This window comes from Propithecus coquereli, unplaced genomic scaffold (genome assembly GCF_000956105.1).
Source record: "Propithecus coquereli isolate 6110/MARCELLA unplaced genomic scaffold, Pcoq_1.0 Scaffold422, whole genome shotgun sequence".
In the NCBI taxonomy this organism is placed as follows: Eukaryota; Metazoa; Chordata; class Mammalia; order Primates; family Indriidae; genus Propithecus; species Propithecus coquereli.
Window position 1 is genome coordinate 313867 of NW_012149975.1, and position 61374 is coordinate 375240.

A 61374-nucleotide genomic window follows, 5' to 3' on the forward strand; every position below is an offset into this window, starting at 1 on the left:
GAATTTCAGGAATGAAGCTGGTGAAATGTGTTATCTCAGAGACGGCTGCACTTAAAGAGCGACTCCAACAGAATCAACGTCTTAAGCAATTTTCTCAAAGGTCAGTTATTTGCAAACTGTCTAAAAGTTTTGCTGGATCCCCTTTAGCTCTTCTGTGATGTAGCTAACAATTTTCTTTTAATTTGTTTACATTTGAAATTTGCAATTATATCTGAAAAATCATAGGTTAGGCATACTAGTTACTTTTCCCCCTAATAGATGTTAAAATAAACATGAAACTACTAAAATCCCCTCTCAAGTGGTACAAGAGGTACATGTACCATGCATGCTTTGGGAAACACCTGAAAGCAATCTCATGCTGACATTTCAGGCAGTGTGGAAGAACGCAGGAGACATTTTCAGTTGGTCTCCAAAACAGGAGTATTAGAAAACAATTTCCATGAACCTTCAAAACACGTCTACCAATCTACCTGCATTTTTACCCATTCTCTGCCTTCTTTCATGTTTCTATGGATGACCTATCTGTACAACCCTTCCACTTGTACTCTAGATCCAATCCCTTCTTATTATTCAAGGTCATTGCTCCAGCACTACCGTCTCCATACACATAATCAAATTTTCCCTCTTGCTGGGCAATTCCTATTATGGTATTTTGTCCATAATAAAAAAATTCTCTTGACTCTACTTCCCCTTCTATCTAATGCACCCATTTCTCAGGTCCTGTCTACAGCTAAGTTCCTTGAAAGAATTGCCTGTACTTGCCAACTCCAATTTCGCTCTCCTCTTTCTCTTGTGAACAAATTCCAGTTAGGCTATCACACCAATCACTCCACCTAAGCTGCTTTTGTCAGGACCACCTACGTGTTACTAAATTTAATAGACTATCCTAAGGCTCCTCTTACATGACCAAGCAGAAGCATTTGCCATAGTTGATCACTCCGTCTTGAAAACCCTTCACTTAGCTTCTAGCACTCCCTTGGTTTACCTCCTACCTCACTGGCTCCTCCTTCTCAGTCTTTGTTATTGCTTTCTCTTCATCTCCCCAACCTGTAAACATTGGTGTTATCCAGGGCCCAGGCCTCAGATCTCCTTTCTATCAACATTACCTTTTTTGGAGGCCCAATTCAATGTCATAGCTTTAAACATCAACTATGTATTGATGACACCATAACGTACATCTTCAATTCAGACCTCTGCCCTGAGCTCCAGACTCATATATCCAACTGCTTAATTGACATCTGCTCTTAGATGTTGTGGTAGACAGAATTCTAACATGAACCTCGTAATTCCTGCCCCCTGGTATACATGCCGTGTCTAATCCCCTTCCTTTGAGTGAGGGTGAGACCTGCGAATATGATGGATGCCACTCTGGTGATTAGGTTGTTACATGACAAAGGTGAAGAAATTTCTGCAGATATAATTAAGGTCCCTTATCAGAAGTTAACTTTGAGTTATTCAAATGGAAAATTATCTAGGGTGAGCCTGACCTAATCAGGTGAGCTCTTTAAAAGGTGGTCTATAGATCAGAGATCTACTCTCTCTTGTTGGCCTTAAGGCAGCAAGATGCCATGAGTTCTATAGCTACAAGGAAATGAATTCAGCTATCAACCGTGTGAGCTTGAAAGGAGACCCCTTTATAGCACTATTCACCATCTCACATATTATAATCTGTATTTATATCTATACCTATATATAATTTATTGTCTGCTGCTTCATCGACCCCCCCATGTAAATTCCCAAGAGCAGGAATTTGTCCGTTTTATTCATTGATGAATCGCCCAGTGCCTTAAACTATACCTGTCACATAGTAAATGCTAATAAATATTTGTTAGATGAATAAATAAATGAATTTTACATGTTCCCCACAACGCACTCTCCTTGCTAACTATTCTCCACCAAATTACAGCGTCACAGACTTCTGTCCCTTTTATTGAGACATTAGTTCACTTTGTACTCTCAAAAGTGGTCTAGAGATCAGAGATTCACTCTCAAAAGTGATATTCTGAAAGATTAGCCCCACCGCCACTGAGGGAGTTTCAGATATTCTAACCAGAAAGTTATAATTCTTGGCAGATATCTTGGTTTGGGGGCCAAATGGACCTGGATAGGAACGATGGCTCTGCCAATTCGTAACTGTGTGTAAGGCCTTAAGCACGTTGCTTTACTGCTCTGAGCCTCAGCTTCCCCTCTGACAGTGAGAATAGTGTCTGCAATCGTAGGGTCGCTGGGGGCTGAAAACAGGCAAGTTTTTCTTTTTCTTTTTTTTTTTTTTTTTTGAGACATAGTCTCACTGTGTTGCCCAGGCTAGAGTGCCGTGGCGTCATCCTAGCTCACAGCAACCTCAAACTCCTGGGCTCAAGCAATCCTTCTGCCTCAGCCTCCCGGGTTAGCTGGGACTACAGGCATGCGCCACCATGCCCAGCTAATTTTTTCTATGTATTTTTAGTTGTCCAATTAATTTCTTTCTATTTTTAGTAGAGACGGGGTCTCGCTCTTGCTCAGGCTGGTTTCGAACTCCTGAGCTCAAACAATCCGCCCACCTCGGCCTCCCAGAGAGCTAGGATTACAGGTGTGAGCCACCGCGCCCGGCCCAGGCAAGTTTTTCTTATGCCAAGAACAGTTACTGGCATAAAAAATGGTATCATCCTATACACACTACCCTGTAACTTGCTATTCTCTGCAGTTTTGTACATATATCCTTACACATTGGTCCTTTAATTTCTGTAGGATAGATTTCCAAAGTGGGATTCCTGGCTCCCATGCTATGTACTTTTAAAAGGTTAAATGGTGCTGGATTATTTTCCAAAAAGGTGGTGATAATTCATTCTCTTAACAACTATTATGGGAATGCCTGTTTTCCCCATGCTTACCAGTAGTGAATGTCATTAGTGTTTCTCATTTTTTCCAGTCTGATGGGGGAAAATGGTATCACATTGTGTTGATTTCCATTTCCTTTATCATTTGTCAAGTTGAACATCTTTTCATATGTATATTCATTTGCATGTCCTCTTCTGTGACTTGCCTTTCCTTTGTTCAATCTTATTTTCGGTTATTTGTATTTTTCCTATCAATTTATCAGTTGGGAGTATGAAGAGTGACTTTAAAGGGACAAGTTCTCTTTTGGGGATGATGAAAATGTCCTAAAATTAGATTATGGTGATAGTTCCACAACTCTGTATATATACTAAAAACCTCTTAATTTTACACTTTAAATGAGTGAACTTTTATGGTATATAATTTTTTTTGTCAAAAACTGTTAAAAATGAAACAAATGTTGAAAAAGTGATTTTTAATGGCTGCATAAAATTCCCTTTTATGGAGTAATCATATTTTATTTAATCACTTCCAGTTGCTTCTAACCTCTATAAAATGTTTCACCCTTATAAAAATTGTGATGAATATCTTTGTACATGAATCTCTGCTTCTCCTTAGGATACATACTTAGGGAATTGCTGGGGGAAAAGATGATGTTTAAGGGGGAGGAATTATTTCTAAAATAAAATTGCAAAAATAGTTTACCTAAGTTCCATTTGTCTATTCTTGGTTTTGCCATATTTGCTTTTGAGGGCTTAGTTATAAATTCTTTGCCTAGACCAATGTCCAGAAGAGTCTTTTTCTAGGTTTCCTTCTAGGATTTTTATAGTTTTGGGTCTTACATTTAAGTCTTTAGTCCATTGTCAGTCAATTTTTGTATATGGTGAAAGATATGGGTCCACTTTCATTCTTCTGCATACAGCTGTCTAATTTTCCCAGCACTATTTGTTAAATAGGGTGTCTTTTTTCCAGTGTATATTTTTATCAACTAAAAAGCTTCTGCACATCAAAAGAAATAATCAACAGAGTAAACAGACAATCTACAGAGTGGCAGAAAATATTTGCAAACTATGCATCCGACAAAGGGCTAATATCCAGAATCTGCAAGGAACTCAAACAGCTCAACACACACATACACACACAAAAAAACAAATAATGGCATTAAAAAGTGGGCAAAGGGCATGAGCAAATATTTTTCAAAAGAAGACATACAAGATGCTCAACATCACTAATCATCACAGAAATGCAAATTAAAACCACAATGAGATACCATCTTACACCAGTCAGAATGACTATTATTAAACAGTCACTTATTTGGAAATAGGCTCTCTAAAAAAATAAAATAAAGAGATGTTGGTGAGGATGCAAAGAAAAGAGAATGCTTATACACTGTTGGGAACGTGAAGTAGTACAACCTCTATGGAAAGTAGTATGGAGATTTCTGAAAAAACTAAAAGTAGATCTACCATGGGATCCAGCAATCCCACTACTGCGTACCTACTCAAAGGAAAATAATTAATTCATTACACAAAAAAGGCACCTTCACTCATATGTTTATCACAGCACTATTCATAATAGCTAAGTCACAGAATCAGCCTAAGTGTCCATCAACAGATGAGTGGATAAAGAAAATGTGGTATAACAACCCAAGTGTCCATCAATACATGAGTGGATTAATAAAATGTGGTATATGTATACCATGGAGTACTATTTAGCTTTAAGAAACAATGGTGATATAGCACCTCTTGTATACTCCTGGATAGAGCTGGAACGCATTCTACTAAGTGAGGTATCCCAAGAATGGAAAGACAAGCACCACATGTACTCACCATCAAATTGCTATTAACTGATCGGCACATAAGTGCACATATAAGAATAACATTTATTGGATGTTGGGCAGGGGGGAGGGGGAGGGGGCAGGAGGGTGGAGGGGACAGGTATATGCATACACAAAGAGTGCAATGTGCACCACCCGAAGGATGGACATATTTGAAGGGGGGGCAAGGGCAACATACGTAACCTAAACATCTGTACCTCCATAATATGCTGAAATAAAAAAAAAGAAAAAGAAAATGTGGTATATCAGCCATAAAAAAGAACCAATCATGTCTTTTGCAGCAATATGGATGGAACCGGAGGCCATTATCTTAAGTGAAATAACTCAGAAACGGAAAGTCAAATACTGCATATTCTCACTTATAAATGGGAGCTAAACAATGGGTACACATGGATATACAGAATGGATAATGGACATTGGAGACTCCAAAAGGTGGGAGGGTGGGAGGTGGGTGAGGGATGAAAAATTACCTATACTACCTGTTAGGTACAATGTACACTATTTGGGTGATGGATACACTAAAAGCCCAGATTTCACCAGTACGCAATATATCCAAGCAACACAACTGCATTTGTACCCCCTAAATTTATTTTAAAAATTTGAAAATACTTGACAGTGATTCCATGTCAATCTGAATATTTTTGAGTTTTCTCATTAAGTTCAGAATACCATGTTCAGCACGTCAAAACTCTTGTTGGCCTGGTCCCTCCTACTATGGTGACACCAAGTGCCATTATAGTTGGTGACAGACAACATTTTCAGTTCTCATCACACAAATATATAAAGTGTACTTCTCTCTTTATCAACAGTTGTTTAATTGTTACAGACTGATTGCGAGAAAAACAAAATGAGACGCTAAATTGCTTTCCCTGGCTCAAATCTGCGGGGATTACAGGCTAATTTTAGCACAGTTTTAGGCAAAAGCAGGAAGCAGTGCCTATGTGGTTTCTCTGCTACAGTGCCATACCACCTTCACATCTTGCTAACTATGCTGGAGAAAATACAATAATAATAAGAGTGATAATAATGATAGATACTATTGACTGGTAACCATAGGGTCCTTCTCTAGACAGAAAAGAATGTATCTTCTTGGTTAATTGTCCTGAATACTAAGAAAGAAATTCACCCAGAAGGAATGTGAAGGAAAAGAGCTTATATTTCCTACCTGTTCTCTAGACTCACCCTCAAACCAAGCCCTTTATCCAGTGTCAGATCTTTAGAGTTAGCTGGGCAAATTCAATGATGATGGTTGATTCATTGATTTCCAGGACATTAGCAATGCTTGAGAGAATAGGCTCTGCATTGTCATGGGGAGCTGACTGGGCTTGGAGCAGGAATCCTGGGTTTTAGTTCTGACTCTGCCAGTTACCCGTTTGTGACTTTGGGCAAATCATATGTACTATGTGGATCAAAGTTTCCCATCTTTAGTTGATTTCTAAGGGCCCTTCCAAGTCTCACATGCTATGGTTCTAAGGAAATAATAGAACTTTTCCATTAAAAAGTACGGCTGGGAGGCCCGGCGCGGTGGCTCACACCTGTAATCCTAGCACTCTGGGAAGCCAAGGCTGGAGGTTGGTCGAGGTTAGGAGTTCAAGACCAGCCTGAGCAAGAGCAAGATCCCGTCTGTACTAAAAATAGAAAGAAATTAACTGGACAATTAAAAATATATAGAAAAAATTAGCTGGGCATGGTGGCACATGCCTGTAGTCCCAGCTACTCGGGAGGCTAAGGCAGAAGGATTGTTTGAGCCCAGGAGTTTGAGGTTGCCGTGAGCCAGGCTGACGCCACAGCACTCTAGCCTGGGCAACACAGTGAGACTCTGTCTCAAAAAAAAAAAAAAGGAGGGTTGGGAACAGATTTAGGAGTTGAAGTCAGAGGAAGGAAACTGAGTCATATCAGAAACCTATTATGACCTAGGATATTTTAAGTTAGATTCTTAAGATCACCATGAAAAAATATACATTTGATTTACTAAATTTACTGAATTTTTAATTTACTAAAAATCACAGAACCGTACATGTACAATGGTGGATTTTGTGATAGTAAATTATACCTCGATAAAACCATTAAAAAATGCATTTGATTGGCATTTTATCTCCAAATAATCACAGTAGGGTGTATGAATCATGTGAACTGAGAATCTGCTGATTTATATACGTGCACAAAAATGAGTAAGAGCAAAGGGACATGTTAATCATCTTGGGAGTCGTGTTGGCTCAGAGGAGCTGCTGGGCTCCAGGGAGATTGATGGAGCTAAAATGTCATTGTCTCCAGGGAGGCAACTATTGATTTCACTGACAAACCCTGTAATTATGGAACACAATGCCTAGTTACATTAATTAGAAAGGAGTGAGAGAGTGAAGCCGGAGGCCCTGCCGCAGGGAGAGAGGGAAAGTGGAGATCAGTCTTCTCTGAGGTGTGGCTGGAGCGCACTGGGAGTGGGGTGGGGGGAGAGCTGAAAAGTAGGTTGGAGGTGGGAGCTAGTTTGAAGCTCTCTATGAAAAAGGCATAATACTTACTACCTTGGGTTGTTTGTGTATTTGATAAAATCATATACTAAAAATTCTCTAAAAATTTTAAAGCACTATACAACTAAAAATATTTTTAACAGGCAACGCCAGCACATGGTAAAAATTCAAATGATAGGAAGTAATGGATAAAGGGACAGGCTGTGAAAAGCAAGTCTCCTCCCCACCCTTGCCACCCATTTGTCCTCTCCGGAAGTATCCACTATTTCAATTCTTTGTGTCTCCCTCCAGAGATATTCTATTATTCTATGCATATACAAATCTATACGTGTGTGTATGTGTGTATGTATTTCACAGATGATAGGACACTGTTCATGCTGTCTTTTTTAAATCCGTATTTGTTTCTACTTCACAGTATAGCTTGGAAAGCAGCCCTTATCAGCACAAATGGATCTGCCCCATTCTTTTTCAACATCTATATCATATTTCCTTGTACTGTAATTTATTTAACCAGTTCTCTTTGAAGGACATTTAATTTATTTCAATGGCATCCAGTTTATCTTCTTAAATTAAATTTCACCGCTGAACAGCAAAACCAGTTCTTGACATAATGTTAGTGATGAAGGGTTTTTTTTTGTTTTTTTGCTTTTGTTTTTTGCTTAATATACCAATTTATTTTTATTTTTTCAGTTAGAGTAATAATCTTAATATCCCCCAAGATATTTTTTTAAAAACTATATTTTGATGATGCAATAAAGAGCGGCAAGGAAATTCAAGTACAAATCACTTCTAAAGAACTGATTTTGGCCTGGCCAAATATAGTCTGCCAGGCAAGCTGACCAGGGTTTCTACATGTTTGGGCTCCAACATGGAAGGGGAGCTTAAGCCTTCAAGGATTCTTCCTTGAAGGAGAAGAACCCAGAGAAGTAGTAGAATAGAGTGGAAAGGTTTCTGGGTCTGGAGTCAGAAGACTTCATTCCAGCCCCAGTTTTGTCACTAACTGGCTACGCGACCTTTGGTAAGTCACCTCCTTAGAGGTTCAGTTTTTCCTCATGTGTTAAATAGAGGCAGAAATATCAAACTCATAATGCTGTTAGAAGAACTGGGTGAGCTAAGGGAGTCACATGAATTGCCTTATAACTGTTATTAATAATTACAACTATTGCTCTAAGAGAAAGAGGCATAAATCCAGAATAGTTTGAGCTCCGAGTAAATCCACACATGAGCACAGATTGTAACCTGAAAGCTAAAAAATGGGCTGAGAAATTACTTCCACTCAATTAGATATTTACTAATCCATAACTCAATAGAGGACAAGGTAACCCTTTTTGGAAAATTTCCTGTAGGTCTACAGTTTAAATGTCCATCCTTGTAACAACTGTTGGAAAGCATACTGCTATTCTTGTAAATAAATGTCTTCTTTTTCTTCTCTTTACAATTCTCTACATTGCAACTCACTGACCAAGGGTATAAGTCCCTAACTGTCACTGAGAGTGAACCAGATTTGCCTTTTAAGGGGAAATGCTCCCTATTTGAATAGGCCAGTGCAACAGAAACTCAGCAGTTGTTTTGAAAAAGAATTGGACCATTTGACATTTCACTGGGAGACCTAGAAATAGTACTAGGAAAGAAAAACCAACCAGCACCCCGTGTGACAAGAGAAGGGAGAGGGAGAGGGAGAGGGACTAGAGTGTAAATTGATGAAAAAATTTTGGAGGGCAATTTGGCAACATATATATGTCAAAATTTTAAAAATACACATACCCTGCCCTTCCACCTCCCCTTCTTGAGCAACTCAGTCTTAAAGCCATTAGGTGAGACATCCATGGTGGGGAGTACGGGGGGCAAGGATTGGGGTGTCAGAGACCAAGCAGGGTGAGGAGGGTGTCCCTGTAGACGGTGGCTGTGGGGGATCAGAGTCAAGCAGGTTGATGAAGGCATTCCTCTCGAGGGGCGGGCCAGTGTGGCGGGGAGTCAGAGCCTGAAGGGGCTGACAAGGACATCCTCATGGTGGAGTGGCATGGCATGGGCTGTCGGAGCCTGAGTGGGATGAGGAGGGCATCCATGTGAGGGAGAGGGGGTGTAGGGAGTCAGAACCCTAGCAGGCTGCAGAGGGAATCTATGTGAGGGGAGTGGCTGGCTATGGGGAATCAGAGGCCCCAAGCAGGGAGAGCAGACATTAGCGTCAGGGAGGGGTGGCAATGGAAATGGGACATTGGTTACTGTATCATAATCTATGTCTGTGTAAAGTTTACCCCAAAACTCAGGGGCTTAAAACAATGCACGGCTATGATCTCAGTTTTTATGCGTCAGGAATCTGGGCTCAGCTTAGCTGAGTGCTTCTGGCTCAGAGTCTCTCACAAAGCTACAATCTGAAGGTTCAACTGGGGGAGGCTCTGCTTCCAAGCACATCCGTGGGGTTGTCAGCAGGATTTATTTCCTCACATGCTGTCAACCGAAGTCCTCAGTTACTTGATGGCTATTTGGGCCTCTCCCTGGGGCAGCCAGCTCTCCTCAGCTAGAGAGAGAAAGAGCGAGAGCGAGAGCGAGAGCGAGAGCGAGAGAGAGAGAGAGAGAGAGAGAGACAGAGAGAGAGAGAGAGAGACAAACAAGAGAAGGTGAATTAGACAGAAGCCAGAGTCTTCTTATAACCTAATCTTGGAAGTGACATCCCATAACTTTTGCTGTATTCCATCATTAGAAGTGATTCACTAGATCCTGCTCACACTCCAGGGAAGGTGATTACACAGGAAGATTAAATACCAGGATGCAGGGATCACTGAGCCGCAATACATACAGGAATATTGATAAAATGAGTAAATATATTAAGAATGATGGAACTTAGTTTTCTTATTGTCATATATTTTACAAATGCAGAAAGAGAAGGCTAGAATGAACCCGGTGGTGTTGGATTGGATATATCAGAGTAAATTCATGGTTTGATAAAGATAGATAAAGTGTGTGTGCGTGTGTGTGTACATGTGTGTGTTTGTGAGTGCGTAAGTGAGGCCTCTGAGAAGGCCAGGCAGCAGCAACACACCAACAACAATATACACATCTAGGACTTGGCTTCTAAATACCATTTCCACTAAAAGGAATCAGGACTTCTCCGGGCTGATTTTGGGACTGGGGAAAGGGAAGTACAAGATGAGCCCAGAATATCTAGTGCCAGAAAGGAGGTGCTCAAAGAATGATGGGGACATGTCAAAGGGACGTAGAAACCAGCTAAAAGGGTCTCCCAATGGCCAAGCCTAGGACAATTTGAGCATCACAGTAAACAATGATAGTAATAGATTATAATTCATTGAATAAAATAGGAAACTATAAATATTTACTGATATAAATAAATGAATAGACTGAAATTTTGGTGAGGAATGGAATATATACACAGTTTCAAAGAACTTCCCCACAAGGTAGTCATTAATTATGAAGGGTAACTTCACAGTGGAGAAGCCTGGCACATACCTTCTTAGTCAAATGATCAAAGTGACCATCATGATCATGAAAGGCAAAGACAGTTTGAGGTACTGTTTCAGATTAAAAGAGGGTAAGTGTAAATAAAAATACAATGTGTGATCCTGAATTACATCTCGGACCCTCTCCCCCCAAATTTCTTTTTGCTACAAAGAACATTATTTGTACAATTGGAGAACTATGAATAAGGCCTCTAGATTAGATAATAGTTCTTTATCAGTGTTAACTTCCTGATGTTAATATTAATATTAGCACTGTGCTTATGTATGAGAAATATTTGGTTCTGAGAAATACATGCTGAAGTATTTAGGATTAAAGAAACATCGTGGCTAAAATTTACTCCCAAATGGTTCAGAATAAAAACCAGTATGCATATACATTGAGGGAAAACGATACAGCACAAACAAACTGTTAACAATTGGGGAAATATGGGTGTTCCTGCAACTTTTCTGTAAGTCTGAAATTACTCTCTAATAAAAAGTTACAAAAAATGCACACATCTTTTGTCCTGACAATTCTCTGCTAAAAATGCCTAATACGTATATAAAGATATTCATACATGGATATTCATTGCAACATTGTTTGAAATAGCTGAAGACCAGTTGCAAACAAATTTTCCATTGATAGGGGATTTTTCATACTATGAAACATCAAATTTGAGACATTCTCCAAAATAACTGGCCTGTAGTCTTCAAAAGTGCCAAAGTCCTAAAAGTCAATGAAAGACCAAGGAATTATTCCAGACTGAAGGAGATGAGGGAGACATGACAACTGAAAGCACCATATGATTCTAAACTGAATCCTTTTGCTATAATAGACCATTTTGAGACAACTGATGAAACTTACATGGGGCCTGCAGATTAGATGCTAGTAATCTATTAATGTTAATTTCCTGATTTTGATGGTAGTTTCATAGTTGTTCCTTGTTGGTAAAAAAACACGCACACCAAATTATTCAGGGGAAATGGTGCATCGGATTAGCAACTTACTCTCAAATTGTTCAGGAAAAAAACCTAGAACATTCTATATTATACTTCCAACCTTTCTGTAAGTTTGTGATTGCTTTAAAATAATAATAATAATGAAAAGAATGTCATGTAGCTGCTACAAATAAGGAGCAAATCACCTCACACCCATTAGGATGATTACTATTAATATCAAAAAAACAGAAAATAATAGGTGTTGGCAAGGATGTGGAGAAATTAGAACTTTTTTGTGCTGTTGGTGGGAGTGAATAAACAATGCAACCACTGTGGAAAATAATATGGACATTTCTCAAACAAATTAAAAATAGAACTACCATATGATCCAGCAATCCCACTTCTAGGTATATATCCAAAAGAATTGAAAGCAGGGTCTCAGAGATATTTGCACATCCATGTTCATAGCAGCATTATTCACAATAGCCAAGAGGTAAAAGCAACCCAAATGTCCATGAACTAATGAATGGATACACAAAATGTGGTATATACATACAATGGAATGTTATTCAGTCTTAAAAAGGAAAAAAAACCCTATCATGTGCAGCAATGTGGATTAACCTTGAGGACATTATGCTAAGTGAAATAAGCCAGTCACAAAAAGACTGTATGATTCTACTTATATGAGATATCTAAAGTAGTAAAATTCCATTCTACTTTCTGTCTCTGTGAATTTTGCTACTTTATGGCGGTTGCCAGGAGCTAGGTGCAGGAGGAAAAGGGAAGTTGTTATTCAATGGGTATAGAGTTTCAGTTCTGCAAGATGAAAAAGTTCTGGAGATTGGTTGCACAACAATGTAAATATACTTAACACTACTGAACTGTATACTTAAAAATGATGAAGATGGTAAATCCTATGTCACTTTTTTTTTTTACCAAAATTTCAAATGAAGGAGTAAATCTAGATGTTCTGCTATGGAAAAATCTTCAAGAGAGATCATTAAGTGAAACAATTAGGTGGAGAATTGTGAATAAGCAATGATTCTGCTTGTGTGCATGTGTGTGTTTTAAAAGAGGTTACGTGTCAGTAAGGAAACAAGCTGTTAACAATGGTTACTTCTAAGAGTAAGGGTGGGTGTTAAAGAAGATAAAACTATTTTTATTTTTCATTGTAAAAATAAAATTCTGTACTATTTTATATTTTTATCACATGCACACATTATATTTGCAATGAATCTTTAACATTCTAAATAACGGCTAATATTAATTGAGTGCTTACAATGTGCCACACATTGTTCTAGGCACTTACATGGAGTAGTTTATTTAATCTGGACAATAACTCTATGAGGTAGGTCCTTTATTATTATTGCCATTTTATAGATGGGAAACTGAGTCTAAGGTTAACTAACTTGGCTAAGATCACACGTAAGTCCTCCTTGAGCCAAACTCAGGCAATCTGACCCCAAATCTTGCCATTTTAACCACTACTCCATGCTGCCTGAAAAAAGGAGTCACTCCTCTTTCTTTTGTTAAAGACATATGCATTGTGTTTATCTGATTATAAACACATACATGCTCATTAAGTATTTTTTAAAAAGCTAAAGTGAAGGAGAAAATCTTACCCTTAATCTCGCCAGCTAGAGACCAGCACTGTTAACCTTTCAGTATATGTCCATCCAGTCTTTAGTATTATACGTGCACTATTTTTTAGCCTAGTTGAGATTATATTGTGCATACCGTTTTGTTTTCTGCTTTTCTTCCTCTCCATATACTGTCATTTTCTTTTCAAAACATCTCTTTTCAAGTCCTTTTGTAAATAGTCATAGTGTTTTAAAGCTGGTAATGAGTGCCCCAGATTCATTTTAGAGAAGGGGCAGAGTAATAAAATCCTTGGAAAAGAAAAGCGTGGAAAAAAAGATGAAAAGAGGAAAATATGGGTCTGCAATTACTAAGAAATGGCTTCCATTTGTTCATGAATGTGAAAATTTAAATTCCATTTTTTCCTTCTTCTGTATCTCTATTGCATTTTTTGCTCTATTTCTATTTGGACAGTTTTGTTGGGGTCAGTATGCCTAAGTGACTGTGTCTGGGGAACAGCAGGATATTCTGGAAATTTTCCTAGGAATCCAATTTTAGGAAAACCAAAAGTAGATTATTGCTGTTTTAAGGGACTAAAAAAAATGATAGTGGGTCCTAGAGTATTAGAATGTTAGACTCAAAGTATAGCGATTCTCTAGCCCAATTCTCTCTCATTTTACTGATGGAGCAATTGAGTCCAGAGAAGTTAAATGAACCCTATAGATCACACAGCTACTGAAGGCAACTGGACTAAAATCTAGGTCTCCTGATTCCTAGGCCACTGTTTTAGAAAACTTCTGAAACCCTTTAAAATCTATTACTTAATCCTTGTAAGAACTCAGTGAAGTGTGTTAGTGTTATTTATTCTGACTTTAGCGCCATTTACTTGAAAAGTGATTAGATGTCTTTAAAACAAAACTGATTCTACTATAATTAAACATGTTTTTAATCGCTCCAAAAAGGACAGACTATTAATTAGGCTTATCACCTTAGGAATTAGCTTTCAGTTTCTTGTGCAACCAGTTTAAAGATCACCACTTCTCATCTGGCCTCTTAAATTCTTTTTATATTAGGCATAAAGCCTGTATTTTCTCAGTAAGATTAAGCAAATACATAGTCATAAGATTAGCTGCATCTCAGTGCTCCTCCAGTCCTCTCAGTAAATGAATGAATGGGGGAAGGGAAGTATATTACCTCAGGACTTGCATAAATTATTATAATAGAATGCATCAATTTGCCTGTCAGTTTTCTTTCCAAATGACATCCTTAGGCTGCAATTTCTTATCTGCCCTGTTTGCTATATGGAATAAACAGGGGATGCCCAGTAGATTTGTTTATGTAATTTATTGTGATAATTATTCTCTGAATATGATCAAATAGTTTGCCAAAGCAGACTTTAATTAAGGTTTGTATAGAAAGCTCTTTAATCACTAAAGTAAATGAGTTGGAATTTTTAGTTCAAAATTTGAATTGAAGTGGTTGTATTATAGACCTAGGGAGTAGGTGAGTTTGGAGTTCAGGGCTTTTTGTCTATCCTTTCTCAGATGTTCTTCCTTTCAGTAGTCATTGCTTTCATGCTGTCTGCTTGGCATTCCACAAGAGCTTGCCCCTCCCAAAATGAATCTCTAGTTCCTGTCACCATTACCATTACAATGCCTATTCCCTCTACACCCAGTGCCCTGATCTCAGTGAGCAGGAGCAGAGGGATTATAGAGAGAGCTGAAAGGAAACTTGCTTGGAAAGCATCGCATCTCATTTTATTGATGGGGAAACTTAGGCCTAGAGTGGCATGGTCACTTGCCCAAGGTTAATGGCAGGAGTGGAATTCAAATACCCTGAGGCATGATTTAACCTAGATGAGTTTTAGCTTTCTCCTCTGTAAAATGGAAATCAAGACATTTACTCAGGTTACTATGAGGATCAAATATGACAAAATAAGTGAAAACACTTTGAAAACTGCGATTACGTACAAGTATCTTAAAATTTTTTTTCTAATAAGCTATGCTGCTTTTCTTATGCTAGGTGTTAATAACTAATAAATGTTAATATGTGACTCTTCCAAGTGGGATTTGCATTTTGAAAGAGGAGGTCCTGAGGACACGTCTAACCCTAAAGGACATACATGGATAGAGAAGCGTTCTGGATGCCCTCCAGATCACTCCAGAGGTGGTGAACTTAGCCATGTAGAGCCATATATTTTAAGAGTAAGAACAAAGCATACTTTCCAGAGGCCAGGGAGCTAAGAACTTTGTAAGGGACCTGAAAAACTGCCCACATAGTAGTTCAAGCATCTAGGGTGGGGTTTGACTAAATTAACTTAAAAATCCCTTTTAACACCGAAGTTTTGTAATTGTGTGATTCCAATTGATTCATTTTTACAACACACAGTCCTGTTCATGAGCTTTCTCTTCAGACCCAGAAATACCTATAGTATGTTACAAATTGCTTATTGATCTTAAAAAAGAAAAAGAAAAAAGAACCCAACATACATATAAGCACATACTCACACACATACCCTTCAACAAGTTGGATTGTTTTTAAAGTTAAACTGAATATGAAAGAAAAGGACCATACCTTCTGGCCTTCAAACTGCCAACCTTGAAGAAATGGGTTTGAATATTATTTAATGATACTCAGCAAGGGAGAAAATCCCAGTCCCAGTTTCCACCAACCCTTCATTTATTTGGATGAATATGGAGTCCAAAACGATCTTTCTAATTAGCTGCCTCCATGTCTGTGTGGCAACGTGAATAGAAACAGGATCATCACACCCTACTTGGGAGCAGAGCACCTGCTAAAGGGATCAAATGTTACGCATTTTTATACCCCCAGTACTTGACACCCAGTGGGTGCTCATGACATATTTGTTCAATGAATGAATACATCAGTGTGTTGCAGGTCAGGTCTAGGAGAGTAGGGAGAAGGTTATTGCAGATTTTGTATAAAAGGCATAGTAGTGTTGGGGACCATGGCTCATTTGTGGAACAACAGGAAGTTCAGTTTACCTGAAGTAGAGTGCTCTGTGGTGGAGGTGAAACAGCTAGAAATGAGGCTGGGCAGGTAAGGTCAGATCTGCAAGGGTTTCACATGCTGTGCCATAGGTTTTGGATCGTATCCTGAAAGCAACAGGGGTGAGAGGAGGGAGTAGAAAAGGATTGGAAGCTGGGGTGGGCTTTTGAGTTGGGATGCAGTGTCATGATTATATTGTGTTTTAGAGCCAACTCCGGCTTCTGGTGTAAAATGGATGAGAACAGGAGTGTTGGGAGGCCAGCCAGAAGGGTGAGAGCCTAGAGGCAAGGTAGCCAGTTAGCAGGCTCTGTGGCAGTTGTGTGAACAGAACCAGATGTGAGCAAAGACAATGGTAGCAAGCAGAGATGGAGATGTGTTTAGGACAGAATGAGCTGGTGAAGAGGACTTGACAGAAGAGTGATATTAGCACCACACCCTTCCAATAAAAAATGAAATTTACCAGGTACTCAAGTAGAAAACAGAGTCCGGTGATAGCAGCTGCAGTGAGAAACACCTGGGGGTGAGTTGACAGTAAATCTAATAAGAATCAGCCTCATAATATGACAGTCAAGAAAGCCAATGTCACCTTAGGGAGCTGGAGCAGAAAAGTCAAGTGTCTAGACAAGGGACGTGACTATCCTGGTCTCCTAAGTGCAGAAGGGTCTGCACCTTGGGGTAGGGGTGGGATGGGAAGGATCAACTCTGCTCTTGCTTTCCGCTTTCAAAAGATATAAAGGAATTGGCTTAAATTTAGAGAAGAGCCTTGAAGCCAGGTCTTTGGAGCAACGGAGCCTGGAGGAACAGTGAGCCAGAATTGGCTTCAAATTGTTAGACATGGGGAGGAGGGGCAAGGCTGGCTTTGCGTGGCCTCAAACGGGAGAAGTTACTAGGAGGCCAGAGACCTAAGCGGAGGTCGGCAGAGCCATTGAGTCCTGATCGCTGGAAGTTGTCCAGCCTACAAGGGCAGGGCCCTTGCACACGAGGCAAAAAACAAATAAACAACAACAACAACAACAAAAAAAAAAAACAATGCGGGGATAGAATCAGTCGACGACCTTCGAGGTTCTTGCTGACCCCGTGATGTGGAAGTTCTGGCCGAGCGGCTGGCCATTTCTCAGCAGTCCCACCTCAGCGATGAGGTGCACAACAGTATCTCTCTCGTTAGCTTTTTTATACTCGTTTATTCAAAGAAAATAGGTCGCGCGGGGGTCGGTAAACCAGTTAGGTTGCAGCCTTTAAATCACTGTAACTCCGTGGGGGCCGCGGGTGGGCAGCCTGGGCAAAGCCTAAGGATCGTGAAGACCAACTGTGCAAAGGGATAAACTTCGTCTCCGGCTTTGCGGCACAGGAGGGGCGGGGTTATTTGAAAGGTTCCCCAGGAGAAGGCGATTGGCCCTGGGGAAATCGAAGGGGCGGGACTAGTTCATTGTTGCCATTGGGCCTGCGGGCAAGTGAAGGGATGGCCGCGAGGGGGGCGGAGCCCGCGAGGGGAGGCAATTGGCTGGGCGAGAGCCCACCGCGGGGAGCCAGCGGGCGGGCAGGCGAGCCCGGAGCCTGGAGCCCGGAGCCCGGAGCCCGGAGCCGGGAGGCAGCCGCGGCGAGCTCGCCAGGGCCGCAGAGGGGCGAAGGGCGCACGGGGCGTTGGCACCCGGGCGCGCGCCTGCGTCGCCTACTTAGATGTGGCGAGGACGTTTCTGTGCCTGGTGCGCTAGACGCGAGCCATTCAACAGCTGGCCTCACGGGCAGCAGTCGCAGGGAGCGACTGGAAGCACTGACGGTGGCGACTGCGGCGGTTGGAGGGAGGCGGAGGCGGCAGCGGCGGCGGCGGCGGTGGTGGCGGTCCCGCTATCCCAGCGGAGCCCGGAGTGGAGACGCAACAGCTCCTGAGGCTCCCGGTAAATGCCCTCCGCTCTGCTGGCAGAGAAGGCAGCCACGTCCCGCTGCGTCTCGCCCGGCTGGCCGCCCTGGCCTGCCGGAGCTGTGGGTGCCCCCACAGACAGGGCCACGCTGGACCCTCGGTGGGGATTGGGGAGGGGCTGCGCAGGAGACCCGGGTCGTCCCTCCTGCCCCAGCAGAGTCAGGTCTTCCAGAGATGCGCCTAAGCTCTTCCCCTGGTCCTCTCCCTCCACCCGACACCCTGCTGCGCTTCCTCCGGCCCTGGCGCCGCACTAGGGGGCGCTCTGGAGCCCACTCGAGGGCTCACTCCGGCCTCTGCTCTGGCCTAGGTCACTCCAGACATTCCCCTGGAGTATGTTGGCACTGACATCCCCCTAATGGAAACTGAAGGTGCCCTCTCCCGCTCGATGGGCACTCCAAGGGTCCGGGTGCTTGACTTCCCGCCTTGCTCTCGCAGCACTCATCCAATTAATCATTAGCAGGGCCCCGCCGCCTCCGCCCCCAATGACCCCCATCCTTGGCTTCAGGGACCTATCAAGAGACTCTGAGTCTCTGCTTGAGGTTTCCAGCGCGGGTGGAATAAGACCGTTTTAATCTGACCAGGAGAGCAGGGCTTACCCCCAAGGCTTTCGGGATGCAGACTCCAGAGCTTGGGTTGGTGGGCGGAGGGGTGAGGGGAAGAATCAAGTTTGGGAGGCTCGTGCTGCAGGAGATGCGTGCCATGCCCGGGCGCACGTGGGAGAATCATAGTCTTGGTCCTTGGGATTCACGCCTTCTTTACATTTAATCTCCTGCTTTCTGTGATCTTGTTTAAAGCCGACCATTACCGGAGGACTTTCGAAAGCTGCTAACTCTGAGGGGTGGCTTGTATTGGAATGATGGGTCCCAGCACGGGGGCGGGGTCGGGGGCTGGTTATCCTTTGGGCCTTTTCATTTTCTTGGTGTCTCTTCTAGATTGGGAATATACTCTCAAAGATCATGGCCATTTTGCCCTATGTTTTCCTGCCTGCCTCTGATCTAACTTTGGAATCTCATGCTGTTGAAAGAGTGTAAACTTGTGCTCAGTCTTCATGCTGAGAAAACCATTCTTTGGAATAATATGCTGAGACCTCTCAAATTCTAGCGTTTTGTTTGTTTGTTTGTTCGCCTTTTGTGGCATTCCAGTAGTCACATTTTTCTGTGTTCTGTTTTGGGTCTTTTTTTTTGGAGGGAGTCCCCTCAAAGCATGGAGTTGCTTGAAGCATGGGATAACTTCCATGAGGGCATTTTTCCTTCAACTCTTGTTAAGCACAGAAGAAGGTGGCAAGTGGAATAGGCTTGCCAGCACTGGTGCCCAGGGGATCCCAGTTGTCACATACATGAGAGAATGGATGGAGATGACTTGAGGTGGAGTAACATTGGGGGGAGGGGGACAGGGCCTGCAGAGGCCATCTTGGCTTCTGTGGTGGATCATGGGCTTTCCATTTAGCCCCAGCCAAAGATTATGCCTGCATTGTGGTCCATTTGTCCAGATTCCCTATCATACTGAGGACAGTGGCCTTTGACTAGCTTCATGTGTCATCTCTAGCATCAGAAGGAAAGATGAGGGCCCAGTGCAGTGGCTCAAGCCTGTAATCCTAGCACTCTGGGAGGCTGAGGTGGGAGGATTGCTTGAGCTCAGGAGTTCAAGACCAGCCTGAGCAAAAGTGAGTTCCCGTCTCTCCTAAAAATACAAAAAAATCAGCTGGGCATGGTGGCACATGCTTGTAGTCCCAGCTACTTGGAAGGCTGAGGCAGAAGAATTGCATGAGCCCAGGAGCTGGAGGTTGCAGTGAGCTACAATGACACCACTGCATTCTACTCAGGGTGACAGAGTGAGTACAACAACGACAACAACAAGAAAAATACAAAAAAAGAAGGAGGAGATGAGGCACAGAGGTTAGGGAACATGGAGGTGATGATGGTGGTGGTGGTGGTGGGATGTGTGTGTGTGAGAGAAAGAGAGAAAGAAAGGGAAGGAAGGAAGGAAGGAGGGAGGGAGGGAAGGAAGGAAGGAAGGGAGGAAAGAAAGTTGAAGCAGCTCTCTGCCATTGAGACGGGCTACACGTTTATCTTCCCAGCATGCATTCCTGCCTTTGCTAGAGAAAGGGACTTTTGCTGAGTTATTTCAGAGCCAGGGTGATTATAAATTGTGCAACTCTCTGATTTAGTGCCCACTGGGCTCTACGGGTTCTATGTTACATCCAACATGCTTCTGTCACTTTAAGAAGCTTTAAAACCAAGTTTTGGGCTGAGGCAGACTAATGCCCAAGACACAGTCAGAGCAAACTTGGACAGCATGGAATCCAGTGGGGCTTTGGTCAGAAGAGACAGCGTAAGGGCTGGAGCACTTACAGAAGAAGATGAAGGTAAGTGAGAATTGAGTAGCCATAATAATAATAATAATAATAAGAAGAAGAAGAAGAAGAAGAAGAAGAAGAACTCACATTAATTGAGTACTTACTAGGGGTTAAATACTTGTATCATTTCATTTAATCTTGCAAAAATCCTGTAAGGTAGGCACTATGATCATCTTTTGAAGTTCAAAGAGGTAGGTAACAAGTCCAAGGACATCACCCAGCTGGTCAATCAATGGCAGAGGTGGGATTTGAATCCAAGTCTGCTTGACACCAGACCTTGAGCTCAAAAGTATTTTGCTTTTACTGTCACAGAGAAGGTTTCATAAAAGAAGTGAAGTGTGATCAAGGATTTGAAGCATGGGTAAGATTTAAATGAGGACAGGGGACATTTTGCTGGGGGGATCAATATCTTTGAAGGAATTCAAGGAGGACTGGTCCAACTATTATAGAATGGGGGATGGACACAGGGACATGAGGAAATATGGGGTTGGCGTGTGGGGTAGGATCATGTTTTAGAACGCCTTGAGGGGAACATGTGATTTGATGCAGTAAGAAATAGGGGATGTTGAGAATTTTTGAGCAAGAAAGAACATGACAAAAGCAGTATCAATTACCTGGAGTCACCTGCTTTGGTCCCTGAAACTGTGTCTCTCTCATCCTTTCTTGAGAACCTTGCCCAGTTGTCAGCATATTTAACTCTTGTTTTTGAATTTCCTGAGCCCTTAGGGAGTACCAGACACATGTAACCAAATAGATTCCCGGGTCCAGTGTGCAGAAAGAGCAAGCTAGGCCTGTGGTCAAATTCAGCCCTAGACGCATGTGCTTCAGCCTGCCCAATACTTGAAAAGGCAATTGAATTAGGGGGTCAACATTGAAAAAGCAAAAGATCTCGATAAAAATCAGGATTTCTAGCTTATGTTGAAATGCCAGAAGGCCTGGTCTACATTTTACCTGCGGAACGCAAAGCTGTGCAGAATTGACTTCTTTAGCTGGGGGCTGAGTGCTCTGCTCTCTGCCTGCAATGGGGACACTGTTCTAGCCCCCATTCCTGGGACCTACCAAACCCTGTAGGCCCCAGCCCCCTGCTCGAGGGAAACAAGCCCCCACCTGGGAAGATTCTAATTCAGGATTAGCTTCTTGTTTTACTGTGTAATTAGGGAATTGTCAGACATGCAGTAGAGCTGTCTCTGTGAAATGCAAATAATCTTAACATACGTGGATGCTATGGGCGTCATTATGGAACATTATCCAGAGGTGCTAGCTTTCCTCTGGGTGGGACTGACCACCTGCTATGCTAGGGCCCCAGAGAGACATTCTGGTGGGCCTTGCTATTTTCCTTCATCCTTAACTTGGACTCGGGTTTTATTTTTGCTGAATACTTGATGTGACTACAACCTGAGTCAAAATGATAAAAAGAATTCAGGGGGAAAAACAACTCAGAAGTGACTACCTAAAATGGAGCATGTTAGAAATATTAATCTGCAAGTCCCTGGAAGCACTCTACATGTTCTAGATGGACAGGTATAAGCCACTCTGTGTTGGCATTTGGGGTGGAGAGTTCTTCATTGTGCAGATCTGTCCAGGAACTGCAAGACATTTAGCATTGCTGGCCCCCTGCTAACCAAATGGCAATGGTGCCCTTGCCTATGCCAGTTATTGTGACAACTGCGACTGTTCCTATGTATGTCCCAATACATAAAAGGGAGCAATACTGGCACACTTAAAAACCACTGGAGCATATTCCCAGGAATTCTAACACTCATTTCATGTTAAAGAATGTTAAAACCATTATTGCTTATCCGTGGCCCGAAGTACCCTTTGTCTCTCCCAGCATTCACCATTTTCTTTCTTAGATTCCAGTTAATTGTCTTAATTTATTTCTCTTGCTAGACTCAGTTCTTTGAAGGTGGCTCATCGCTATAGCCCCCAAAGTGCCTTAAATGGAATAGGTGCTTGGTAGGTATGCTCGAATTAATCTCAATGCTCGCTGATTAATGTTAATAGCTCTAGGAGTCTGAAAGAACAAGCAAATCTGCATTATCATTTCACTGTTGATCTTTAGATGCTATTATTAGTATTTCAAATGTGGAAGTAACACCTTTTAAATGTAGTTGTTGAGCAAAGTCTCTGTTTTAGGTAAGATTTAGCATCATTTAGTTCCTACTATGTGCCAGGCACTGTTCTGGGCTCTGAAGATATAATGGTGAACCAGACAGATGCAGTCCCCGCCCTTGTGGATAAAAAAACAGGTTAACAAATACACATGCTGGTTAGATGGTTTCAATGTTACACTGAAAATAAAATGGAGTGTTATGTTACCAAGTGCCAGGGATGGAGCAGTGCTATTTCAGAGAGTGTTCAGGGAAGGCTTCTCTGAGGAGGTGACATTCAAGTCAAATTGGAACAAGAAGGAGCCAGCCATGAGAAGATCTCAGGGGAGAGCACCTCGGGCAGAGGAAACCACAAGTGCAAAGGCCCTAAGGGGTGGACCTGATACGTTTGAGGGACAGCAAAAGGCCAGACGGACTGGGATGGAGAGAATGAGGGCAGTAGGGGAGAAGGGTACAAAGTGAGTTGAAAGAGGTGGGCAGGGGCCATATTTTGAGGGTAAGCAGTTTGAATTTCATTCAAATGATGATGGGAAGCCACTGGAGGGTTTTGAACAGAGGAGTGACTGATGTGACTTGAGGTTTTTTTGGCTTTTTTTGAAAAGTCACTTTGGCTGTTGTGTAGCGTAGACTCTGTGGGGGCAAGGACAGAAGAAGAGAGACAAGTTAGGAGGCCGTTGCAATAATCCAGGTGAGAGATGATGGTGGCCTGGAGCTGGGGGGTAGCAGTGAAGATGGAGATGTGCTTGAAATGTGTGGTAAAGGTGGAGTCAAAAGGACTTCTGGAAGGATTGGATCTGAGAGGAAGGGAGGAATAACTCCTAGGTTTTAAGCCTGTGCCACTGGGTGGAGGGTGGCCCTATTTAGGGAGATGGGACTCACTGGGTGGAGGGGAGCAAGTTTGAGTTGGAGGACAGGTTTGGGGGATGGAAATTAAAAACTCTGGTGCACTTGTTAGGTTGAGAGGCCAATGAAGCATTCTCCTGGAGACATTGAATAGGCAGTTGAAGATCAATAGAAGGGTTGGTTGGAGCTTCAGCCTACATAAAATTAAATGCAAATTAAAGCTGCTTTAAGTTGCCATTATATGCTAATAAAGGTAGCAGAAATAAAAATGGTCATGATCCAATGTGTGCAGGGCTGCAAGGGAATCAGACATTAATTCTGCTGATGGCCTGATAAATTGACTTAATCTTTCAGGAGACCAATTTGATAATATGTAATAAACCATATAAACATATTTTAAAGAAATAATTTTTAAAAAAAGATTTGCACAAAGATTTTCCTGTTAGTGCCCTTTTTCACAGTAGTGGTAGTGAGGAGTAGCAGTGATACTCTTTTGGGACGGGTAGTGCTCTTTCAAGCAAAATTAGAAAACACAAATCCCTATAAAGGGGGGAATATCTAACCAAATATTACAGTAATTCTCTATAGAGTTTCTATAGAATTTTTCTCTATATAGAATTTCTTTTTTTTTAATAATCTTTATTTTTTATTGACACATTGGAATTGTACAGAATTTCTACAGAAACTCCCTATAGGCATGAAAAAATGAGAAGTGGGTTGAGCATATATCAGTATCTGGCGTCGTTAATAAAACAGGTGCAGAAACCAAATCATGATGGTATGGAAGTACAACTATGTGAATCTCACACGCTGCTCATGCTGGAAATTGTAAATATACAGTTGTCTTGCTTTTCTTTAACCATTTCATCTGCTTTTGACTTTGCACCTGTTTCTCTCTGGCAGAGTGTTCCCTGGTTAGGATGCCATAACGTAGTGGTCCACCATGAAGAGTTCACATGAATTGTAGCTTCTTCAATCTTTCTTCCCTTGATCATATTTTTGACATAAGGTATTGGATAATATCCTATTCTGTGGGACTTGTATTCAAATAAGTTTACCGTGGCATTTTAAAAAAAGTTGGGAAATACTGCTGCTCTCAGAAACTTCAGTAGTACCAAGCACGACGCATGCTTTTCCCCTGTAGGTGGTGACTGGTGGGCAGCGATTTTGCTGGTAATTTTCAGATTGTGGCAATACAACTGAGAAGCAAAACGCTGGTAACTTCATGATATGCATTTCCCATAAATAATACTCTGATTATTCAGTGAGTGTGGAAGTATGGAAAGTATGGAAGACACTCAGCAACGTTCCTTTAAATCCCTGATAGCTTTGTGTGTGTGTGTGTGTGTGTGTGTGTGTGTGTGTGTGTATGTGAAGAAGAGAAAGTAGCAAGTCATCTTTAGTAGCACTGTGGTCAAATAATCCAAGATATAAAGTAGCATTCCTAGGCTGAGACGGGTGGATCGCTCAAGGTCAGGAGTTCGAGACCAGCCTGAGCAAGAGCGAGACCCCGTCTCTACTAAAAAATAGAAAGAAATGATCTGGGCAACTAAAAATACATATATATAGAAAAAATTAGCCGGGCATGGTGGCGCATGCCTGCAGTCCCAGCTACTCGGGAGGAGTTTGAGGTTGCTGTGAGCTAGGCTGACGCCATGGCACTCACTCTAGCCTGGGCAACAAAGCGAGACTCTGTCTCAAAAAAAAAAAAAAAAGTAGCATTCCTGGCTGGAGGTGGCTGGAGAGAGGTGTTCCTCAACAAAAATATTCCTGGTGCCGAAGGAGCAAAATACCAAAAGACTGGTCAGAGGGGTCTGCCAACTGCTCTGTGCATATTTAAAAAAATAGCTCCTTCCCTTTTTATCATAGAATGACTCCTGTAGACACTAGCTTAGTTATGTGAATGCATTTGCACAGAAAGGCCAACACAGACCTTACTTCTGGTGAGTTTATTTTCTATTAGCCACAGAAACACTCAAAACACTTTGCTTTCACAAGCATTATCACATAAAGGAAACATTAAGATGATCTCTTAATGTAGGGAAAAGAAAACAGGAAATTAAGTTGCCCAAAGAGATGAATTAACATGAATCCAGCTTGCTTCATTTCAGGATCAAAATTCCCCACACTAAACTTTACCTTAGAGCTGATTTTCTTTGAGTGGTGGTAGAAGAGATTTCCTCTCAGTAGGACTCCAATATTTCATTGTTGCAAATTTATCATTGCTGAATAGCTGTGAATCTCCAAAGGTCCTTCTCTTTATGTCTAGAAAGCCCCCAGTGTCCCAGTAAACCCTTTTAGACCATCTTAATTTGGGAATTTGGTCATTTGGAGGGTCACATAGTGGCTTTATTCCTATTACTGCAAAACTGAGTGTCATTTATTTTAATGATGTGATTTTTAATTTATTCAAGATCAGAGCGCATGGTCAGCCTCAGTTCAAAAAATGTTTGGGGCTGGGTGCAGTGGTTCATGCCTGTAAAATTAGAACTCTGGGAGGCCGAGGTGGGAGGATTGCTCGAGTCCAGGAGTTTGAGACCAGCCTGAGCACGAGTGAGACCCTGTCTCTATAAAAAATAGAAAAAGTAGCTGGGCGTGATGGCATGAGCCTGTAGTCGCAGCCACTCAGAGACTCAGGCAAGAGGATCGCTTGAGCCCAGGAGTTTGAGGTTGCAGTGAGCTATGATCATGCCACTGTACTCTAGCATGGGTGACACAGTGAGACCCTGTCTCAAAAGAAAAAAAAATGTTGTTTGGGTTAATGACATGTCAGAATACTTAAATGTCCATCCATGGCATCTTAACTGAAGAACCATGGAATATTTCTATTTGGGCAAGATTACTGGGATTCTATACTAGCCAGAAAATAGAAAATTGGCTAGGTTGATTTGACCCAAATAAACTTTGGTTGCCCTGCTACTTCCATAAATATTTTGATATAATTTTATATATCTTAAATGCTTTCGAAATGACTAACTTTAAGGTTCAAAAGCCTGGAAAAAAAGAAAGGCAGTGAGGAGCTACTTTGCGAGGCAAAGGCATTATATGTAACCAAAATGTTTGTAACCTCATAATATTCTGAAATAAAAAAAAAGAAAGAGTATATTGAGTTGCACAGATGGTCCTATTTTTTTCACTGTTTTTAAGAGAATGTGCCTCATTCAAATGGCCTTGCTAACACTCTGACAAAATATTTATGAGAGTGAGAAAGAGCAAGAGAGAATGAATGGATGGATACGTCGCTTATGACTGGAGTGATTTTAAAGTTTCCAAGTTATATTTCTGATTACAAAACATGAGATGTGTCAAATGAATCTCTCTAGTATCTTCTGAAATGAGAGAAGGTATTGGAATGACTTTGGAGGCAGACCGTGCAGAATTTATTGAGGTTTCACTGCAGGTTAAAACAACCATTTTAGGCCTATGAGAACATCTGCAGTCTGTTTCCTTTTCTCTATTCCCTTATTCTACTGTTATTCAGTCAGTTCTGCTACTAGGTATAGAGGCAAGGAAGATGAGGTGGCCAGATGACTAGAGAAAGCAGCTATGTTCTCTGAGAATCTCCTAGAAATGTTCTGGCATTGGGAGCATGTTGAGTGAGATGTTTTAGAAAAGCTGTGTATACAAGATACTGCTAGAATGCACACTGCATAAACATTACTGAATAACTATAGTTTTTTTAAGATTAGAGGAGCTCCCATTTGCCTGTGCAAAGATGTTAAAGAGTAAGTCATCTCAGTGTTACTTTTAATCACAGGCTAGAAGAAAGATGTGTGCATATGGGTGGAGGGATCAGGGAGGTCATGGTGGAGCACAATAGAATATGGGAATAGCTAAAAATATTTATTAAAATTTGACTTTTTGATAACTTATGGAGGTCATAATTATGGTATTTCTTGCTATCAGGGCTTGATTTGTACTAGGCTCTTCAACCTTTATTGAATAAATTAATCTATGCATATGGCAGTGATTAGTGAAGACGATGGGAAAATTGTTAATGAATTCTACCATTACTGTCAATTGAAGCACAGGGTTATTAAAAGGGAAATAAGAGGACAAATTAGGTTGTTCTAAAGAATCAGTTTTAAGTCATAGCCTAATAACTTGATCTTAGTGATTCCACCTGTTTTGGTAGATATATTTTGATTAATATATAAATATGCATAAAATATATATCTATAATACAATACATAATTAAAAATATATTTTTGAATATATTTATTTGGTTTAAACAAGGTTAAAAACAGAGATTATGTAGGGAGAAAAACACAAAGCTTTTTAGGGCTCTTTATTTTTTTTGAGACAGGGTCTTGCTCTGTCTGTCACCCCGGCTAGAGTACAGTGGCATGATCATAGCTCACTGCAACCTCAAACTCCCGGGCTCAAGTGATCCTCCTGCCTCAGCCTCCCAAGTAGCTGGGACTACAGGCATGCACCACCACGCGTAGCTAATTTTTCCTACATTTTTTGTAGAGACAGGGTCTCACTCTTGCCCAGGCTGGTCTCAAACTCCTGACCTCAAGGGATCTTCCTTCCTCAGCCTCCCAGAGTGCTAGAATTACAGGTGTGAGCCATCTCGCCTGACCTTTAGACCTATTTTTCAGAGCAAAGTAGGGCCCTACACAGCTTTAACTAGATCCAAGGATTGGTACATGTAAGCTTGGAACTGAGAAAGTATTCTGATTTAGAGTCAAGCACCTGTTAAAGTTGTGTATTAGATGAGCATTTTCCAGAAACAACTATCTGCTTTTGCTATGTTACAAATCAGTTATGATGTAAACATTCTGCAGCCAGATCAGTGGTTGCCGAGGGTGGGGGAAGGATTACAAAGGGGCATGAAGAAACTTCAGGGGATGATGGATATTTTCACTATCTTGATTGTAGTGATGGTTTCATAGGTGTGTGTATGTATGTCAGAACTTATAAAAACATATACTTTTGATACATGTGCAGTTTGATACATATGAAATGTGTAGTTTATTGTATATCAATTATGAATCAATAAAGTGGTTCTTAAAAATAAGTTCTGCAGTCTATGGTATAGCTAATATTGCAGTTGCCAAGTGAGCCTTTGTCATTCAAAGTCCTATTCCGATCTGCCAGGCTTTAGTCTGACTCACACAACTTTGATTACAGGTTAAGATGCCTATAGGCATTTACAGGGATGGTAAATAGAGGTGTATTTTTGGTCAGGGAAGGGAGTTGCTCTTGTATTAATCTGTTTTGACTCTTTTCTTGAAAAATTTGTATTGGCAGTTGTAAATTGCTCCCTTTTAAATTTTTTGTAAAGATTGGGTCTTGCTATGTTGCCCAGGCTGGTCTCAAACTCCTGGCCTCAGGCGATCTTCCCGCCTCAGCCTCCGAAAGTGCTGGGATTACAGGCATGAGCCACCATGCCCGGCCAAAATTGCTCCCTTTTAATAGGTTGTTATTATCATTTGAGCTTCCTCTTTTTAATTAAAAAGATTGGAATACAAAATTAACACATGCTTATTGTAAACATTCAAAAATTGAAGCAATAAGAAATGTACAAAGTAAAAAGGGAAAGTCCATTCCTTTCCTATGGTCTCAGTCCATTTCCCAGGGGAAAGACTGTTAACAATTTGATATACCTCTTTCCTGACTATATATGTGTGTGCGTGGCCATGTGTGTTTATATTACTTTTATGACTTTATTATATGACTTTTACAAAAACAATATCATATTGTATATTATTATTCTTCAACTTGCTTTTTATTTTCTTTTCTAAAAAGTATCATGGGCATCCTTCCTTGTCAGTTAATACGTATCTACCCGCCCACTCTCTCCCTTCTACCCTTCCTCCCTCCCTCCCTCTCTCCTCCTCCTCCTCCTCCTCCTCCTTTTTCTCCTCCTTCTTCTTCTTTATTTTCCATTAGGTTTTGACCTGAGGTCTCCTTGAGGAAGAAGCATCACAACCAGGAGTTGGTTGTTGTGCTCCTATGTGTCAGAAACTATGCTAGTTAATTTTTAGTGACCTGGCACAGTTGCCAATGATATTGCTGTAGCACTGAAGATGTGATATATATAAAAAGTCTACTACTTGGTACATACTGGGTCCTCAATATTTTTTAAAAATAATATTTGAAAATTTGCCCTCTGTTCTTGGAGAATAATTTAAGATGAAATATTCATAGACATTTCATTTTAAGATCTAAAGCCCATGAACAACTGTGGAAGATATGAAAAGAAAAAACGTTCCAGTTTATTGTCATTGTCCTTGGGAAACTGGAAACTGAGTTGGGAGGATTTTAAAGGAGGCCATTCTTTTTTTATTTTCAAAAACATTTGGGTCTTCTTGGGACAATTAGTTTGTTCTTTATAGTCATTCATTTTATCCAGCTTTCTTGATTCTAGATAAATTTTGATGATTTCTAAATGTCAAATCCATGATAAAGAATTTAGAAATTGATCTATATCAAGGCTATTTAAAAGAATGTAGCCCAAACTTTGAAATCAATCCAAGAGAAGCCTTTTGCAATGTTTAAAACAAAGGCAGTATCACTGGAATAATGGAGAGCTCAACAAACTCTCGAAGTGACTAACTTTATTTTGGGTGGATTTTCTCTGAAATGTTTTTAAAAAGCTGTTGCTTTAAATTAGGTTATATAAATAAATACTTGCTGGCTATAAATAAATTTTGGAGTTCAGTATATCTTAATTAAAGTATCAAATTAATTTTTCTCCTAATAAAGCTTAGTGCTGACTCATTGCAAATTACAGCAAACTAACTGGATTTTTTTTTTCATTTTGCTATTTAGATAATGTGTTAGGAGAAAGAAAACATGTTTTTTTCTCATATCATCCCATTTCAGTGTTGCTATCATAAAGGTTTCTATCTAGAACCTAGTATCTTAGATATTGTTTTTGATGACCTTTTATAAAATCAGCCTATACTAACCTTGTCTCCTAAAGGAAATTGACTTGGACTGTCATTTAGGGATAGTTATTAAAGAATTTCGTACCTGTAAGGTTAACCAAGATTTAGTAGTAAATTTTATGTTAGAATATCCATCGTCTGGCCATATATGTTTGGGTCTAAATCTCCCTAAAGTTGATATTAATGAGAAATTTGGGTGACATAGTCTGAATATATCCACTGAGAAAAAATTCCTTTATTGGGAAGTGCTATTTGAAGTAAGCAAATAGAAGCTTACATCTCTAATTCCCAGCATTAGTGATCTTATTCACCTTGGGACAGCTTCAAAAAGTTTGTTTTTTTTTTTTTTTTTTTTTTTTTGAGACAGAGTCTCATTGTGTTGCCCGGGCTAGAGTGCCGTGGCGTCACCCTAGCTCACAGCAACCTCAAACTCCTGGGCTCAAGCGATCCTCCTGCCTCAGCCTCCCGAGTAACTGGGACTACAGGCATGCACCACCATGCCCAGCTAATTTTTTCTATATATTTTTTAGTTTTCCAATTAATTTCTTTCTATTTTTAGTAGAGACGAGGTCTTGCTCTTGCTCAGGATGGTTTCGAACTCCTGAGCTCAAGCAATCCGCCCGCCTCGGCCTCCCAGAGAGCTAGGATTACAGGCGTGAGCCACCACGCCTGGCCCAAAGAGTTTGTTAATATGAAATTCCAGCAAGCACTCATGTTTGGGGGTTTTTCCAGTCCCAAAGTAGAGGCCAAATTCACTTTGCCACTCATTAGAAGAGGTGTATCCTCTTCACTTGACCTTATAGATCAATTTAGTTGAGGTCAATAGACTGGAAGAATAAGAGTAGATATGTTCATTGGAGACTTGGAAACCAACCTGGACAAAGGATGCTAAATCAGGTGCATGGGTTAGAACTATTAGTTGGGTGCACATTCATGTGCCACCCTTGCCCTGTTTCTATACCATCACCAGCAGGTTTTTATGAGACTTTACATTTGAGATCAATTGTACAATATATTGGGGATTTGGAATCTTGGAGTCTCCATGTATGGACAAGTCTTTTAATTTCCCAAATCTGTCTGATTTTGCCATTGTAAAACAGGCATGAAAATACCTAATCACAGGTTATTTTATGAATCAAGGGAAGTAAAGTAAGACTAGTACTACTAATAAATAATATTCATAGCTTGTGTTTATTGAGAACTTCCTGTGTTCTAGGCACTATTCTAAGGATTTCACCTGTACTCATTTAATCCTCCCCCAAATCCTATTATATCTATTTTTATGGTTAAGGAAACTGAGACACAGTATATGGAAGCTCTTTGAAAATTCTAAAACACATTAAACAAATACTGTTAAATAAATGTTAGATATTATTAACAGTCTTTTTTTTTCAGAGAAGTTTTAGGTTCACAGGAAAATTGAGCAAAAGGTACAGAGAGTTCCCATATACCCCCTGCCCGGTCACACGCACAACCTTCCCCCCATTATCAATATCCCCCAGCAGAGTGGTACATTTGTTAGTCAATGAAACCTACATCAACACATCATCATCACTCGAAATCCATAGTTAACGTTGGGTTCACTCTTGGTATTGAACATTCTATGAGTTTGGACAAGTGTGTAATGGATGACATGTATTCACCATTATATTAATAGTATCATATGGAATAGTTTCACTGCCCTAAAAATTCCCTGTGCTCAACCCCTCTAACCCTTGGCAACTACTGATCTTTTTACTGTCTCCATAGTTTTTCTTTTTCCAGAATGTCATATACTTGGAATTACATAGTATGTAACCTTTTTCAGACTGGCTTCTTTCACTTAGTAATGTGCACTTAAGTCTCCTCCATGTCTTTTCATGGTTTAATAGCTCATTTCTTTTTTGCTCTGAATAATATTCCATTGTCTGGATGTACCACACTTTATCACCTACTGAAAAACACTCACCTACTGAAAAACATCTTGGTTGCTTCTGGGTTTTGGCAATTGTGAATAAAGCTGCTATAAACATTTTGTGCAGGTTTTTATATGGACATAAATTTTCAACTCCTTTGGGGAAATACCAAGGAGTGTGATTGCTAGATTGTATGTCAAGAATTTCTTACAAGAGTTTTATAAGAAACCTCCAAATTATCTTGCAGTGTGTCTGTACCGTCTTGCATTCCCACCAGCAGTGAATGAGAGTTTCCATTGTACCACATCCTCACTAGCATTTGGTGTGGTCAGTGTTCTGGATTTTGGACATTCTAATAGGTATTTGGTGGTATCTCATTTTAATTTTTATTTCCCTGATGACATATGATACGGAGCATCTTTTCATATGCTTTTTGCCATCCGTATATCTTTTTTAGGGAAGTATCTGTTCAGGCTTTGGCCCATTTTAAAATCAGATTATGTTCTTATTATTGAGTTTTAAGAGCTCTTTGTATATTTTGGATAACAGTCCTTTATCTGACATGTCTTTTGCAAATCTTTTCTCCCAGTCTGTAGCTTGTTTTTTCATTCTCTTGATAGTGTCTTTTGCAGAGTAGAAGTTTTATTTATTTATTTATTTATTTATTCATTTTTAAGATGATAAGACAGACTTTATTCAAACGGAGCCATGAAGATAGGTACAGGGGCCACTGCAATAGGTTCTTGTAGCATGGGAGAGAGGTTGGACTCAACTCTCAGAAGTTTTAAATTTTAGCAAAGTTGGGCTTATCGGTTATTTCTTTTATGGATCATGACTTTAGTGTTGCATTTAAAAAGTCATCACCATACCCAGGGTCACGTGGATGTCCAATTGTTCCAAAACCATTTGTTGAAAAGACTATTTTTGCTCCATTTCATTGTCTTTGCTCATTTTTTCAAAGATCAGTTGATTATATTTATGTGGGCCAATTTCTGGGCACCCTATTCTGTTCCATTGATCTATGTGTCTATTCTTTTGCCAATACCACACTGTCTTGATTACTGTAGCTTTATAGTAAGTCTTGAAGTTGGATAGTGTAAGTCCTCCAACTCTGTTCTTCTCCTTCAATATTGAGTTGGTTATTCTGGGTCTTTTGCCTCTCCATATAAACTTTAGAATCAGTTTGTCAATATCCACAAAATACTTTCAGAGATTTTGATTGGGACTGCTTTGAATCTATAGATCAAGTTGGGAAGAACTGACATCTTGAGTCTTCTTATTCATGGCCCACTTATTTAGTTCATCTTTGATATCTTTCATCAGAGTTTTATAGTTTTCCTTATATAAATCTTGCACATATTTTATTAGATTTCTAAGTATTTCATTATTTTGTGTGTTAACGTAAATGGTATTGAGTTTTAAATTTCAAATTCTACTTGTCCATTGTTGGTATATAGGATGGCTATTGACTTTTTTTGTATTAACCTTGTATTCTGCCACCTTGCTGTAATCACTTAGTTCCAGGAGTTGTAAGATATTAATTCTACCCACAGTATACTTTTTCCTATCAATTTTGACCTAAGTCCAGCAATACTAGCACATTTCACAATCCAAATCTGTATATTGCTCCATTTGTATCAAAATTTTCTCTTTCACCCTCTAAGGTCGTCTGAGGACACCATGACAGTCACGGTGGTGTATGATAACTCGGAGGCAACAGAGCTCTGTGCAGCTCAGCACCTCTACCTCAAGCCCATAGCAAAATTGATGATCAATGTATTGCTCCCAGAGAGTCTAGAACCTGTGAGGCCCTTCTCTAACTGGGAAGTTCTTGACCAGCTGAAGAGCCTGATTTGCCCAGACCAGTTCACCACAGTTCGGCTCTCCAAGAGCACAAGGGACTTCATCCGATTTGAGGGTGAGGCTGAAAACCGAAGTTTGGTTCAGATCCTGAAGGCAAAGTTACATGGGAAGATCATCAAGCTAAATGGTTTGAAAACAGACTTAAAAGTAGTGGCCACAGATGCCCAGGGAGAGTGGGAACACTTCCCCAAGGACAGAGAGGCCTCGTTGAGTGATGAGGCCGAAGAGCAGAACCATGATAAGAGCCCAGATTCTATATATTTTGAAGGCTTGCCCTGTAAATGGTTTGCACCTAAAGGCTCTAGTGGGGAGAAGCCGTGTGAAGAGATCCTTCGGGTAGTTTTTGAAAGTTTTGGGAAGATCAAGAATGTGGATATCCCTATGCTTGACCCCTACAGAGAAGTGATGACTGGTGGGAGCTTTGGGGGTTTTAGCTTTGGCTTGCAGACATTCGAGGCCTTCATACAGTACCAAGAGTCAACTGACTTTGTAAAAGCCATGGAGTCCCTTCGAGGAATGAAGCTAATGCTTAAAGGAGATGATGGGAAAGCTCTGGCGTGTAACATTAAGGTAAGGAGTAAGAGTTTCTTTTATTTTCCACTGTTCAGGTGATCCTGAGTAAAAGCTGGAAGGAAGCATTTAGAATAAATTTCCTTGGACCCTACCAGGCTCTGATCAATTGCTAGTGTAAAGACTTGCGTTGTCCTTAATAAAATGTTTAGGGAGAAAAATAATCCTGATTTGAACACTCAATTCTTGTGCTATCAGGCATACTGCTAGCTGTGATTTTAAAGTGATGGTTGTTATAATCTGGGGCTCTGTCCCAACTTCTCAAGGGCATTAAAAGATTCATCATGGCCCCTATGGAATTACCTCATATGCTTATTATATTTGACAAGTTGCTGAGAGAGAGGGGAATACATACAGTTTGAAACCACATGGAAAGTACTTTATTCCCTCTTTACTCCTGGGGTCACAACTTATAGTTTCAGGATGTCTGTCAGGTAAACCGCTAAAACATAATCCTAAAAACTTGGATCTTTTTCTTTCAAAATCAGCCTGTCTATCCAGTCATGTCACCTGATTGATGTCGGCATGCTTGGGTCATCTCCCTCTTGAAGTCTTAACCCAGTAGTGGAAAAGATATGACTAAGCCCTCCTTTTTCTCTAAATCAGTCTTTAGCATGAATTTGGACTTTCAACTTCCAGTGTATAAGTGTGTGCGTGCATGCACGCGTATGTATGTGTATGTCTATTGCTACTTATGTTAAAATGAATATATTTAAATTATGCACTATTCAGTCAGACAAAAGATATAGGAAATACCATAATGACCACCCATATACCACTACTCAGCTTAAAAATGAAACATTACCAGTAAATGAGAGACCACTCCCCCTGCATGTACCTATCATCAATCACATTACCCTCCCTCACGTCAAAGCTAACCATGATCATAAATTTGTTGTTTACCATTGTTATACATATGGAAGTAGCTACTTCTGCCTCCTTTTATTTTTTTATTTTTATTTTTTTCCTTGCCTCCCCACTCCCCTCCAAGTCCGAGTTTCAAGTGTGCCCATCCCTTGGATGGTGCGCATTGCACTCTTTGTGTATGCAAATACCCTTCCCCTCCTCTCCCTCCCCCCTCCCCCGTGCCCAACATCTGATAGATGTTATTCTTATATGTACACTTATGTGTTGATCAGTTAATACCAATTTGATGGTGAGTACATGGGGTGCTTGTTTTTCCATTCTTGGGATACTTCACTTAGTAGAATGTGTTCCAACTCTATCCAGGAGTATACAAGAGGTGCTATATCACCATTGTTTCTTAAAGCTGAATAGTACTCCATGGTATACATATACCACATTTTATTAATCCACTCATGTATTGATGGACACTTGGGTTGTTTCCACATCTTTGCAATTGTGAATTGTGCTGCTATAAACATTCGGGTGCAGGTGTCTTTCTTATACAATATCATTTGGTCTTTTGGGTAGATACCCAGTAATGGGATTGCTGGATTGAATGGTACTTCTACTTGTATCTCTTTAAGGTATCTCCATATTGCTTTCCACAGAGGTTGCACTAGTTTGCAATCCCACCAGCAGTGCATGAGTGTTCCTATCTCTCCGCATCCATGCCAACATTTATTGTTTTGGGACTTTTTGATAAAGGCCAGCCTCACTGGAGATAAGTGATATCTCATTGTGGTTTTGATTTGCATTTCCCTGATGATTAGAGATGTTGAGCATTTTTCCATATGTTTTTTGGCCATTATTCTGTCTTCTTTTGCAAAGTTTCTGTTCATGTCCTTTGCCCACTTTTTGATAGGGTCGTTTGATTTTTTTCTTGTTGATTTTCCCGAGTTCTAAGTAGATTCTGGTTATCAGCCCTTTATCGGATTTGTAGCATGCAAAAATTTTCTCCCATTCTGTAGATTGTCTGTTTGCTCTTGTGACAGTTTCTTTGGCTGTGCAGAAGCTTTTTAATTTGATCAGATGCCATTTGTTTATTTTGGTTGTTGCTGTGATTGCCTTTGGGGTCTTCTTCATAAATTCTTTGCCTAGGCCAATGTCTAGAAGAGTATTTCCAACATCTTCCTCTAGAATTCTAATAGTTTCACTCCTTAGGTTTAAATCTGTTACCCAGCGTGAGTTGATTTTTGTGAGAGGTGAAAGGTGTGGATCCTGCTGCAGTCTTCTACATGTGGCTATCCAGTTTTCCCAGCACCATTTATTGAATAAGGATTCTTTTCCCCAGTGTATGTTTTTGTCTGCTTTGTCAAAGATTAGGTGGCTATATGAGGACAGTTTTATATCTGGGTTCTCAGTTCTGTTCCACTGGTCAATGGCTCTATTTTTATGCCAGTATCAAGCTGTTTTGATTACTACAGCCTTATAATAAAGTTTGAAGTCTGGTAAGTTGATACCTCCATTTTGTTTTTATTGCCTAGAATTGTTTTTGCTATGCGGGATCTTCTCTGGTTCCATACGAAGCGTAAAATTAATTTTTCTACATCTGTGAAGAATGATGTTGGTATTTTAATAGGGATTGCATTGAATCTGTAGATCACTTTGGGTAGTATAGACATCTTAACGATGCTAATTCTGCCAACCCATGAGCATGGTATGGTTTTCCACCTGTTTACGTCCTCTGCTATTTCCTTCCTCAATGTTTCATAGTTCTCCCTATAGAGGTCTTTTACCTCCTTAGTTAAATATATTCCTAGATACTTTATTTTCTTTGTTGCTATTGTGAAGGGAATTGAGTCTTTGATTTGGTTCTCGGTATGACTGCTATTGGCGTATATGAAAGCCTCTGATTTGTGTGTATTGATTTTATATCCTGAGACTTTACTGAATTCATTTATCAATTCCAGGAGCCTCTTGGTTGAATCCATGGGGTTTTCTAGATATAATATCATGTCATCAGCAAATAGTGAGAGTTTGATCTCTTCTGTTCCCATTCGTATGCCTTTAATTCCACTCTCTTGCCTGATTGCTGTGGCCAGGACTTCCAGCATTATGTTGAATAGAAGTGGAGATAGTGGGCAACCTTGTCTGCTTCCAGTTCTAAGTGGGAATGCTTTCAATTTTTCCCCATTCAGTATGATGTTGACTGTGGGTTTGTCATAAATGGCTTGTATCATTTTTAGGTAAGCCCCATCTATGCCTATTTTGTTAAGCGTTCTTATCATAAAAGGGTGTTGAATTTTGTCAAATGCTTTTTCTGCGTCTATTGAGAGAATCCTATGGTTTTTGTTTTTGCTTCTGTTTATGTGGTGAATTACGTTTATAGATTTGCGTATGTTGAACCATCCCTGCATCTCTGGGATGAAGCCCACTTGGTCATGATGGATTATTTTCTTAATAAGCACCTGGATTCGGTTAGCTAGAATTTTGTTGAGAATTTTTGCATCTATATTCATAAGGGATATTGGTCTGTAGTTTTCCTTTTTTGTTGCGTCCTTTCTTGGTTTTGGTATCAGGGTTATGTTGGCTTCATAAAATGTGTTTGGGAGGAATCCATCCTTCTCGATGCTGTGGAAAAATTTCTGCAGGATAGGCACCAGTTCTTCTTTGTAGGTGTGGTAAAATTCGGGTGTGAAACCGTCTGGTCCGGGACTTTTCTTTTTTGGAATGTTTTTTATTGCTGTTTCAATTTCAGTCCTTGATATTGGTCTGTTCAGGAATTCTATTTCTTCCTGGTTGAGCCTAGGGAGGCTGTGTGTTTCTAAAAATTTTTCCATTTCCTCCACATTTTCCACTTTGTGTGCATAAAGATTTTTGTAATATTCATAAATTATATCTTGAATCTCCATGGCATCAGTTGTAACTTCTCTGTTTTTGTTCCTGATGGAGCTTATTAGGGATTTTTCTTTTCTGTTTTTCGTTAGTTTACCCAAAGGTGTGTCAATTTTGTTTATTTTTTCAAAGAACCAACTTTTTGTTTTGTCAATCTTCTGTATAGTTTCCCTGTTGTCAATTTCATTTAGTTCTGATTTGATCTTATTAATTTCCCTTCTTCTGCTGGGTTTGGGGTTGGTCTGTTCTTCTTTTTCCAGTTCTTTGAGTCGATTCATTACGTTGTCTATTTGTGATCTTTTTGACTTTTGGATATAGGCATTTATGGAAATAAACTTTCCTCTCAGGACTGCTTTGGCTGTGTCCCACAGACTTTGATAACTTGTGTCACCTTTGTCATTTAGTTCAAAGAATCTTTTGATTTCCATCTTTACTTCCTCGTTTATGAAGGAATCGTTCAGCAGAAAGTTGTTTACTTTCCATGCCTTTGTGTAGAGATGAGAGTTTCTGTTGGGGTTGATTTCTGTTTTTCTTCCACTGTGATCTGAGAAGATGCATGGTATGATTTCTGTTTTTTTAAATTTTTTGAGACATGCTTTGTGTCCTAGTCCTTTTATTTTTTAAGCAAATCTATTTTGTAGTGCCTCAATCTGACTTTCCCTGTATGTCAAGATTTTAAAAGTAGTTTAATAACCACAATAATCAGATATTGTATCTCATTAGATCAGTTTTCTTGCATTTTTGCTCCTCCCCCACATGCATACTTTTTGACTATTTTTGTCTCTGGTGACTAAAAAAAAAATACATTAACTCAGTTGATCTTTATAACAAACTAGAGGTAATATACTCGCATTTCTCAGCCTATGCCTATAATGGCACTGTGCTATGACCATATGTAAAGTAAGCTCCTCAAGGGTTTTTAAAATAGCTTTATTGAGGTATGATTGACAAACAAAATTGTATAAAGTTAAGATGATGATTTGATATACTTATTCAAAGGTTCTGCCATAGAAAATCCCAGAGCCCACAAGCACTATTCAGTTAGCAGCTAAGAAGCAGTGAAACAGCATGGCTACCAGGATGCAGAGAGCACATTTTGAATTCATTTGATCTTGAGTTGACTTGTACCATCTTAGTTTTATCTGTTTGGCCTGGGACATACCCAGCTGGCTAGAAAACTCTTCTAATGAAACTTTGAATTGTTTTGGGGCAGGTTATGTTTGATACAACTAAACACTTCAGCGAAGGAGCTATAAGGAGAAGAAATCAGGAAAGGCTAAAATTACAAGAGTTGGAAGAAGAAAGGAAAAAGGAAAAGAAAAGAGAAGAGGAAGTGGCTGAAAGGTATATAGACCAACTTTAGTGAAGAAGGTTTTTTTCCTTTTGATTTATGGATTAATGTCTTTGGGTGAATGGCTAGACTTGATAGACAACATTGGGGAGGGGAGCAGGAATTGGCTCAGATTAGAAAACTCCACCGAAGTCTACAGTCTTTCAACTGTGCTGTTACAAAACCAAAATGACTAACAGTTGAAAACAAGAGATTTCAGAAATTATGTTTGTCTAGCCGGGCATCATGGCATACGCCTATAGTCTCAGCTACTCAGGAGGCTGAGGCAGGAGAATCACTTGAGCCCAGGAGTTTGAAGCTGCAGTGAGCTATGATCATGCCACTGTGTTCTAGCCTGGGTGACAGAGGGAGACAATAAAACATGTATGTCAGGGAGAACAAATACTGAGCAATAATGGAACTAAACAGATTAAGATGTCTGGAAAGAAACGATTTTTTTTAAAAAAGGACCAGGAACGTTTACGCCAAAAACCCTAGCCTTCCAGATTAAAAATTTTACCAATTTACCTAAAATTTGCCAATATTACCTAGTGTATTAATTTAAAAATTTAAAAAATTAGGTCTGGAAAAGAGCTGCTTCTATAAAATAGTCAATAATCAAACTAACCCATAGGCAAGAAGGCATGGATTTGTTGGGACCATTTTTCTCATTCACTTAAATGCTTTGTGAAGGTAAGGAGCCTCCATATTTATTTCTTTGAGCTTATCATTATTTTCCAATTTAGGGTTTGGGGCCTGAAAGGGGCTATTGGATTGCCAAAAGTTTGGCAAGAAAGTACAGATGGGCCAGAACTATGGGGCTCTGAAAACCAATTTTACCTCTTGGCCCCACCTCATGCATATTTATTCTTCCAATCTTTCATGTAAGTTGTAGCCATTCAAAAAATGGGATAAAGAGTATCCTTCCATGTGCCTCTCCCTTTGTTGGCTGGTGGGGTGATAGGAGTTACCTGAGGCTCTATCTGGGAAATTTGGCCAGGGCTTGAGCTCAGTAAAGAAACTATTCCCCCCAAAATTCTAGGCTGAACATCCAATTTAGATCATCTTCTGGGTTTTGGCTAAGTTTTGACTCTGATAATTGTCTCTTCTTTCCCCTTCCCCATGTTTCCATAAGGGCCTAACTGAAATAGTTTTAATTTTCAGAAAATAGCTATAAAAAATACCCATATTTTTGTAAGCCAGTATGTTTTTCTGATGGTATATGCTGTGTTATTATGTGCCAATGACCAGTTCTCACCCTGAAGATTTTCTGAGTGCCTTGACTCATCTTTATTTGCCTGTGTGAAACCAACTCACAGAGGTTTTGTTCACAAGAAAAATGGGTCATCACTGTGAAAGCTGGATCCTGTAGTCCCTGCCAGTGGTTTGATAAAATGAGGGCTAGAGGCCCCTCCTTTGAATTCTGTAGGCTTCTTTTTTTTGATGCTCTAGCTCCGCATAAGGTCTCCTTCACATGCTTCTGTCTGACCAACGAAATGATGTGTCTTTCTCCCTTGACTGATGCTTAACAGTATTGTTGTTTTATCATACGTTGCCTATGCTAGGCCCTGGGGTTAGCAGTGGTAGATTCCTGGAAACTAGCCGCTCTGTCCTCCCCTGGCAGGGGGAAGGAGCGAGGAGATCCAATGCTTAATAAATACCTTCTGAATAGTTTCATCTTAATCATTGTCCAGAAGAAGAAAAGACGAGGAGAGGAAGGCCCAGGAAAAGAGGAAGAAGGCCAGGGTCAGGAAGCGAACGCTGAAGGAAAGGGACAGACACCGGCAAAGGAAGCAGAAGGACAAAGCCAAAACTGAGGAACCACGGGAGCTGGACTCTTCAGAGGAGTGGGAGGAGCGGAAGTACCTGCTGGCTCAGAGGCGGGTTGAGGCCCTTCGCTTGCTACGGGTACTCTTGAGGAAAATTGCAGTAAGGCTATTTCCCTATTGTTCTTCCATTTGAGTAGGTGCTAACCTTTCTGAAACATTCCCTTTGCATTTAAGCAGGGGCCTACTGAAAATCGACTCCATGAAAGACTCGTATCCATTGGGTTGTTTTTTTTTTTAAATAGGCTGATCTCTGTCAACCCCAATAGTGGATTTATAAAAGGGACATCCACATTCTTTTTTTTTTTTTTTTGAGACAGAGTCTCACTCTGTTGCCTGGGCTAGAGTGCCGTGGTGTCAGCCTAGCTCACAGCAACCTCAAACTCCTGGGCTCAAGCAATCCTTCTGCCTCAGCCTCCCAAGTAGCTGGGACAAGGATGTGCCACCATGCCTGGCTAATTTATATATATATATATATATATATATATATTTTAGTTGTCCAGATCATTTCTTTCTATTTTTAGTAGAGACGGGATCTCGCTCTTGCTCAGGCTGGTCTCGAATTCCTGAGCTCAAAGGATCCACCCACCTCGGCCTCCCAGAGTGCTAGGATTACAGGCGTGAGCCACCGCGCCCGGCCAATATCCACATTCTTTAAAGGAATTGTGTCCCAACCCCGCCATCCAACACACACACTTTGTATTTCTAAACTTCAGGATGGTAGTCCCCAGAGCAATTTAGGTAGTTTATCTATTTTTCCAAGTTCCTAATGGATGTAACAACAACAACAACAAAAAGTGCTAAGGGAAAGCAGTGGATACTGTGGGTGTTAGGTTTGTAGTCTTCTATTAACTTGACTTGTCCATTCATCTGCAACAGGTTTGGATGAGAAGGAAGAGTCTTGAGCCTTGTAGCAAACTCATGTTAGTCTAGTCTTAAACTATTCGATAAAGAATTTCTCACCTCATGGAATAATTGTTTTGCTTGCAGAGTTTCAGTTTTGGAAGGTGTTTCTTCTTTCTGAGTATGTAAGGATTGCCAGAGTCAGCAGAAGTCCCGGATTAAAAGTTAGAAAGGCTCCCAATTTAAAAATCCATATTCAGTTTTTTTAAATATGAATAATAAATGCCATTAAGATTAAACAGAGTTAATTTTATGTATATTTGCAGTCTTGACCTCTTTCTCATTAGTGTGGACTATCAAACTTAGTGAAATCAGGATCAGAAAAATCTCACATTTATTTACATTTATAATAAGGCTAGCTGGATCTTTTTAGTTTACTATAATAACTGCTGAGGGCAACTCCTCCTAAATAATTTCTCTTTCAATGCATGTGGTGTCTGATTCTTGGCCCCATTAATACTTATACCGATTATGCAGTCCCCAAGTTCCAATCCCAGGTAATGGGTAGGCACTGCACTCTGGTGTGTCAGGTATCAGTGGGTGCACAGCACAAACCCTCCAGCCTGTAGGCTGCCCCTTTTACCTGCTCTGTGGTTGTGCAGAGCAAATAGCACCATGTACATAACTGCAGATAGAACCGTGGTCACAGCCACATTTGCTACTTGTTGTCTTGCATTTTACTGAGTGAGGACAAGGCAGAGCAACCCAGAGACATCCTCACCTGCAATCCATAGTAAGAGGCTGATACAAGAAACAGAAAGACAGTTTATCTTTTAAGCCAGTTGACCCTTTTAGATACACATTTCATCCCTCAGTCTTTTCTTGCACTAGGATTTTTTGGAAGGGCTATGGAGAGCATTTCTTATTCCTCTTTGTATCTCCGGTTCCCAGCACACTACCTGGAACAGTAGGCTCATTGATCTTTGAACAAATAAAAAAAGAAGCATGTGCTTTGAAGGCCATGTAAAGTGTGGTGCCTTCAGACCGAAGCATCAGCACAGACCTAGCAAAAGCAGCCCATATTAGACTAAGACATTTAATTTTGTGCCTTCTATTTCCTCAGTGCGATATTATCCCCAATTTGGATCTAGCCCAGGTGTTACAAGTCTCTTCAATACAATGTCAGAAAGTCCAACTTTCTTTGGAATTTTTTAATGTTTAGTTTTTCATGTGAGATTTTTAACGTTTTTCTTTGAAGGGATCCAGTCAATTTAACCCACAGGAGGTCGACGTTACAGGCCCCAAAGCTACTCATGCTCTAGGAAACACATTGGGAACTCTGGAGGAAGAAGAGTTAAACACTCAGCACCTTCAAAATCAAGAGGAAATGCCAAAAGATCAGGTTGCCAAGTCAGACAATAAACGGAAACAAAAAATGAAGAAAAGAACAGGGGCTCACTTACATAAATCTTCCCACCGCCTTGGGAAAAAAAAATTAAGATACTCAACTAGAAAAGAGAGAACTGGAGAATTATTAACTGACGGATACAACCACAGTTTGGGTTTTGACCAGAATTCCTTGCAGATTGCAATGATTCAAGGTCCAACTCTTGAGAAAGAAGACCACCACAGTTCTAATAAATCCTATTCTTCTGCATTACCTGAGAGAGACCATGGAAGGAAACATAAGATCTATGAAACAGATGAATTTATTGACTATCTATTAAACTATTATCAAACTCCAAGTTATGCCCGTATCTATCTAGAACCAAGTCACGTAACAGGCAAGTGTCAGTGGCAGAGGGACGTCCATGCTAAAGGAAATGGATTTCAGATTAATTTGAGAAAGCGCAGGCATCACTCAACCAATTTGAGCCAAATGCAAAACCTGGAAAGGAGAGAACAAATTGAAGAAGATGATTACTGGTCAAAGATTTGTACTCAGGATCCTGAGCATAAACCACAAGAGAGGGTAAAAGTGGATTATGCCAATGAATGTACTAACGAATTTAAAAACCATTGCAAGGATATAGGCGGTAAAGCTGGTGATGAGCTGTCCCCAGCTGATGGAAACAGCCATCAGTTAGAAAAGTCTCACACTTACCATATCGAAGATTCCAAATCCACAAGGAAAAGCCAAGTATCTTCACCCTATAGGTCAGTAGGCTTAGATTTGCAGTTGACAGATTTCTTAGAGGAAATTAGTAGTGATTCTGAATGCTTCAGTGAAACCCTTAGTGTAAACAAAGAGGAGAAAGAGAGATCTGTGGCCACATATCACAGCTCCTCAGAAAAAGGACCTCTTGACCCTGACGAAATCATCACTTGCGAACAAGAACCTAGGTCAAATCAGCAGACCTTGTATTCAGAGTTGAAACATGATGGTGAGGAAAACTACTCTAAATACAAGCTTAGGACACCAAGCAAGAGGTCTAAGTACGAACTGAGATGTTCATGGCTTGAGGGTGAAAGCAATTTCATTAGAGATGAAAAGAACAGCAGCAAAAAGAGGGAAAAACTATCCCCCAAATACTTGTTTGATGAAGGCTACTACCACAAATCCAGTTCCAGTAATCTATTAGAGAACATCACAAGAAAGAAGAGGAGGTTTAGTGGTAATACATTTGACCAGAAAGTGAACTATAAACCCTCTCATGTGCCAGTAACATCATTAAAAAGTGCTAACGCTTTCTATTTGGGTGATTTTCCCAAAAGAAGAGAGACTCTTTGGAAGTCAGAATGTAACCAGAATGCAAGAAAGTATAAAAGGCATGAGAGTTCTAAAGATTTCATGCTCAATCCTGATAATTATTATATTAGACATAACAGTCAAGAGCACGTTGACTCTGGAAGCTATTTAGGAAACAACTACACTAGTTCTTTATGTTTTCAAATGTTTTGATGGCCACTTAGATCAGGAACACCCTTATTTACAATAACCATGATGCAAGAAGAAAAGTTAAAACCAAACATAGCTATGTAGTTAGCAACTACAGAGCAAGAGAGCAGCATTTAAAAGCCTAAGCAGAGTCAAATATAAAACCTTGTTTCTCTTGCCAGAGTTTAAAGCATAGATCAAAATGACTGCAGGTGTGTTGGCAAGCTTTGGAAACACAAAACATCCAGATGCTGAAGCTTGGTAAAACAATGCTTGCAAAGCTTCTTGATCCAAGGACAGACATTTTTATAGTTCAACTGCAACTTTAATTTGGTGCCAGTGAAGGAGCAGAATAACATTGAGAGGGGTTGAGGTAGTCCCTCTATGGCTCCTTAGCTGTCATAACATCATCATTTAGTATCATCTATCTTCAAAGAGGACAACAGTGAATGAATGAGGCTCCTTTTACATGTTCTTTGATTTGGTCTGAAACACCATGTGCAGCAACAAACTTCCTTGAGTTTTATTTAGAAATAATCATAGACAAAAGAAGAGTGATGACAGCTAGGACATATAAATGGACTTCTTCATGACATTAAAGAGCACCCACCAGGAGGAAATTAATCTTATTACTATGTTGATAGTACTCAAAGAGTTGTCTTTTTAGGGACAAAGTCTTGGAAGAAGAATCTAAAAGTGGCTCGGATTGTCCTTTGAGGTTTAAATGGAGAGGGGACCATTAAGCAGAGTTTTTTTTTTTTTTTAACCTATGTCTTTCCATCCTAGAAAAGCAGCAGGATTGGAGTGACATAAGAAGTGGGGTTTGCAAAGGAAATATTGAAAAGATCCTGGGGCACCAATAATGGCACTTGGGAAGAGAGGACGTGACAGTATTCCATTTTGGGTTATGTAATCCTTTCACTCAGGGTCGGGTGACATCAGTTTGTAAAAAGTCACTGAATATTTCCAAACCGACTTTTAATAAAACAGTAACAAGTGCCTCCTCAACCCTCAATAATGCCATGGAGTTAGGAAGAGTCAAGAGGAAAGTGTGTAGTTTTCTAGCTGGGGAAACATTGTATGTTGTGTAGGATTTGTAAACTCTTAACATAAGCAATTTATCTTTTTACCTACTGGTTTTGGATTTCTTAAATGTTTTTAAATTGAGATATTTTATAGATTCTTAAAAGACTTACATCTTAGTGCAAGTGCATGTTCTGTAGAAAGCTCGGCTGATTCATTCTGCCTTACATTGGATTTAGGACCTCAGGGGCAGTAGATTACTTTTTTTTCCCCCCCAACAAAGCTATACCTGACCTGGCAATTGAAGACACCAATGACATTAGAGACTGCAACAGGAAAAGGTGGTTTGAATCCACAGAAGCAGTGGAAGGCAACATTTTCATATGACATGATCCATTTCAAACAGTCTTCATTTGCTATTCTGTAGAAAAGTACCAGCTGGCAGAGCCAGGTAGAATGCCAGCTGCCAGTCATGGTGGCTGCCCGGAATGATGTGGCACGGATGTGCGCTCATTATCAGCCTCTTAGCAACCTGGTATCTGCAGGGACTACAAAAAATCTCACTTATCTGAAGTAAGAGCCCCAAGTTGCTTCATTGACCTCTTCTAATCACATTTTAATAGAGCTATGTTAGTACATGCAAAAATTCAGAAATGAATGTAACATAGCAGATCATGTTTATTATCAACAAGGTGATAACCAAGGAATGATTTGTTGGCTCTCTTGTGTTCAATTCCACTTTCAAGCCAGTAACTCTACCATCAAAACGACATCTGGCTTGTCAGATCTGAAAAAAATCGCTCATGGGCGAGTGCCTTCTCTCCTAAGAACTAGCAACAACTATTAATGTTCAAAGTACTGTTGTCCAGAATAGCCTTTTAAACCAAGAACAGCTTGTATTTTGTCAGACAACTTTCAGTAATTAGGTAGTATTCTCCTCCAATGAAAACCTGCCTCCTTATTTTTTCGTTTCATGCCACTGAAACAAAGAACATTATGGGTTTGTAATGCAAAGCAGCTATGCTTATTTTGAAAAAAAAAAATCTCACTTCCTTCTGTCATTTGATAACTTTTCTTTGCAGAGTTTTAAGGCATGGAAACAATTTGCTGCTCAGTAATCAGACATAAAAAATAAATTGCAGAATACAGCATGTGCAGTTTTTTTTGTATCATAGAACTGGTGCTAAGTCATTTCTATATAACATTTTTGTCTTGCTTTGTTTGTTTGCTAAATACTGTCCTGAGACCTAGAAGAAAGTAAAAATACTGGTTTGATGTTTACTTTCTGTACAATCCTGGATTTTTATATGTCTTGTGATAGATAATGCATTCTAGATTTGAGTCAACCTTTTTTGTGTGTAGGCCTTAAATGAGGAAGAGAACAACTCATCCTGTACTTTTCAATTGAATGGCTTAGTAAGGAATGAAATAGAACTGAAAATATTGTAACCACCTTAATTAACGTTGTTGTCCTTTGTTGTGCTGTTATTTAAGTGGTGCAAAAGTATTTGCTCCTGTCGTTTTTCTATGTCCTATTAAGTAAGGGCCTGAACTTTAAACTTTGTCTTTTTAAATAGGTGTTTTCATGTTTTTCTTTGTATGTGCTGCTGACGGTGCTGTAAGAAAGCTAAAAATCTGTCAATGTATTTCTGTTCAATTTGTTTGAATTTCTCAGGTAGAAAGCCATGTAACCAGGTAATTTTGAAAATAAGAACCAAATAAATGTATTTTTATTTGTTGCAAAACTGTTTAAAATATTAAGTTTTAAATAAATGCTGATAATTCCACTTCGGCGGGGGGTGGGGGAGTTTCTACCTGTAGTAACCAGTAGTATGCTGCTTTGCACTAATGTTGCTGGTCTTTTTTCTCATTTGCATTGTTAGAAAAATAATACATATTTAATTTTCAGATATATTAAAAATAAAATTGTCATAGTGAATATTGAGTCTTTGTTCATTTACCGCATGTATTGGACAAAATGTTGCACATCCATGATATTTTCTATAGAAATACAGATGTCTAATTTTAATATCCTTTCTGTGCAACTTTTCCTTTTATGATGCGAGTTTGTGGGAACTGACTCTGTCAGAGCTCATGAAATTGAAGACCAGAGTTTTATTTTCATTTTGGATAAACTGAAATCATGACATTGAGATTTAAGATTATCCTCCCTTCGGCATGTTTTATCAGTGCGAATAAAAGGTAGCAAAATTGACTCCATGGAATTGCATCTCATCCCTTTAGCACTGGGTGGAAGTGTTAAAGTTATACAATATCCAAAAATAATTGTGGGTGTGGGATGAGAAGTCTGGTCAGAGAAGTTAGCGGCCTCAGTAATCAATCTTTGACCATTCAAGAATTAACTGTATTTTAACTATATTTTCACATGAAATATTCAGCGAACTGCCTCTAAGTATTACATAACAAAGGCAGACTATACCTTAGAGTAAAATCTGGGCCCTTTAGAGCTGATAGGTCTTTGTTGGGGTTCAAAGAGCTCTTTCTGAAACACAAAGGAATGTACAATGCTTGTTCTGATCTAGGATTTACATAAATTTTGCCCTCCGAGGTAAGGTGAATGTTGGGTCATGCAGAGAAGCCAGATAGGCAGATACTGAAAACATGTAGTGAATGCTGCTTGTGAACCACAGATGCTGGTACTGAAAACAAAGTGTCTGTGCAGCTGGTTGGATGACAGCAGGTGGAGAGCAAACAGATGTTAACCTGACACCTCCCTCCTCCCCCACTGGACATGTGGTGGTTGTAATAACCACTCCTCATCTTGAATGGCACCTTTTACATAATATGGCTTATGTATATTCTAGCTGGATTTGAGAAGTTTTTAGATCAAAGTCCTGCTTTATAGTAATATCCCTTTACATGTAATCAACACAATGTTGACTCAGCTCTGAATGGAGGAGAATCAGGCTATTGGAAATGAAGCTTTGAGGAGGCTCTGGATGTTTTTTTCTTGCCCTCAGACAGGCCTGTTTAACTTTGTGAAAGGAGTAGCCTAATCTTCACATCTAAATGAGATTTCAGGCTGCAAAGGTGGCTCAACTTCTCTCCACCGCTTCCCCAAAGCATAAGGTGTAACAGGTTACTGGACACAATAGGCACTGGAATATTTGTTGGATGAAACCTAGTGGAGAAAAAGAACACATTAAAAGCACCACATGGGCCAGGCGCGGTGGCTCACGCCTGTAATCCTAGCACTCTGGGAGGCCGAGGCGGGTGGATTGTTTGAGCTCAGGAGTTCGAGACCAGCCTGAGCAAGAGCAAGACCCCGTCTCTACTAAAAATAGAAAGAAATTAATCACACAACTAAAACTATATAGAAAAAATTAGCTGGGCATGGTGGCACATGCCTGTAGTCCCAGCTACTCGGGAGGCTGAGGCAGGAGGATCGCTTGAGCCCGGGAGTTTGAGGTTGCTGGGAGCTAGGCTAATGCCACAGCACTCACTCTAGCCAGGGCAACAGAGCGAAACTCTGTCTAAAAAAAAAAAAAAAAAGCACCACATGTACTCAGCATCAAATTGGTATTAACTGATCAACACTTAAGTGCACATATAAGTAATAACATTCATGTGGTGTCGGGCAGGTGGGAGGGGGGAGGAGGGGATGGGTATATTCACACCTAATGGGTGCGGTGCACACTGTCTGTGGGATGGACATGCTTGAAGCTCTGACTCAGGTGGGGCAAGGGCAATATAGTAACCTAAACACTTGTACCCCTGTAATATGTTGAAATAAAAAAATTTAAAAAAATACAAATACATTCGATGTGGTTCGATAACATGAAAAATGGAAACCTATGACCTGAGAGTACATCTCTTGTAAGAAAACTGTCAATTTCAACATTAAAATGACAAAACATGTTTATACAACTGACTGCCTATGCAAATCTGTTATCCTTCTATTGACATGAGATGAATTAACCTTGCTGCTATGAGGATTCCTAATACTTTCCTGATCAGACAATACATTAAAATAAAAACAACAAAACCCTTCCTTAGCATTTGGTAATGACAATGCTTTCACAGTGACATTGCCCTTTAATAACCTTGCTATAGACTTCAGGGTAGAGGGTCTGCCTTTTACAGTTTAGAAAGTTCTGACTTAGGCAGAATTTGACAAATTACAAAACAGCAATTCAATTCACTATTTTTTTTAACGGGACAACCCGGTATTTGGTTTGCGGTGTGACGTATCTATGAAGTTTTGCCCTTATTTCCTTTGGAATACAAAAAGTCTACACCCAAAAGTGAAACTGAATTTTAAGGTAAAATAAAATGATAACTCTGATTCCTTAGAATAAAGGTTTTAAAAAATTACAACAAGCCACCACAGTATACTGGGTAAAACCATTTTATTAACTGACCAAAGCACTTCATTTTGTTTTCTGATTTGAGGTAAAACCATTAAACACAGTTCACAAGAAAATACAATGACTATTTAACTACAATTACAAGAATTTGAAACCTCACTAGTTGTTCATGTAATACTTTTACAAATTCATACAACTGTATAGTCTACTTAAGCTTAGTGTTAACCAAAAGAGCAATATCAAAGACCTAGACAATTGACTACTACTTTTGCAGTGGCTATAGTTTTGAAACAACATAATAACTGTTACCTTATGAATATGCTTTACTTTAAAAACCACTTGGCTAGTGATGTGTATTGTTTCCTCATTGCTCGGGGGTGTGTACAAAGGCTCATAAGAGAGCAGACAACTGTTCCTGTTCTGTATGCCCCTCTCTCAGTTCAAACGTGTAAAATAACCAAATAACCATTGCCCTACCACAAACATGGGGGTTGGAAAGATAGTCCTACAATCTTCTCCATATATTTCAGGTTGTAGGCAAGCCGGCTGGCTTTTATAAAGCTTTCTTTTGAATGTTTAGATCCTGTTTTAATCCAAACTGTAGATTACTGTGTTTGTGAGGGCGTCTGAGTGTCCATGTGAGAGCAAGGACAACAAAGCTGTCTAGAAACATAGTATGTTTTCCAGCTGAGTCCAGCTTTGAGATTTCATTTTGTTACTGGACAGCTCTCTTTAATCATAAATATCAAAGCCTTTGGAACACTGCAGATTTGCTTTAGAGGTAGATAAAACAGAAATCATGCAGTTAAGTCAATTGAGGAAAAAAAGGGATTTGCTGTCTTGAGAGAACATCATGACTAATAGTTGATCCTTTGTTCCTGGTGCACATCTAACATTTTTACCTGTTTCAGGAAATATCCAAGTCTTACCTGTCTCTCAGGAAACACACATTTAATTCAGCCTGTACTAACTACAGACAGAAGAAAAACAGTATTAACATTTATATTACAGCACTGCAGTTCACTTTCTGGATTTGTGACACACAAACATATCATGCATTCTAAGACAGAAGTTAATTTTATCAGTGTCACTAGTGATGTTAATTAAAAAATTTACAGCAAGTTCAAAACTTTTCTAAATATTGAAATCACCATGTTTTAAAGACAGACTGGAATGTTACAAATGATTCTGCAAGATACAAAAATAGATATGCTTCCACTGAATGCTTTAATCATTTTTCTGAGCATTCTCATCTTTTGGTTCTTCCTCATCCGAGTACACAGTGGGCTCTTCGCCCTCCTTCAGCAGTTTGCCCACATGATGATACTTGACTGGAGGTAGAGAAGAAAACACAAATGGTCATTCTCATGCCTTCTAAAAGAAATCACTACCACATTTCATCTGAAAGCATTTATTAGAGGCCTACAATATACTCAGCAATGTTAGGCTCCTTGAAGGATACAAAGGTGGTTTATACCACAGTCCTTGCCGATAGGAAATTAGAGCTTTATTCAGAAGGCAGAAATATAAAACAGGTAGCAATGTCTGGCAATGTGTGTGCAAGGTAATCTCAAAATGAATTATGGGGCTAGGCATGGTGGGTCATACCAGCACTTTGGGATTGCTTGAGGCCAGGAGTTGAAAACCAGCCTGGGCAACACAATAAGACCCCATCTCTACTAAAAAGAAAAAAAAAAAAAGAAAAAAGAAAAATCAGTCAGGTGTGGTGGTATGTGCCTGTAGTCCCAGCTACTTGGGAGGCTGAGGCAGGAGGATCGCCTGAGCCCAGAAGTTCAAGGCTGCAGTGAGCTAAGATTGCACCACATGTTCCAGCCTGGGTGACCGAGCAAGACCTTGTCTCTAAAAACAACAAAAAAGAATTGTGTTTTCATGTGGACAGTGTTTAGAAGAGCAAGGGCATGTTATGAGTTAGTTAGAAGGGTTGCAGAACACTTCATGGAAGAAGGATATGTTTTGGAAAAATGTATAGGATTTAGGGAAGGAGGGATTTCCAGAAAATGAAAACACTATGTACAAATGCATGAAAGTGAGACTGAACATATCTGGGAAGCAATAAAGAAACCAAGTTGGCAGGAGCAGAGTAGGCACCTGGAAGTAGAAGGAGATAAGGTTGGCTAAGTAGTGTGGGGAAATATTACGAAAGATCTGAAAAGCCAGCTTGAGGAGTTTGGACTTATCCTATACGTGGCAAAGGGCACTCAAGATTTATCAGCAAAGGAATGACAATGTAAAATGGTGCTTTAGCAACAATACTATCAATATGGTGTATAGGACAGATTTCAGTAAGGAGAGACTAGAAGCAGGGCAACCAGGAGGCTACCATGCAGATCAAGGTGCAAAGGAACCACAGCTCGGAGTAGGGTGGTGTCCATGGGAATGGAAAGGAGAGGATATGAGATACTTTGAAAGCAAGCTGGAACATGAGTTAATGAAGTGAAAACTGGAGGTTCCATGGACAAAAATGGGGACTCTGTGGAGGAAATCACTCTGGAGGGTCACATGACAGGAAATCTACAAGAAAGAATGGACAAGTGAAGTTAGTATTGGCAAGAAAAAAAAAAAGGTTTCCCTGAAACCTTTGAGAAAGAGAGTCCAATCCAATTATGGAGACAGAAGCCATATTGTAGAGAGGAAGGAGGCATAGAGAAGAAATGAAGCAGTGGTTAGGGGCAAAAACAACTTAGAAGTTTGACAGTGAAGGGAAGGAATAATGGTCTAGTGGATGGAGAGGATAGCAGGAGACAGAAATTTTTTCCCCAGCATGGAGAAAAACCGATGGGTAGTTAACACAAGAAGACTGAGAGATGTTGGAGAAAACAGATTTAAGAGTACAAACCAGAATGCAAAAGACTTGAGAGATGGAGTCAGCAAACCACCACATTATTACAGCCAAACTAATGCAGGATCTCAATGTCAGAAGCCAAGAGGACCACGTGTCTTCTTTCTGAATATGAGTAGGAATTAGAAGAGTAACCAACCTGTCTAACCAGAGCTGCTTTTGTGTGAAACAATTGGAACTATGCAGGACAAATAAAAGCCAGGTGGCGCCTGGGAAACCTGCCTTAAGGGGAAGCCACACCTTCTTGGAGTACAGCTGAGGTGTCACAACAGTATTTGGGGCTAGCCTTAGTTAAGGTGGGAAAAAAATCACATTTTTTTCTCCAACTGATGAAGGCAAGCCCTAGAAAATAGAGCTTTGTAAGTTATAAATTACAACTTGCTGGTTTCATATAGAAGATTCTATTGTTACAAAGGCATCCTTAGGATGCAAAAATTTAGGGACTATGTTAGGTAGCTGAACTATGTTTTCAAAGTATAATGATTTGCCTCTAGACTTGAAAGCTATACTTAGTCTGCTTGAGACCCAAACTCGAAGGCAGAACTACATCTGGCTATTTATTAACCCAGAACTCTCTCTGAAGTCAGCATTATTTTAAAAGAAAATGTTTGGATATAGCCAAAAGAGCATGTAATATTTAACTTATTATAGAGAACAGCACATGGAAAACTACATTTTATATGAAAAATCTTCCTCAAAGAAATGGGCATGGTCTTTATACACTGTTTCATAAAAGTTGGGAAAGATTATTATTTAAATTCTTGGCAGTGAAATATTACTAAAGTGATAATTAAACATTTAGGTTTGACAGAAGCTAATTCCTGAATTCTCAAAATTTGAACTTAACCCCTCATTCCTACTTCCCTCCAAAGGACCTCAGCCCATAGCATAAACCAGAAACAAGTGTCTCCTTTTTTCTTTTAAAAAAACGCAGACACCATTGTTGCTGCACATATTATAAGCATCATTCGTAGATGTGGCCTATAGTTAGGCTCAATTAGATTAAAAAAGCAGCTGTTTTGCAGAATACAAGTCTCCCATTCTTCAACGGAGATGTGGGCTGCTTTTAAACGGCAAGCTGTACAAGAGAGGGCTTATGAAAATCCGTCTTTCTGTAGCCAAGATGGCCACTACCCTTTCCCCCACACACCAAGCACCAAATCCTAGTGTGGAATCTATGCAAACCTCTCAAAAATCTTAAAATCAAAACCAGAAACCCAAGTTTCCATAGAGAACTAGCTAAAAAATGGTATGCAATCATAGCAAGTGACTCAGCACTTCTGAAATTACTTCAAGCCATGAACTTGATCTGTCCAAGATTCAGGAGCCTATCAAAATGTGCCCAAGTTTCAGGCTGCTTAGTAATAACTATTGTCCTGCCATGAATCCCCATTACTGGTAGAAATTTGATCCCGGCACAATGTTAAAAAAAAAAAAAAAAAAAACCGCTTACAAGTGAACTGAGACTCCCAGTCACTCAGGGTCTCCTGCTGGGCAGCAGTGAGGTCAGAAAGGTCATCGTACTCATCCTTCAGTGCTTCTTTGTCCAGGCAAAATGTGGCAAGGCCCCTGGATGCGTCTCTTCCAGCAAAGACCCCGTAGGGCCCCTCTTTAAAAACAAAACAAAACCAAAGACCAATTCTTTATTAGACAGTGAATTTCTCGTGGTTCATACACAGAAACTGGTTTCCTTACCCTTTTTAAATATCAAATTCCACTTGCAGACCACAGTAATACTGATACTTTCATTGTTATGTAGGGGATATAGAAAGACCTGTTGTCATTAAACTATGAAATGACTAAAAATTAAATCGAAATGCTATACACTTTCTTTAATCTCCTGTGATTTCCAAATAGCTAATAAAAAAGTCATAAACGGTTATTGCTTGGCGGGGGGGTAATAGTGATAGGAAATCATTCCAGACAATACTGAGTCCATGGGTTAGAATTCAACTTTAGGACATTAAATCAGGGGCCCGACTCTGTTCTAGGTACTTGGGCTACACCAGTGAGAATTATGGTTTCTTAATAAGCACTAATGTGTAAATGAAAATATTTCTTTATAAATGTAGTCTGGTATGTTTTAATGAGTCAACGTTATGTCATAGAGATCTTTGGTTGCAAGACTTAGTTAAACATTAACTTATGGCATCTGCAGGTGCAATCATTTCATGAGAGTATTAGTGGTTCAAAAATCCATCCACATGTTACATAACCTTCACTGTCAATACATAAGAGATAGCACACAGGGCATCAGTTTAATCATCCTGTTTTGGGTGGGTTTAAGGAGAAGACTGAAAATACTAAAATTTTCATGGAAAAAAAGGCTGAATCAATACTGCAAAATAACTATATTAACTTAGAATGCTATTATATATGTTATTATACTGCACTTTTGTCTAAGAGCAGTGAATCATTCTGCAGGTACTTAAATTGGATGTTTAGACTTATTTAAATATTGCACAAGTAAATGAAGAGAATACAGTGTACTTTAAACATTGTGTTGTTTTCCCAAAGGTAGACCAAATAGCAACCCTGACATTAAAAAGCGTGTGAGTAACCACCCACTATGCCAAGTATGAGAAAAGATCAAGTTTCAATATGGCCTGGTCATCTGAAACCTCAATCCACCAAGAAATTTTTTATAAATTAGATGAATTCTATGATCAACTTTTAAACGCAATTAAGATTCCAAAGAAAAAGTAAAAACACTTCACACATTTTTCACAAATATACATCTCTCGTGGAAATGGTAGTACCTAGTGCTTGAAAATAGCAAACTGTATGGGTTTGGACTTCGCCATTTCAGGAATTATGGTCATTGGCTTGGTAGAGTGGGTCTTTACCTAGCAAACCTCACAGAATACTTAAACAAGGTCCCTGGGGAAGCACTAAAATCTTTGGAGAATACATATTATTCATCACAATGTATATTCACTAGGATGTAAGCTCCATGAACAGAGAATTGTGTGTTTTGTTCACTGCTATATTCTCAGCACCTACAACCGTGCCTTGCATAGAGTAACAGGCACTTGAATGAATAATTTTTAGGAATCCTGTATAACACCAAGTATCGTTTCCACTGTGATGTTGTCACCTATTCATGGGCTCACTGAGTGATAGCGCAGGGTAGAGACTTGGAGATCTCAGGATGGGCCATCTTCATCACTTTTCAGAGGGAAAACTAAGGCATAGAAAGAACAATGCTTTGTACTAGGTCACATAGCTGGTCAGTGACCCAACCAGGACCAGAACGCAGGTTGCCTGACTTCCAGTTTTGTGCTCTGGGCATAGGCCAACATTCCTCTCGATGACTTTGCAAATATCATGATGCCCAATGCACATGTTTTGACTACTTTATGGTTTAGCTCAGTAATAACAGGTTTTGATAAATTATTTTGACAGTTACATGCTTACAAAAAGTAGGTATTCTAAAATGTCCACAAGAAAAAAAATAGGAGAGTTCCTTAAGAACCTTAACACATCTGATTTTGATTAGTTGGATTGAGAGAAGAAAACAAAGGTGTGGGCCTGAGCAGTTGGCTGCCTTCTGTACTCATACCAGTGGGGAAGAGAACACTGTCATTGATGTGGACACCCCCTGAGCTTCCTGTGTTTAGAGGAGTCCATATTGGAGAAGCTAAAATCTCTTCTTCCTCCTCTCCAAGTATTCTATGAAGCAGGACTTTCCAAACCTGGCTGCTTCTCAAATTCGCTGGGGGGGGGGGCATATTCAAATGCAGATTCCTGGACCTCCCCCAGAGTCTCATCTGTGGTGATGGTAGTTAGGCTGGAAATCTGTATTTTTCCTCAGATGCATCAGGTGATTATGACAGGCAATGAGGTTTGCAAAAACCTCACCTCTAAGGAACCCTCCAAGCCTTCCCCCTCCAGCAGCCCCGCTGCCAGCCATCCCTCATTTCCCCTCTTGTTGGCTTTTCCTGAAATCCCCCCACCCAGAAGCCATCATAGCCCTACCCCTTTTGTTTCTCGGGATCCTCCCACTTCTTCCTCCCTCCATTTTTATTTTTTGGCTTCCAGTCCTTTCTCTCTTGCTATAGACTAAATACCGTATTATCTTAGCAGCTTGCCACGTTACCACTGTCCACCACATTCAGCCTTTATTCTTTCCTCAACCAGCTCCCTTTCCCCTACGGAGCCTCCCTTGTTCACCTTCCAGCCTTTCCCCATGCGCCACACGCAGCACGCGCGCACACATACCAAACACATGCCACACACATACCTGACACATGCCTCACTGCAAGCGTGTGCACACACACACACACACACACACACACACACCCCTGACGAACCACATACACTGAAGACGCACACACCGCGCATGCACACACAGCGCACACACATTACTACCCACCAGGCACAACGCTCCTACCTGCTGCTAATTTCAATCCCCGCTTTTTCTCCAACACCCTCACATTCCACCAAGGCTACCCCTGGGCGTCATTGGCCTTCGCGTCTTCTCCAAGTCTGGACCGTCTCTGCTCCCGCGCTCCCCCTCATGCCTCCCTCGAAACACCCTCATTTCCTTTTCTCGAACCTGACACCAATCCCTCCTTGCAGAAATCCCCAAATCCACGACCTTTGAAAATTCCCCCAACACCCCGTGCTCTGATGTGGCCCCCTTCCAGCCTCGCGGTTCCACCCACCCCAGGCTTCCTCCACCCCCATCCCAGCGCTGTCAGCGCGGGCCGGGGATCTGCGGCCCCCCCTGGCCTGCAGCCCCTCTAGAGCGCCTCTTGTCCCCTGCCCGCTCCGGGAGCCTCCCAGCTGTCGCCTGCCCGCCCTCCCTGGCTCGCCGCCATTCCTCCCTCCGCTTAGGGACGCCCCGCTCCCCGCTGGCTTCTCCCGGCCCAGCCCCGTGCTGCGGCCCCCTTCTTTTGTCTCCGCGACCCCCTCGCCGGCCACCGTACCGGGCCCATAGAACTTGCGGCCTTTGGTCACGTCGAACACCTTGCCGTTGATGGCCATGAGTATGCGCGGGTCCTGGACGCCGTCGAAGCGCCGCAGCTCGGCGGGGGTGAAGTCGCGCCGCTTGAGGCGGGGCAGCGAGGGAGGTTCGTCGTCGTCGCTGTCGCTGCTGGCCGCAGGCTGGTCCCCGCGCACGATCTTGTAGAGCAGGAAGATGCAGAGGCCAAGCAGCAGCAGGTTGAGCGGCGACGTGAAAATCTCGTGCAGCAGCCCGCCGCCCTCCAGCTCGCTCGGGTCGGCGCCTGTCGCCACCACATCTTTGGCAGCCATGATCTCTGGAGCAAAGGTTGGGCCGGGATGGGCAGGGCAGGGCTCCGGAACTCGCTGCTTTCTCCTCCCTCTCTGCGAGCTAGTGGCGCGCAGAGCTCGGCGGCGGATGAGGACTAGCCAGGGGAGGAGGCGGGGCTGGGGGCGGAGCCTCCCAGCCCCGCCCCCTGCGGCCACCTAAGCGCCCCGCCCTGCTCAATCCGGCCCGACCCGGCTCAGGCCCCCCACGTAGTCTCCCTAGTCCGGCTCCGGTCTCCTAGCCGCCCCTCGCTTACCCACCCCCCCGCCGGGCGCTGCCCACCCCTCAGCTCTACCTGCAAGGCCCAGGCTCACGCCATCCTCCAGCTAACCGCGACGCAGCGCGCAGCCCTCCTCGGCACCCGCCCGCCTCTTGCTCCTTGCAGATCCGCTGGGAGAGCCTTGGCTTGGTCGGGCTCTGTGCTAGGCCCCCTCCGCCACCTGATGCGCGCCGAACACCGACTCCATTTCTCTTGTTTCAGGCTCCCCCTCCCCCATCTTCCATTCCAAAGCCCCTCATTTTTCCTGGCCACCCCTCAGGACCACGAAGCTACGAAGCTGTCTTAGGCGACAGGAAACTCATTCCTCGAACACCATTTTCTATCTTAGAGCCCCCACTCGCTCTCCTTCACGGCCCGTCCTCGATTCTGCCCCAGATGCTATGGGGCGGGCACCCACGGGATAGCTAAAGTCAGTGCTCCCTATTATCTGGGGAAACGAGTCAGATCGTCCGATTTACTTTGGGTTTGTTCTCGAAAAATAAACCCTTTTGCAATCACAGATTTGCTCAGTCACTAGGCATCAGCAAGCCACGTCCTCTTGTTGCGCATTTTTAAAATCAGAATAATGTCCAAAGTTTCTTTGGCGGTGTTCCTCCATTTGACGTCTGTCGAGCTACCCTTGGCAGTCACAAATAACCCTGAACAGGAGCCCAGACAAAGGCGGGAGTTTGGAAGGGGCCTAGGCTTGGTCCCTTCCTTTCCTAGGTATTTCACAGGGCCTTTGATGTGCTAACAGGCTGCACAGAGCAGGCCTCCACAGAGTAAGGGTTTTCTTGTCCTAACCCAGCGGTCCTTTATCTTGTGGCAGGGGGAGGGGAGCAGAAGAAAGGATAGAGAGAGGGAAAAAAATAATTAAAACCAAGCCATGCACACATCTGCAGCCCAGAGCAGTACTCTTCCACAACGGATTCTGTTGGCTTGCACATAATTTACTCCTGCTCCCAACAGGCAAGAAGACTTGAGGGGAGAATTGGCTCCTTACCTCAGAATTCTAAAAATTTCTGGCAAAAACTGCTTCCATCCTTGCCCCCCCATCTTCTTAAATCATTTTAAAGTGTAATGAGCCAAACAATCCTTATATCAGGCCTACACATTTTTCTCTGAGCTAAATCTAGGGTTAGCTGAGGCCCCTCTAGATCTTTTGTCAAACCTCTTCAATTTAATCGTGGGGAAACAGGCTCAAATTGAGGGCGCTCGGCTGTAGTAGAGTCTAATTATCCTTTTTTAAAAAATCATGTAGGGCCAACACGTGTTTAAAAGCCAACAAACTTGCGAGAAATATTTTCATTTGTAACTAATATGACAAAGGGTTAATATCCTTTAAGAGCTCATTTGAACTGATAAGAAAAATCCCTGAGATTCTTATCAGTAAATGGACAGACTAGGAACAGGTGATTCACACAAAAAAGGTGTACTAATGGTAAATAAACAGATGGAAAATGTTCCGTCTTGCTAGCAAAAAGGAAAACACAAAGATATCACTGTCACCTATTGCTTTCCTGTAGGAAAGATAAAAGGGAAAAAAGGATAACACACTGTTGTGAATGGTGAGACTCTCATACACTATTGAGGGGGAGAAATTGGTATGAACCTTTTGTTATCCATAAAAATATTTTCTATTCATCAATCTCACTTCTAGAAATCTACACTCTGACCCAGTAATTCTGCTTTTAGGACTCTATCCCAAGGAAACTCTTAGAAATTCAGACAAAGATTTCATTACTGAACTCATCAGAGATTCATTTTTAATATGGAAAAACTAGAAACAACCTAAATGTCCACCTTCAAATAAAATGGCTAACTAATCTGCTTGAATTGTGGTAAAACCATAAAATGGCCATCCAGATATCATCATGACATGGGAAAATGTTTATGTTTTAATCTTAAGAGAGAAAAACAGGACACAAAACTATATGTAGTATGAACTCAATTATATGTAAAAAAAAAAAATACATAAAAGGAAGCCTGAAAAGAAACATGCTGAAGTGTTAACTATCATGATTGATGGTTTCTTCTTTATACTCTTCTACATTTTCTACCATGAACACACGTCACTTTTTGCCTTGGGAAAAAAATGGTTTATTATTTCTTTTCTGAAAACATGTAGAACGATGATACATGTTCACTATAAGAAACATAAATAATATGTAAATATATAAAGCAAAAAAATGAAATTTATTTCTCCCTCTCCCAGTTCCCCAATCTTTAAATCAGGCCCATACATTAGCAGATTGATTTATATTCTTGCAGATACCTGCAACGCATGCCCGCACACACACGCACACTCACTCACACACACACACACGGATTTTGTTTTACAAAACTAGGGATAACTCTAAATAGTAAAATATTTATCAGTTTTTTTTTATAATAAAGAGAGGCACAAAGTAAAAATATAAAAACAAACCATTAGCTTCTCAACCAGATAACCCCTG

General features: G+C 40.6%; 2 protein-coding genes across 2 annotated transcripts; one reads left to right on the forward strand and one right to left on the reverse strand.

Moving 5' to 3' along the window:
- Positions 1-17959: 17959 nt before the first annotated feature.
- Positions 17960-45197, forward strand: LOC105817756 (A-kinase anchor protein 17B-like). The gene is given in 7 exon segments (XM_012653544.1): positions 17960-17995; positions 33787-34555; positions 39510-39640; positions 41321-41555; positions 42332-42364; positions 42367-42394; positions 43540-45197. Coding segments are annotated over 6 exon segments (2838 nt in total). The 5' UTR covers positions 17960-17995; positions 33787-33802.
- Positions 45198-50552: 5355 nt separating this feature from the next.
- Positions 50553-58756, reverse strand: PGRMC1 (progesterone receptor membrane component 1). The gene is made up of 3 exons (XM_012653545.1): positions 58316-58756; positions 54838-54993; positions 50553-51855 (listed from the first exon to the last, which is right to left on the reverse strand). The coding sequence occupies exons 1-3, from the start codon at positions 58641-58643 to the stop codon at positions 51752-51754; spliced, it is 588 nt and encodes a 195-aa protein (XP_012508999.1). The 5' UTR covers positions 58644-58756; the 3' UTR covers positions 50553-51751.
- Positions 58757-61374: the final 2618 nt, after the last annotated feature.

Coding starts and splice junctions, on each gene's coding strand:
- PGRMC1 (XM_012653545.1), bottom strand. CDS start 58,643: ATGGCTGCCAAAGATGTGGTGGCGACAGGCGCCGACCCGAGCGAGCTG. Junction 54,994..58,315: donor CCGCAAGTTCTATGGGCCCG/GTACGGTGGCCG, acceptor TTGTTTTTAAAG/AGGGGCCCTACGGGGTCTTT. Junction 51,856..54,837: donor CTGGGAGTCTCAGTTCACTT/GTAAGCGGTTTT, acceptor CTCTACCTCCAG/TCAAGTATCATCATGTGGGC.